The 72,089-nt window shown below is 44.8% G+C and overlaps 2 protein-coding genes across 2 annotated transcripts in view; one reads left to right on the top strand and one right to left on the bottom strand.

The window, feature by feature from the left end:
• The window catches only part of LOC109871585 (translocation protein SEC62-like), a 19,258-nt gene extending 15,025 nt beyond the window's left edge, over window positions 1-4,233 (top strand). The window contains exon 8 of the mRNA XM_031806737.1: window positions 275-4,233. Coding sequence (XP_031662597.1) covers window positions 275-768 — 494 coding nt within the window. The 3' untranslated portion in view covers window positions 769-4,233. The remainder of the gene's footprint in view (window positions 1-274) is intronic.
• A 19,560-nt stretch (window positions 4,234-23,793) lies between these two features.
• pigr (polymeric immunoglobulin receptor) lies at window positions 23,794-36,912 on the bottom strand. The gene is made up of 10 exons (XM_020473092.2): window positions 36,759-36,912; window positions 34,810-35,033; window positions 33,713-33,836; window positions 33,221-33,302; window positions 27,209-27,363; window positions 26,272-26,343; window positions 26,052-26,163; window positions 25,872-25,963; window positions 25,609-25,655; window positions 23,794-24,868 (listed from the first exon to the last, which is right to left on the bottom strand). Exons 1-10 carry the CDS (start codon window positions 36,814-36,816, stop codon window positions 24,791-24,793), a joined length of 1,044 nt encoding a protein of 347 aa, XP_020328681.1. The 5' UTR covers window positions 36,817-36,912; the 3' UTR covers window positions 23,794-24,790.
• Window positions 36,913-72,089: the final 35,177 nt, after the last annotated feature.

Raw genomic sequence — 72,089 nt, 5'->3', positions numbered from 1 at the left:
AACTTAAGTGTTAGTTTTGCGAGCCAATTAAATGCCGGAATCTTGCAGTAACCATTTAACAGGGAATTCCAATAAAGTTCAAATTCCGTTTTGTTCTTTTACCTTTTTATAATTTATCTTGTATGTTTACCTAGAGACTTGAGTCAAACTGGGTGACACGGCACTGAAGATGATGTCACAGGGTTGCGTTCCTTCCCCTCAGCACCGTTGACGTTAGTTGCTGGCCTTTGCTTTGTCATTACAATGCCATTTGACAATGTTTATCTCCCCTCAGCTCGCTGCATCCTGTTTGTGATCATCTGGCTGGTGACGGGCGGACGCCACCACTTCTGGTTCCTGCCCAACCTCACGGCTGACGTGGGCTTCATCGACTCTTTCCGCCCGCTCTACACGCACGAGTACAAGGGCCCGCGGGACTCCAGCAAGAAAAGCCAGGACAAGACTGAGGGCAAGACCAGCGATGAGAAGGAGGGTGACGGTGAGGAGGAAGAGGAGGAAGGAGACGAGGGCACAGTGCCACAGGGGATGGAAGAAGGCGAGGTGGCGAAGGGGACGGGGACGTCAGCGAGTACCGCTGAGCGCTCTGACACAGACAGCGACCGGCGTGAGGACGAGGGTTCGCAGCACAGCAATGGAAATGACTTTGAGATGATCACCCGTGAGGAGCTGGAGCAGCACACGGAGGAGGAGGAAGAGGAAGAAGGAGAGGGGGATGAAGGAGAGCAGGAAGGAGACGGTGAGAGAGAGCCCGTACCTGTTCAAACATAAACATTCTATCACTGCCACCTCCTTCTCCTCCACCCTCGTGCTCCTCCAAGGACAACCTCCCACCTCCTCCAGGTCTTGTCAACCTCGCTGAGGAGACAACTCCATCTTGCCTGCTCCGATCTTCCACCAACTATACAGATGCCACGCCTGAGTATCGACACTGGTGTCAAATGGCTATAACATTGGAAAAGAAGCCTTATTGTGGTTCTAAAATCCCCAGCTTATTTAAACTGAGAAATGCAAACTAACTTAACAGATGTTTGTCTGAGGAAGTTGTCACGTTAGTACTCCCAACTCTTCCCATATGTTTCGGTACTTACGTTATGCCTGTTATCCCATATCATTCTAGTTAACTCATCCACTCTGTGTTTACCATTGCTACAATGCTTCCCTTGTATGTCTCTTGTCAATTTCCACAGGCAAGGGAATTGGAGCTATGGAATCGTTTTTACTTGGGGAAGTACTGCCATCTTGTCTACCTACCCCTCAAATCCAGACTGTTGTTTTATGAACAACGTGCGATTTGTACAATCATGGTTAGGCTAAGCCCAGTGTTGTGTCCAGTAGCTGCAAAACACAGTAACTAAATTGAAATGGTAACCAAAATATACACATTTTCACCATTTCCCTTTGGTCTATTGTCACCCAACTGGGTCCTGTACTAGCAGTGGCATCTGGCCCTCTACACAGTTCAACTCTTGTTTTTTATGAGTCTGATCTCTCCTCGGCAGCCATCGGACGTTACGATTGACCAACCGTTGGATACGCCACTATAACTAATGTGGATGGACCAAAATCCATAGTTTACCCCACTACAAAGACCTCACTTATTGGGGGTTTTGCCGAAATATGTCTGGCGAGAGAACAAAAGAATGGGGGGAAAAAATGGCGGCGGCAGATGAACATCATTAACAATAAACAGCCTTGTGGTTCTTTTGCGGTACTTATTTTCAATGAGAAATGTTTGGTTGATAATGATCGGTTCTGTACACAAACACACACACACACACACACACGTAAAACCAGAGTTTATAAGAGTCTTGTCCATTTACAAGCAGTCGGACAACAAAAATAAAACAGGTCGTTTGAGATGCCACTTTCTAGAAGAAATGTATTCTGAGGCCACGCACATGCAGACAGCAAAGATGGAACGGGAAACCTGTTCTTAAAGTTTTGTATTCACCATTTAGAATCGGACATCAAAATTAAAGTGCCAAACACGTTAATTGTTGTTACAATGCATGCTGTTTTCATACGGGAAGACATGTCAAAAGTGTCAGCAAGGGATTTTGGTACATTTATTCATTTTTGTAACGATTGTGTCAAATTCCAAACCTTTTTGCACCTTAGAAACGCAGCGCAGTATAGGAGCCAAGACATTAGTGTGTAGACATCAATCCCCTTCTCCCTTCAGTTCTATCTAAGCCATGCAAAGCAGGCAATATGTCCTGAAGCTTACTATACTCATTCTACGATCGCTTGTAATAGTATTGTCAGTTCAATTCGGATGCCCATACTTTCATGATAGCTTTTGTTGTGTTGCCTTCATTGCTATTCTAGTCATGCTAGCTGACAACGATGGAGACCCATGTGAATGCATGGGGACTTCATTGGAAACCAATGTGGTCGAGGTCCAATTCTCTGTAGTGTTGCATTATGGGGGCTGTGGTCCAATACTGTCTGTTCGTAAGGTTGCATTCTTTTTGGCTGGAGTTGTTTTAGAAGCTAGTGAGGACGATATTTAAAAACATAAAGATGTCATTTATATAAGGAATTCTATATCAAATATATTTTGAATTGATAAATTATGAGCCCGCTTGGTTCAACTTGAACAGAATCCTTTTTGGGGGGTATCAACTTATTTTCAGTCATGTTTATTTAGCTCTTTTTTTTTTTTTTTTTACTATAATTTTGACCACCAATAGGCATATTGTCAAGAGTGTATTGTACTCTCATTATTGGGGACTCTCACCAGAAATGTTTAATATTTAATGTGTGGTGGATCAGATGGACTACCTATTTTTGATCTAGTTGATATTGATCGATTTTTGTCATTTATTTTGTGGTAGAGGAATGTATATAGAAAACCTAGCTATGTGGCTACTTACAGCAAAGTCCCACAAACATGTTTGTTTCTTGCCATAAGTGAATGATTAACTTGTGGTTGAGAAACCCGTTATCAGTGGATTGCGTAATATTTTATATTGCTGTTCCACACACAATGTTCTGGGAAGAAAGTTCACCCCGCTGTGGAATGGTAGAGCGGAGCTTGTGAGAGCAAGGGAAAGAAGTCACTTGATGATTCAGATATCCCACACTCTACACAGATGGACTCAATGTCTAGACTGAGGAGTATCTTCCAGACTCATACCCTTTTCACACAATCTTGTCAACCCAAACGGTAGTGCTGGCCGGTTCCTGGAACTATGCTTGGATGCGTAACCAGGCGAGCGCAGTGCAGCTCGGTGAACTGGTCAGTAGTGTGAAAAGGGGTACAAGCACATCTTGCTTTCCCCATTCTCAGAGCTTGTTGACCTCGGTAGATCTCCAGCTTCTTTCTTCATTGTCGTGTTTCCCTGAACTTTATTCAATTGTGCGTGGCTCTTGTACAATACAAGTGTACTACTTACAACTGCACACTGTGTAGTTGGTCTCTTTTTAGTATTATTTTTTTGTGTGTTCATTTTCAATGCTTTTCTGTTTCCTGATGTCTTCTGGAGAGCAAGACTGCATTCGTAAATTCAGTCTGGAGTTCCATAGTGGCCTCTGGGCCTTGGTAAATTGAGGGCGTTTTTCATTCATCTCTGAGTATTCAGGATGCACACTAGACACTCTGACCGAGGAGGGTTGATCCGAGCGTTCTGACCTCACAACAGTAGTCAAGCACCCAAGCTAACGTTGGCTAGCTACTTCCACAAACCCCACTGAACATTTCTCGTCCTAGCAGAACTGATTTAGGCCGTTTTCATGTTATCCAGAGCGTTGGTGACTAACTGCTGCTGGAAACAATTTTATTACGCTTTTTTTTGCCGACGTTTACTGACACCGGCCATATTCAACGGGTGTTGAGCGTTTGTAAATTCATCAGTTATTCTGGGCTCTGGCACAGTCAGACGAGAGTGCTCTGAAATAGGAGTAGAAAGCCAGAGTGAATTTACGAACGTGCCCCAAGTTGCCAGTAGCTGTATTATGAACGATTTCATTAAAATCTCATTGTTCTTGAGTCTTCTTGCACAGTTACCAGTCTGTTGTATATTGTAGTATTAATCTATACTGCTTTATTCCATTACATTTCTGGAAGAAAAAAACGTCATGTTTTATCTGTTAAATGTCATTAGTCACTTAGTTGTTCATATTTGAATCAATATCATTGAGGACTGTCTCTTGCAATATTTCAATATAATGTCATTAATTGAATGTCTGGAAGTATATCTGTATCTTATTGCAATAAAAATATAGAAAGCAGTTGAGTTTCCGGTCTTATTTGCATGAATTGTTGGCGCTTGAATGAAATGTTGCATTTCAAATGACCTGTTTTTCATCTACCCCAAGCTTAGTGTGTCAATTACATAAATAGGTCCTCTTCCAAAAAAAGATAATCTTACATCGATAATCCAGGTCCTGGTTACTGACAGCAACACACAATTGACTTGCCACCTGGCTCTACTTAGCCTTTTATACACTGAGTGGACAGAACATGTTTTTTCCATGACAAAGACCACGTGTCAAACTCTCCACTGAGGTCCCAGAATCAGGTTTTTCTCTCCTCCCTTGTACTAGGCCACTAGTTAGTAAGGAACGCCCCTGTTTAGGTATTTAAAGGATAAAACTAAAACCTGCAGACACTAGGCAGAGTTTGATACCCCTGACAGGCTGACCAGGTCACTTGTTAAATCCACTTCAATCAGTGTGGATGAGGTTAAAGAGGGATTTGTAAGCCTTGAGACATGGATCGTGTACATTCATGGCCAAAAGTTTGCTGCTTCAGTGACTTTAGATATTTTTGTCAGATGTTACTATGGAATACTGAAGTATAATTACAAACATTTCATAAGTGTCAAAGGCTTTTATTGATAATTACATGAAGTTGATGCAAATAGTCAATATTTGCAGTGTTGACCCTTCTTTTTCAAGACCTCTGCAATCCGCCCTGGCATGATGTCAATTATCTTCTGGGCCACATCCTGACTGATGGCAGCCCATTCTTGCATAATCAATGCTTGGAGTTTGTCAGAATTTATGGGTTTTTGTTTGTCCATCCGCCTCTTGAGGATTGACCACAAGTTCTCAATGGGATTAAGTTCTGGGGAGTTCCCTCAAAACATTGATGTTTTGTTCCCCGAGCCACTGAGTTATCACTTTTGCCTTATGGCAAGGTGCTCCATCATGCTGGCGAAGGCATTGTTCGTCAGGAAACTGTTCCTGGATGTTTGGGAGAAGTTGCTCTCGGAGGATGTGTTGGTACCATTATTTATTCATGGCTGTGTTCTTAGGCAAAATTGTGAGTGAGCCCACTCCCTTGGCTGAGAAGCAACCCCAGACATGAATGGTCTCAGGATGCTTTACTGTTGGCATGACACAGGACTGATGGTAGAGCTCACCTTGTCTTCTCCGGACAAGCTTCTTTTTTTTCCTGAGTGGAAATGTTTTGGGGGGGATTCAGTTCATTTGCATGGCAAAGAGGGACTTTGCAATTCATTTGATCACTCTTCATAACATTCTGGAGTATTTACAAATTGCCATCATACAAACTGAGGCAGCAGACTTTGAAAATAAATTTTTGTCATTCTCAAAACTTTGAATGGGTTATGGTAGTAGTTGCCAGACGCACCGATTTGTGTCAAGAACTGCAACGCTTCTGGGTTTTTCAAGCTTAACATTTCCCTATATGTATCAAGAATGGTCCACCACCCAAATTACATCCATCCAACTTGACACAACTGTGGGAAGCATTGGAGTCAACATGGGCCAGCATCCCTGTTGAACGCTTTCGACATCTTGTGGATTCCCCAACGAATTGAGGCTGTTCTCAGGGCAAAAAGGGGGGTGCAACACCATATTAGGAAGGTGTTCCTAATATTTTGTACACTCAGTCAATAACAAAGCTGAACCAGGTGTGTGGAGGCAATTAGGTGAAGACACTAAAGGTGTTTTGGGAAGCCAGGCTGCTGCTTCCCTATTTGGCCACTAGATGAAGCCAACGTCACATATTGGCCTTCTAGCACCAGTCCCCTTACAACAGCCTTTGGTGTGAGTGTTTCTGGTGTGTACACACTTGTCTGTTGTATTATGGAATTATGAATACCAGCATATTGAGAGAAATAGTGCTGCTTTGTTCAGTAATGTCTCTCTCCACTGCTGCCAGGTGGGTTGTGGAGCCCTGTCTGTGACATGCACACAGAGATCAGCTTGTTCATATTGTACACATTGGATGGAGGGAGAAGCTCAGGGGGAATATTACAGGTACAATCCGTAGCCTCAATTGCTTGTCAACAGTGAAAAATCAAGTGAAAAATCAAAGAGAAGGGAAAATTGTACGGGTTTTGCCTTTGCTTCAGCCAAGATTGTATGAACTGGTACTGGTATTTACTGTTACTGTACCGATACTGGTATTTACTGTACCAATACTGCTGTTTACTGTACTGTTACTGTACCAGTACTGGTATTTACGGTACAGGTACTGGTATTTACTGTACCGATACTGGTATTTACTGTACCAGTTACACAATAAGCATAACTCCCCCACCCACATCACTGATTGTAAATATATATGGTTCATATTAAGGACAATGACATCGTCATTCTATCATTTAACTAAACAAGCAGAATATATTTTATAAGTGATGCCATTTAAATGTTTGTTTTTTTAATAAGAGAAATGACACCGCGAAAGTGAAAATGATTAGGCATTCTCTCGGGCTCTAGACGTGTTGCTGTACACTTATTGGATCAAAGGATACATGTTTTCCTAAACAATGTTACCACGGTTACCAGTCTGAAAGAAGTCGCTGTAAAAAAAAAAATTTAAGACGCAAAAATGTCTACAAGCTAAAATGTTGTACATGTTGTTGGTCCTTTTTGACGGTAGGTGGTGGAGATAAATCCACAGGAAAGTGTTGTTTACCTGAGTTTCTGCCGCTTCTATTTTCAATCTCTTGAATCATTGCATGTGTTGCACAATATGTAAACAATAGCCAAATGTAACCGATTGTAGTAAGTGACCGAGGCACGTTTCCTGCAATCAGCTGGGAGTGTTTGCTGTTTGGTCAGGCTCTGCCATATTGTGCAAGTGTTTGTCATGTGCAAATTGCATCAGTATTGAAATTGAAAACGGAAGTATAAACTGATATACAGACCAGCATACTGACATTCTCGTTAATAATTATATTCTGTTGATATTTTGTCTACATTTTTGAGCAGCAGAAGGACCAACCACACAGACCACCAGTAGAGCAAGTTTAAATGCAATTTTAATCAGAATTCTGCCTTGGAAGGAACATTTATTTTTGCACAAGTCTCAGGCTGTATATACAGTGCATTTGGAAAGTATTCAGACCCCTTGACTTTTTCCACATTTTGTTACGTTACAGCCTTATTCTAAAATGAATTAAATGGGTTTTTTCTCTCATCAATCTACACACAATACCCCATAATGACAAAGCAAAATCAGGTTTAGACATTTTTGCTAATTTATTTAAAATTAAATACAGAAATCACATTTATATAAGTATTCAGACCCTTTAACCTTTGTTGAAGCACCTTTGGCAGCGGTTACAGCCTTGAGTCTTCTTGGGTATGACGCTACAAGCTTGACACACCTGTATTTGGGGAGATTCTCCCATTCTTCTCTGCATATCCTCTGAAGCTCTGTCAGGTTGGATGGGGAGCAATGCTTCACAGCTATTTTCAGCTCTCTCCAGAGATGTTAGATCGGGTTCAAGTACGTGCTCTGGCTGGGCCACTCAAGGACATTCAGAGACTTGTCCTGAAACCACTCCTGTGTTGTCTTGGCTGTGTGCTTAGGGTTGTTGTGCTGTTGGAAGGTGAACCTTCGCCCCAGTATGAGGTCCTGAGCTCTCTGGAGCAGGTTTTCATTAAGGATTTCTCGGGAACTTTGCTCCGTTCATCTTTCCCTCAACCTCCCAGCTCAGCCTTTCCAAATCATGTCCAGTCAATTGAATTTACCACATGTGGACTCCAATCAAGTTGGAGAAACATCAAGGATGATCAATGGAAACAGGTTGCACCTGAACTCAATTTCAAGTCTCATAGCAAAGGGTCTGAATACTTATGTAAATATGGTATTTCTGTTATTTATTTTTAATGAATTAGCAAAAATGTCTAAGCTTTGTCATTATGGGGTATTGTGATGTCATTATGGGGTATTGTGATGTCATTATGGGGTATTGTGATGTCATTATGGGGTATTGTGATGTCATTATGGGGTATTGTGATGTCATTATGGGGTATTGTGTGTTGCAGAATATTTATATTTATTTGATCCATTTTAGAATAAGGCTGTAACGTAACAAAATATAGATAAGGGGAAGGGGTCTGAATACTTTCTGAATGCGCTATGCACACTTACTGTTGTAGTCGGCGCATGTGACTAATAACATTTGATTTGAGTATTATTAAAACAGGTTAATATGCCCCACCAACATTAGACAACGACTGAGAAGCCCTTACATTGTTCAAATAAGTAAATCAAATCAATGACGAGTGGCGCAGCAGTCTAAGGCACTGCATCTCAGTGCTAGAGGCGTCACTACAGACCTGGTTCGATTCGCTGCTGCCGTGATTGGGTGCCCCATAGGGTGGCGCACAAATGCCCCAGCGTTGTCCGGGTTAGGGCTTGGCCGGGGTTGGCCGTCATTGTAAATAAGAATTTGTTCTTAACTGACTTGCCTTGTTAAATAAAAGTAAAAAATATATCTAATAAAAAAGTAAATAGTCAAATGAACTGATTACATGGTGGCCTAGCAGGAAGATCTGAATGCTGTGAACCAAGAGGTTGTGAGTTCAAATCCCAGGTGAAGATAACTGTATTATAAATTAACATGTACAATGTAATCATGTACAGTTGAAGTCGGATGTTTACATACACCTTAGCAGCATTGCCTTTAAATTGTTGAACTTGGGTCAAACGTTTCGGGTAGCATTCCATAAGCTTCCCACTTTAAGTTGGGTGAATTTTGGCCCATTCCTCCTGACAGAGCTGGTGTACCTGAGTCAGGTTTGTAGGCCTCCTTGCTCGCACACACTTTTGCAGTTCTGCCCACAAATTATCTATAGGATTGAGGTCAGGGCTTTGGGATGGCCACTCCAATACCTTGATTTTGTTGTCCATTTTGCCACAACTTTGGAAGTATGCTTGGGGTCATTGTCCATTTGGAAGACCCATTTGCGACCAAGCTTTAACTTCCTGACTGATGTCTTGAGATGTTGCTTCAATATATCCACATACTTTTCCTGTCTCATGAAGCCATCTATTTTGTGAAGTGCACCAGTCCCTCCTGCAACAAAGCACCCACACTCCCATGCTTCACGGTTGGGGTGGTGTTCTGCAGCTTGCAAGCCTCCCCCTTTTTCCTCCAAACATAACAATGGTCATTATGGCCAAACAGTTCTATTTTTGTTTCATCAGACCAGAGGACATTTCTCCAAAAAGTACGTTCTTTGTCCCCATGTGCAGTTGCAAACCGTAGTCTGGCTTTTTTATGGCGGTTTTGGAGCAGTGGCTTCTTCCTTGCTGAGCGGCCTTTCTGAGTGGCCTTTCAGTTTATGTTGATATAGGACTCGTTTTACTGTGGATATAGATAATTTTGTACCTGTTACCTGTTTGTACCTGTTACCTGTTTCCTCCAGCATCTTCTCAAGGTCCTTGTGTTGTTATGGGATTGTTTTGCACTTTTCGCACCACAGTGCGTTCCTCTCTAGGAGACAGAACGCGTCTCCTTCCTGAGCGGTATGACGGCTCCGTGGTCCCATGGTGTTTATACTTGCGTACTACTGTTTGTACAGATGAATGTGGTACTTTCAGGCGTTTGGAAGTTGCTCCCGAGGATGAACCAGACTTGTGGAGGTCTTGGCTGATTTCTTTTGATTTTCCCATGATGTCAAGCAAATAGGCACTGAGTTTGAAGGTAGGCCTTGAAATACATCCACAGGTATACCTCTAATTGACTCAAATGGTGTCAGTTAGCCTATCAGAAAATTTTCTGGAATTTTCCAAGCTGCACAGTCAACTTAGTGTATGTGAACTTCTGACCCACTTGAATTGTGATACAGTGAATTATAAGTGAAATAATCTGTCTATAAACAATTGTTGGGGAAATGATTTGTGTCATGCACAAAGTAGATGTCCTAACCGACTTGCCAAAACTATAGTTTGTTAACAACTAATTTGTGGAGTGGTTGAGAAACAAGATTTAATGTCTCCAACCTAAGTGTTTGTAAACTTCCAACTTCAACTGTATGTCAAATGTAGGTTAAATATATTAAAAGCATTGTGTGTGTGTCCTAACCTGGCCAGACAAAAAGGTATGTGAATGGATCAGTGTTTCAACAATCAGGGCCTTGATGGGTTTGGCAACAGTAACAAGGGGTGATATGCAATGCATTTTTGGGGGGGGACCATCAGGTGACGTCTTGAACGTCTGTTTCAGAGAACCCCCCTCAACGTCTGTTTCAGAGGGACCCCTCAATGTCTGTTTCAGAGGACCCCCCTTAACATCTGTTTCAGAGGACACCTTACTGCACAGCAACATGGAGGATGAGCTAGACGGGGAGTCTGGGTCAAAGGTGAGAGGCTAGTGAAAGCAGGCGTTATAGTGTGATTGAAATGTATGTCATAACATTTTTCTAAACATGTACTCATGTAATTCAACACCATATAAGCCCTTGTTAATCATGTGTGTGTGTGTGTGTGTGTGTGTGCGTGCGTGCGTGCATGCGTGCGTGTGTGTGCGTGCGTGCGTGTGTGTGCGTGCGTGCGTGCGTGCACAGGTATTCCTGTGCCGTTTAAGAAAGCTGCAGGAAAATAAGTCACTGACTCATTTTGTTCCTAATGATTAACAAGCTGATTAATTCAATACATTTAGTTGCTTTCCTACGGCTTTTAAAAAAATGTATTTGATCCATTTTAATCTCCACAATGCAGATTTTATAGGGCCCTGCACAAGGTAACAAATTGAACATAGGTTTTAGGTAACATTTCAAATCATCATTATGGCACTGTAATGATGTGGAGGCAGGGTGGTCTAATTTGATGAGGTTGGGAAAGTGTAACCACCAACACTGTGAGCAGTGGAAACTGTGGATAAGATGATCAAATAAGAGGTTTATCAAATGTCATGATGCTCATCCTTCAGTTGAAGGTATGGATTAAAGGGGGGTGAGGTAAAGTGATGCATTCACTATTTTTAAGTGGGGATAGTTCTTGAAGATTTGATATTTTCTGAATAATCGATTTCCCAATTTTATTTTCTCCACAGTGCCCAAAGCATGACACCGTTGAAACCTAAATTGGAATAGAGAAGTGTGTCTTTGCCGAGGACCATTCTCACCTCTTAAGGTGGCAGGGACTGAAGTGCAAACGTGAGTATCAATACCTTTGCTTCAGTAATGATTACAATAGGTGGCTATCAACACAAAATCGGCATAATTTGCTAAAGTTGCAATATTTATTTATTTATTTTATTTTACCTTTATTTAACCAGGTAGGCAAGTTGAGAACACCTTTATTTAACCAGGTAGGCAAGTTGAGAACACCTTTATTTAACCAGGTAGGCTAGTTGAGAACACCTTTATTTAACCAGGTAGGCAAGTTGAGAACACCTTTATTTAACCAGGTAGGCAAGTTGAGAACAAGTTCTCATTTACAATTGCGACCTGGCCAAGATAAAGCAAAGCAGTTCGACAGATAAAACGACACAGAGTTACACATGGAGTAAAAACAAACATACAGTCAATAATGCAGTATAAACAAGTCTATATACAATGTGAGCAAATGAGGTGAGAAGGGAGGTAAAGGCAAAAAAGGCCATGATGGCAAAGTAAATACAATATAGCAAGTAAAATACTGGAATGGTAGTTTTGCAATGGAAGAATGTGCAAAGTAGAAATAAAAAAATAATGGGGTGCAAAGGAGCAAAATAAATAAATAAATTAAAATTAAATACAGTTGGGAAAGAGGTAGTTGTTTGGGCTAAATTATAGGTGGGCTATGTACAGGTGCAGTAATCTGTGAGCTGCTCTGACAGTTGGTGCTTAAAGCTAGTGAGGGAGATAAGTGTTTCCAGTTTCAGAGATTTTTGTAGTTCGTTCCAGTCATTGGCAGAAGAGAACTGGAAGGAGAGGCGGCCAAAGAAAGAATTGGTTTTGGGGGTGACTAGAGAGATATACCTGCTGGAGCGTGTGCTACAGGTGGGAGATGCTATGGTGACCAGCGAGCTGAGATAAGGGGGGACTTTACCTAGCAGGGTCTTGTAGATGACATGGAGCCAGTGGGTTTGGCGACGAGTATGAAGCGAGGGCCAGCCAACGAGAGCGTACAGGTCGCAATGGTGGGTAGTATATGGGGCTTTGGTGATAAAACGGATTGCACTGTGATAGACTGCATCCAATTTGTTGAGTAAGGTATTGGAGGCTATTTTGTAAATGACATCGCCAAAGTCGAGGATTGGTAGGATGGTCAGTTTTACAAGGGTATGTTTGGCAGCATGAGTGAAGGATGCTTTGTTGCGAAATAGGAAGCCAATTCTAGATTTAACTTTGGATTGGAGATGTTTGATATGGGTCTGGAAGGAGAGTTTACAGTCTAACCAGACACCTAAGTATTTGTAGTTGTCCACGTATTCTAAGTCAGAGCCGTCCAGAGTAGTGATGTTGGACAGGCGGGTAGGTGCAGGTAGCGATCGGTTGAAGAGCATGCATTTAGTTTTACTTGTATTTAAGAGAAATTGGAGGCCACGGAAGGAGAGTTGTATGGCATTGAAGCTTGCCTGGAGGGTTGTTAACACAGTGTCCAAAGAAGGGCCGGAAGTATACAGAATGGTGTCGTCTGCGTAGAGGTGGATCAGGGACTCACCAGCAGCAAGAGCGACCTCATTGATGTATACAGAGAAGAGAGTCGGTCCAAGAATTGAACCCTGTGGCACCCCCATAGAGACTGCCAGAGGTCCGGACAGCAGACCCTCCGATTTGACACACTGAACTCTATCAGAGAAGTAGTTGGTGAACCAGGCGAGGCAATCATTTGAGAAACCAAGGCTGTCGAGTCTGCCGATGAGGATATGGTGATTGACAGAGTCGAAAGCCTTGGCCAGATCAATGAATACGGCTGCACAGTAATGTTTCTTATCGATGGCGGTTAAGATATCGTTTAGGACCTTGAGCGTGGCTGAGGTGCACCCATGACCAGCTCTGAAACCGGATTGCATAGCAGAGAAGGTATGGTGAGATTCGAAATGGTCGGTAATCTGTTTGTTGACTTGGCTTTCGAAAACCTTAGAAAGGCACGGTAGGATAGATATAGGTCTGTAGCAGTTTGGGTCAAGAGTGTCCCCCCCTTTGAAGAGGGGGATGACCGCAGCTGCTTTCCAATCTTTGGGAATCTCAGACGACACGAAAGAGAGGTTGAACAGGCTAGTAATAGGGGTGGCAACAATTTCGGCAGATAATTTTAGAAAGAAAGGGTCCAGATTGTCTAGCCCGGCTGATTTGTAGGGGTCCAGATTTTGCAGCTCTTTCAGAACATCAGCTGAATGGATTTGGGAGAAGGAGAAATGGGGAAGGCTTGGGCGAGTTGCTGTTGGGGGTGCAGTGCTGTTGTCCGGGGTAGGAGTAGCCAGGTGGAAAGCATGGCCAGCCGTAGAAAAATGCTTATTGAAATTCTCAATTATGGTGGATTTATCAGTGGTGACAGTGTTTCCTATCTTCAGTGCAGTGGGCAGCTGGGAGGAGGTGTTCTTATTCTCCATGGACTTTACAGTGTCCCAGAACTTTTTTGAGTTAGTGTTGCAGGAAGCAAATTTCTGCTTGAAAAAGCTAGCCTTGGCTTTTCTAACTGCCTGTGTATAATGATTTCTAGCTTCCCTGAACAGCTGCATATCACGGGGGCTGTTCGATGCTAATGCAGAACGCCATAGGATGTTTTTGTGTTGGTTAAGGGCAGTCAGGTCTGGGGAGAACCAAGGGCTATATCTGTTCCTGGTTCTAAATTTCTTAAATGGGGCATGTTTATTTAAGATGGTTAGGAAGGCATTTTAAAAAAATATCCAGGCATCCTCTACTGACGGGATGAGATCAATATCCTTCCAGGATACCTCGGCCAGGTCGATTAGAAAGGCCTGCTCGCAGAAGTGTTTCAGGGAGCGTTTTACAGTGATGAGTGGAGGTCGTTTGACCGCTGACCCATTACGGATGCAGGCAATGAGGCAGTGATCGCTGAGATCTTGGTTGAAGACAGCAGAGGTGTATTTAGAGGGGAAGTTGGTTAGGATGATATCTATGAGGGTGCCCGTGTTTAAGGTTTTGGGGAGGTACCTGGTAGGTTCATTGATTATTTGTGTGAGATTGAGGGCATCAAGTTTAGATTGTAGGATGGCTGGGGTGTTAAGCATGTTCCAGTTTAGGTCGCCTAGCAGCACGAACTCTGAAGATAGATGGGGGGCAATCAGTTCACATATGGTGTCCAGAGCACAGCTGGGGGCAGAGGGTGGTCTATAGCAGGCGGCAACGGTGAGAGACTTGTTTTTAGAGAGGTGGATTTTTAAAAGTAGAAGTTCAAATTGTTTGGGTACAGACCTGGATAGTAGGACAGAACTCTGCAGGCTATCTTTGCAGTAGATTGCAACACCGCCCCCTTTGGCAGTTCTATCTTGTCTGAAAATGTTGTAGTTTGGAATTAAAATGTCTGAGTTTGTGGTGGTCTTCCTAAGCCAGGATTCAGACACAGCTAGAACATCCGGGTTGGCAGAGTGTGCTAAAGCAGTGAATAGAACAAACTTAGGGAGGAGGCTTCTAATGTTAACATGCATGAAACCAAGGCTATTACGGTTACAGAAGTCGTCAAAAGAGAGCGCCTGGGGAATAGGAGTGGAGCTAGGCACTGCAGGACCTGGATTCACCTCTACATCGCCAGAGGAACATAGGAGGAGTAGAATAAGGGTACGGCTAAAAGCTATGAGAATTGGTCGTCTAGAACGTCTGGAACATAGAGTAAAAGGAGGTTTCTGGGGGCGATAAAATAGCATCAAGGTATAATGTACAGACAAATGTATGGTAGGATGTGAATACAGTGGAGGTAAACCTAGGTATTGAGTGATGAAGAGAGAGATATTGTCTCTAGAAACATCGTTGAAACCAGGAGATGTCATTGCATGTGTGGGTGGTGGAACTAATAGGTTGGATAAGGTATAGTGAGCAGGACTAGAGGCTCTACAGTGAAATAAGCCAATAAACACTAACCAGAACAGAAATGGACAAGACATATTGACATTAAGGAGAGGCATGCTTAGTCGAGTGATCAAAAGGGTCCGGTGAGTGGAGAGGTTGGTTGGTGATTTAGACAGCTAGCCAGGGCATCGGTAGCAAGCTAGCATAGGATGGAGGTCTGTTGTTAGCCACCTCCTGCGCTCCGTCAGTAGATTAGTGGGGTTCCGTGTGGTAGAGGGGATCAATCCAAATCACACAACAACAACAAAAATAAAAACAATAGATATAGTTATAGAGGCCCAAGAAGAAAACATAATAATAATAATAAAAAATAAATAAATAAATAAAAAATAAAATAAAAATAATTTTAAATTAAAAAAAAAATATATATAATAAAAATATAAAAAATTAAAATAAAAAAATATGTTTTAGACATGCCAATATACCTAAACACTCAACCTTAATCCATCCTTCATGTGTCCATTTCGTAAACTACCTATTTTCCAGACTAAAATAATGATGATTACGAGAGGGGGGGGGGGGGGGGGTGATAACTATTACAAATGTACTTTTCATTTTAGTCTATGAAAATGACTCGAGAATTCCACCTGAGGCTAATGACATGCGGCGCGCGCTCGGCAACACGGAAGAATGAATAATGGCACACTTGGGAAGATGGGGCTTCAGCCGACATGAGAGGGAGTAAACAGTATTGTTTCTACACTGGAAAAAAACAAACTCAACATGTAAAGTGTTGGTTTCAGGTTTCATGTGCTGAAATAATAGACCCCAGAAATGTTCCATACTCACAAAAAAAGCGTATTTCTCTCGTTTTGTCTACATTTGTTTGCATCCCCGTTAGTGAGCATTTGTCCTTTGCCAAGATAAGATGTAAATTCTCCAATAAGAGGATTGTATGAAATATTCTGCATACTTAGGATTGGAGAAAAGTGGGACATTTGTTTGCAGAATTGATATCTTTCAGTTGCACGGTCTGATTGAGCTGATCTGCCTGGCTATCCTCACACACAGCTCCCACTTCACTCCTAACTCTTTTCAACTGACTCGAAGCAAGGCACCAGGACACATGACATGTAACTCATCTCAACGAGAAACAATGTTTATTCCCTCTCTTACTTTCATGTAGGCTGTTTTTGCTTTGTACACCGTTATTCATTCATCTGTGTTGTTGCTCTCGTGCGCGCATGTACACATGATAGAACTCAGAGGATATTTAGCACTAAAATATTCATTATTTAATAAGGGGGAAAAAATGCTTTGACTTGTGACTAAAATTAGACAAGTTGTCCAGAGTTTTAGTCGACTGATAATAACAACAACAACAACAAAAAATGACACATTGTCCATGGTTTCCCTGGACTGATAACTAAAACTAACGAAGGATGAAATTACCAATGAGACTAAGACTAAAAGGTATTTTAAAACTAATGGTTCTCATCTAATATGAACTGTGTTCCAGAGTATGTTAGTATAACTTCTAATTATAGAGGTTGTACAGCGAGGGATCTCACAGTAAAAGGGGGGGGGGGGGGGGGGTGATTGTACAACTCTTGACCTCAACGCCAGTTCCACTCTGTTTTTTAATTGTTTCCCTTCAATCAGGGACTGCTTTAGACGTGACCAGTGCAATTTAATTATCAGGTAGAACAGAAATTCAGCTGGCTCTGGATGTCGTAGGCTAAGAGTTGAATACTGCTCTACACACTGTTGTGTGTGTATATTTTTTATGTGTTGTATACCTTGTGCTGGGGACAAAAGGCCACTTTAAAATGCTATGGCGGCATATGAAAAGATGCGTCACCATATCAGAAGGTCCAGCAGGTCAGGGGTCATTTGTGGGGTCATTTGGTCATTGTTCATATTGAACAGTACAGCCTTGCCTATAGAGCAGGGTTGTCAAACTCATTCCATAGAGGGCCTAGTGTCTGCTGGGTTTTCCTTCCAATTGAAGACCTAGACAACCAGGTTAGGGGACTTTCTTACTAATTTAGTGCCCTTCATTCATTCAAGTACAAAGGAGGAGTGTGAACCCTGCAAACACTCAGACCTCCATGGAACAAGTTTGACGACACCTATCGAGTATGCTCCCATGAAATGGGATGTCAGCCTACAACCCTACACGGTGACGCCCCATATTACAATTCCAAAAGTTTACACAAATATTAGCATCCATAGCTATTATGGCCTGACTTCACAGTGCTCAATGCGCACAATGGGATGAATAGTGAAGTGATTTCCCACAGTTAAAGATCCGCAATAAGAGCTACGCCGCTAATATTTATCAACTCATCAGAATTGTAATCTGTTGGTGTCACTGAGTAGGTGGATACCCCCATATCATAGGTGCACACTTCATAGGTAAGGCTGTACATAACAATATGAATGTGCATATACACTAAGTAAACTGCCTGGGAAGGTGGTTCTTCTCAAAAGTCCTGCAATTAGAGAGAGCCACACTGCTCATCCCTGCGACACACTGCATCCTTCTCCCACGAACTGCTGCACCCTGCTTGTTGCTGTCAACAGATTTCAATGTATGTCCTCATAACCCATGTTTTAGACATGCCATTCATGTATGATGTGATGAGTCCTCATAACCCATGTTTTAGACATGCCATTCATGTATGATGTGATGAGTCCTCATAACCCATGTTTTAGACATGCCATTCATGTATGATGTGATGAGTCCTCATAACCCATGTTTTAGACATGCCATTCATGTATAATGTGATGAGTCCTCATAACCCATGTTTTAAACATGCCATTCATGTATGATGTGATGAGTCCTCATAACTCATGTTTTAGACATGTTTGTGTGTATAACCTCAAATCTGTCTTCACCAACCTTATTTCTTGATATTCAATATTGGATTTTTGTCACGTTTTGGAACACACACTGAACAAAAATATAATGCAACATGCAACAATTTAAAAGATTTTGCTGAGTTGCAGTACATATAAGGAAATTAGTCAATTTAAATAAATCAATTAGTCCCTAATCTATGGATTTCACATGACTGGGAATACACAAATGCATCTGTTGGTCATAGATATCTTAAAAATCAAGTAGGGTCGTGGATCGGAACCAGTCAGTATTTGGTGTGACCACCATTTGCCTCATGCAGGCTGTATCACAACTGGCTGTGATTGCGAGTCCCATTGGGCGGCACACAATTGGCCCAGCATCATCCTGGTTTGGCTGGTGTAGGCCGAAATTTGTTCTTAACTGACTTGTCTAGTTAAAAATATATATATATATTTTTCCATTAACCCTTAACCATTTTAAATGTCAACTTCAGTGGGGGTAGGGACGTACCAAGGATTCTGGATAGGATGGACCATTTGAATGAACCAAGCAAGGCACAGGTGATGGTGATGACGGTACATATTTAAATTGGTTAAGACGCTACTGTCAATGTATTACATTTTCTGGCTTTACATTTTCTGCTTTGTGAATCCCGGCAGGTTGTCTAGTGGTTAGAGTGGAGGGACGGCAGGTAGCCTAGTGGTTAGAGTGGAGGGACCGCAGGTAGCCTAGTGGTTAGAGTGGAGGGGTGGCAGGTTGTCTAGTGGTTAGAGTGGAGGGGCGGCAGGTAGCCTAGTGGTTAGAGTGGAGGGACGGCAGGTAGCCTAGTGGTTAGAGTGGAGGGACGGCAGGTAGCCTAGTGGTTAGAGTGGAGGGGTGGCAGGTTGTCTAGTGGTTAGAGTGGAGGGGTGGCAGGTAGCCTAGTGGTTAGAGTGGAGGGGTGGCAGGTAGCCTAGTGGTTAGAGTGGAGGGACGGCAGGTAGCCTAGTGGTTAGAGTGGAGGGACGGCAGGTAGCCTAGTGGTTAGAGTGGAGGGACGGCAGGTAGCCTAGTGGTTAGAGTGGAGGGACGGCAGGTAGCCTAGTGGTTAGAGTGGAGGGACGGCAGGTAGCCTAGTGGTTAGAGTGGAGGGACGGCAGGTAGTCTAGTGGTTAGAGTGGAGGGACGGCAGGTAGCCTAGTGGTTAGAGTGGAGGGGTGGCAGGTAGCCTAGTGGTTAGAGTGGAGGGACGGCAGGTAGCCTAGTGGTTAGAGTGGAGGGGTGGCAGGTAGCCTAGTGGTTAGAGTGGAGGGACGGCAGGTTGTCTAGTGGTTAGAGTGGAGGGGTGGCAGGTAGCCTAGTGGTTAGAGTGGAGGGGTGGCAGGTAGCCTAGTGGTTAGAGTGGAGGGGTGGCAGGTAGCCTAGTGGTTAGAGTGGAGGGACGGCAGGTAGCCTAGTGGTTAGAGTGGAGGGGTGGCAGGTAGCCTAGTGGTTAGAGTGGAGGGGTGGCAGGTAGCCTAGTGGTTAGAGTGGAGGGACGGCAGGTAGCCTAGTGGTTAGAGTGGAGGGACGGCAGGTAGCCTAGTGGTTAGAGTGGAGGGACGGCAGGTAGCCTAGTGGTTAGAGTGGAGGGGTGGCAGGTAGCCTAGTGGTTAGAGTGGAGGGGTGGCAGGTAGCCTAGTGGTTAGAGTGGAGGGGTGGCAGGTAGCCTAGTGGTTAGAGTGGAGGGACGGCAGGTAGCCTAGTGGTTAGAGTGGAGGGACGGCAGGTAGCCTAGTGGTTAGAGTGGAGGGACGGCAGGTAGCCTAGTGGTTAGAGTGGAGGGGTGGCAGGTTGTCTAGTGGTTAGAGTGGAGGGGTGGCAGGTTGTCTAGTGGTTAGAGTGGAGGGACGGCAGGTTGTCTAGTGGTTAGAGTGGAGGGACGGCAGGTTGTCTAGTGGTTAGAGTGGAGGGACGGCAGGTAGCCTAGTGGTTAGAGTGGAGGGGTGGCAGGTAGCCTAGTGGTTAGAGTGGAGGGACGGCAGGTAGCCTAGTGGTTAGAGTGGAGGGGTGGCAGGTAGCCTAGTGGTTAGAGTGGAGGGGTGGCAGGTAGCCTAGTGGTTAGAGTGGAGGGACGGCAGGTAGCCTAGTGGTTAGAGTGGAGGGACGGCAGGTAGCCTAGTGGTTAGAGTGGAGGGGTGGCAGGTTGTCTAGTGGTTAGAGTGGAGGGGTGGCAGGTTGTCTAGTGGTTAGAGTGGAGGGACGGCAGGTTGTCTAGTGGTTAGAGTGGAGGGGTGGCAGGTAGCCTAGTGGTTAGAGTGGAGGGGTGGCAGGTTGTCTAGTGGTTAGAGTGGAGGGGTGGCAGGTTGTCTAGTGGTTAGAGTGGAGGGACGGCAGGTAGCCTAGTGGTTAGAGTGGAGGGACGGCAGGTAGCCTAGTGGTTAGAGTGGAGGGACGGCAGGTAGCCTAGTGGTTAGAGTGGAGGGGTGGCAGGTTGTCTAGTGGTTAGAGTGGAGGGGTGGCAGGTTGTCTAGTGGTTAGAGTGGAGGGACGGCAGGTAGCCTAGTGGTTAGAGTGGAGGGACGGCAGGTAGCCTAGTGGTTAGAGTGGAAGGACGGCAGGTAGCCTAGTGGTTAGAGTGGAAGGACGGCAGGTAGTCTAGTGGTTAGAGTGGAGGGACGGCAGGTAGCCTAGTGGTTAGAGTGGAGGGACGGCAGGTAGTCTAGTGGTTAGAGTGGAGGGACGGCAGGTAGCCTAGTGGTTAGAGTGGAGGGGTGGCAGGTAGCCTAGTGGTTAGAGTGGAGGGACGGCAGGTAGCCTAGTGGTTAGGGTGGAGGGACGGCAGGTAGTCTAGTGGTTAGAGTGGAGGGACGGCAGGTTGTCTAGTGGTTAGAGTGGAGGGGTGGCAGGTTGTCTAGTGGTTAGAGTGGAGGGACGGCAGGTAGCCTAGTGGTTAGAGTGGAGGGGTGGCAGGTAGCCTAGTGGTTAGAGTGGAGGGGTGGCAGGTTGTCTAGTGGTTAGAGTGGAGGGGTGGCAGGTAGCCTAGTGGTTAGTGTGGAGGGACGGCAGGTTGTCTAGTGGTTAGAGTGGAGGGACGGCAGGTAGCCTAGTGGTTAGTGTGGAGGGACGGCAGGTAGCCTAGTGGTTAGTGTGGAGGGACGGCAGGTAGCCTAGTGGTTAGAGTGGAGGGACGGCAGGTAGCCTAGTGGTTAGTGTGGAGGGACGGCAGGTAGCCTAGTGGTTAGAGTGGAGGGACGGCAGGTAGCCTAGTGGTTAGAGTGGAGGGACGGCAGGTAGCCTAGTGGTTAGAGTGGAGGGACGGCAGGTAGCCTAGTGGTTAGAGTGGAGGGACGGCAGGTTGTCTAGTGGTTAGAGTGGAGGGACGGCAGGTTGTCTAGTGGTTAGAGTGGAGGGGTGGCAGGTTGTCTAGTGGTTAGAGTGGAGGGACGGCAGGTAGCCTAGTGGTTAGTGTGGAGGGGTGGCAGGTTGTCTAGTGGTTAGAGTGGAGGGACGGCAGGTAGTCTAGTGGTTATAGTGGAGGGGTGGCAGGTTGTCTAGTGGTTAGAGTGGAGGGACGGCAGGTAGCCTAGTGGTTAGAGTGGAGGGACGGCAGGTAGCCTAGTGGTTAGAGTGGAGGGACGGCAGGTAGCCTAGTGGTTAGAGTGGAGGGACGGCAGGTAGCCTAGTGGTTAGAGTGGAGGGGTGGCAGGTTGTCTAGTGGTTAGAGTGGAGGGACGGCAGGTAGCCTAGTGGTTAGAGTGGAGGGGTGGCAGGTTGTCTAGTGGTTAGAGTGGAGGGACGGCAGGTAGCCTAGTGGTTAGAGTGGAGGGACGGCAGGTAGCCTAGTGGTTAGAGTGGAGGGACGGCAGGTAGCCTAGTGGTTAGAGTGGAGGGACGGCAGGTAGCCTAGTGGTTAGAGTGGAGGGGTGGCAGGTTGTCTAGTGGTTAGAGTGGAGGGACGGCAGGTAGCCTAGTGGTTAGAGTGGAGGGGTGGCAGGTTGTCTAGTGGTTAGAGTGGAGGGACGGCAGGTAGCCTAGTGGTTAGAGTGGAGGGACGGCAGGTAGCCTAGTGGTTAGAGTGGAGGGACGGCAGGTAGCCTAGTGGTTAGAGTGGAGGGGTGGCAGGTTGTCTAGTGGTTAGAGTGGAGGGACGGCAGGTAGCCTAGTGGTTAGTGTGGAGGGACGGCAGGTAGCCTAGTGGTTAGAGTGGAGGGACGGCAGGTAGCCTAGTGGTTAGAGTGGAGGGGTGGCAGGTTGTCTAGTGGTTAGAGTGGAGGGACGGCAGGTAGCCTAGTGGTTAGTGTGGAGGGACGGCAGGTAGCCTAGTGGTTAGAGTGGAGGGACGGCAGGTAGCCTAGTGGTTAGGGTGGAGGGACGGCAGGTAGCCTAGTGGTTAGGGTGGAGGGACGGCAGGTAGCCTAGTGGTTAGGGTGGAGGGACGGCAGGTAGCCTAGTGGTTAGGGTGGAGGGACGGCAGGTAGCCTAGTGGTTAGAGTGGAGGGACGGCAGGTAGCCTAGTGGTTAGAGTGGAGGGACGGCAGGTAGCCTAGTGGTTAGGGTGGAGGGACGGCAGGTAGCCTAGTGGTTAGAGTGGAGGGACGGCAGGTAGCCTAGTGGTTAGTGTGGAGGGACGGCAGGTAGCCTAGTGGTTAGAGTGGAGGGACGGCAGGTAGTCTAGTGGTTATAGTGGAGGGACGGCAGGTAGCCTAGTGGTTAGAGTGGAGGGACGGCAGGTAGCCTAGTGGTTAGAGTGGAGGGACGGCAGGTAGTGTAGTGGTTAGAGTGGAGGGACGGCAGGTAGCCTAGTGGTTAGTGTGGAGGGACGGCAGGTAGCCTAGTGGTTAGTGTGGAGGGACGGCAGGTAGTCTAGTGGTTAGAGTGGAGGGACGGCAGGTAGTCTAGTGGTTAGAGTGGAGGGACGGCAGGTAGTCTAGTGGTTAGAGTGGAGGGACGGCAGGTAGCCTAGTGGTTAGAGTGGAAGGACGGCAGAGCATTGGGCCAGTAACCAGAAGGTTGCTGGAACTAATCCCTGAGCTGACAAGGTAAAAATTTGTTGTTCTGCCTCTGAAAAAGGCAGTTAACCCAAAATGACTTGCCTAGTTAATTAAAACTTTTTTTTTTTTAATTCTTGTTTGTGCAAAAGACGGTCCTCTCCTCCGTGACGTGGAAACTGATAAGTGGTTGAAGAGTGTGTCATCCTCCCCTCCTCAATATCCTCCTTTTGGCAAGGAAACAAGTGTATCCTACCACAGAAGAGTTTTGACATCTGCCACACCCCCTGTGAATCAGCTTTTGTTTTGTCAGGAGAAAAACCAGCACACGTTTTCTAAACAATATGCTACTTATTTTTGTACCTATGAAATGTCTTGCAAAAATAACTTGATTTGTTTTGTGCCCTTTACACTTATTTTGGGATCCACCCGTGTAAACGCCATTTGCCTAATGACACGCTAGTGGAGGAGGGCCGTCACGTTTCAAGCAAACGCGTTTCCGTCCACGGTCACTCTACTCTCTCTATTCTCCTCTATGAACTTTGACCTTTTGAAAAAATTATATATGGAAGAGAGGTGAGAATGGATTTTAAAAAAAGCCCAAGTGTTTGACACAGGGGAGTTAACCCAGTAACTTTATGAACAGTACCTGAGCCTCTTCTGTCATCTCTAGATACCGTATGCAGTACTTGCTGTAATTCTTCCCGATAGATGAAACCATAAATCAGGGATCTGCATTATTTGAATCCAAACAGCCAGCCAGCTAGCCAGCCAATTCTGCAACTCGGAGTCAAGACCACACGATGTAACTGATTATCCCCCAGAGCAGTCAAACCACTTTTATATTTAAATGCAACAACAACAAAAAAGACACAAAAGAATAACAAAATGTTGTACAATATTTACAGAGCTCTCTGCCTATTCAACCTTCATGGGAAAATAAGTAGGGTCTTACAAGTCCCTTTCTATACCAACCTGTCCAACCAGTATACTGAGAACCATAATAACTAGTTCCTTTCTATACCAACCTGTCCAACCAGTATACTGAGAACCATAATAACATGACATGACATGATGACTCCTTGCTGTCCCCAGTCCACCTGGCCATGCTGCTGCTCCAGTTTCAACTTCCACCTGACTGTGCTGCTGCTCCAGTTTCAACTGTTCTGCCTTATTATTATTCGACCATGCTGGTCATTTATGAACATTTGAACATCTTGGCCATGTTCTGTTATAATCTCCACCCGGCACAGCCAGAAGAGGACTGGCCACCCCACATAGCCTGGTTCCTCTCTAGGTTTCTTCCTAGGTATTGGCCTTTCTAGGGAGTTTTTCCTAGCCACCGTGCTTCTACACCTGCATTGCTTGCTGTTTGGGGTTTTAGGCTGGGTTTCTGTACAGCACTTTGAGATATCAGCTGATGTACGAAGGGCTATATAAATACATTTGATTTGATTTGATAATAACTAGTTCCTTTCCTGTAATTCTTTCTTAAAATGTTTTTATAGAAAATGTAAATATGTAATACAAAACAAACAGTTGCAGTAGATTATATACACACTGATTTCAGTAAACATCGTAACATTATTTAACCTGTCAGGTAATGATCACAATAACTAACATTATTACCATTTGTGGTACTTAGCAGGTCTGTACCAAAGGGCAGGATCATACAGCATGGTATTGAACATATTGTTGGATAGATGGAATATTTAGAGGCAGCAACATGGCGTCCAGCTCTGAAGAAAGGTGCCCAGAGATTGAAGGTGGAAGTTAGAGGTCAGAGGTGACTGGAGGGTGGGCGGGGTCAGAAACCGTACACCTTCTGTGGGTCGGAGTTGAGGAAGACGACAGAGGTGTTCTGCCAGTCGTCACCTGGGGGGTCCTGGGGAGGGGGGGGGGGGGTTCAGTCAGTCAACTCACAGGTGTTTAAAACAAGGGGACCAAGGGTGTATTCATTATGGAAACGGTTTACTGTTTAGGAAACAAACGGAAGCAAACGAAACGAGGAGGGACCTTGTACAATAGAAACTCATTTGCATTTTCTGTTTGGAGTAAATGGTTTATGTTGCAAAACGTTTCGCAACAGACTAAACATTTTGCAACAGAATTGGTGCAATGAATACACCCCTTGTGTGTTGGATCAGCTGACAGTTGTAGTGGACTTACACTGAGTCTGGATGAGCTGATAGTTGTAATGGACTTACACTGAGTCTGGATCAGCTGATAGTTGTAGTGGACTTACACTGAGTCTGGATCAGCTGATAGTTGTAGTGGACTTACACTGAGTCTGGATGAGCTGATAGTTGTAATGGACTTACACTGAGTCTGGATCAGCTGATAGTTGTAGTGGACTTACACTGAGTCTGGATCAGCTGATAGTTGTAGTGGACTTACACTGAGTCTGGATGAGCTGATAGTTGTAATGGACTTACACTGAGTCTGGATCAGCTGATAGTTGTAGTGGACTTACACTGAGTCTGGATCAGCTGATAGTTGTAGTGGACTTACACTGAGTCTAGATCAGCTGATAGTTGTAGTGGACTTACACTGACTCTGGATCAGCTGATAGTTGTAGTGGACTTACACTGACTCTGGATCAGCTGATAGTTGTCGTGGACTTACACTGAGTCTGGCCTCCAGCTCTGCCTGTCTTGTCCTGTGGGTTTTGTCTGGAAAGATATGGTGAGGTTTAACTTAGGAGCAATATAATATGCTCATTCCAGTGTATACCAGCAAACGGCGTCATTGTAACTTGTAACAGGACACATTTCCATGAACTAGTTATGAATAAGGCCTGCATTTTGTTCACTAGAAACCTCCTATGTGATATCCATGTCATGCCTTCTGTGTGTTTATAAACCTACTATACCCAGGAGAGGACTCACTGTATTGGTCCAGTATCTTCCATGGCAGCAGCACCAGAACCATCAAGATGAACAAAATTCCACACACCATCAGAGGAAACTCCCATAGTGGCCTGCAACACACACACACACACAGGGCTACCTATAGCTGTGGTAACTTCTACCCATGGTTACCTATCCCTCCCTGGTCTGCAGTGTTACCTGTGGTGGTCTGCTCCTTTAGCTATGTGTCTGGGAAGAGGAGACACAGACGGAGACACAGGAACAGACTGAGGGCTTTCTTCTGGTGGGGATGTAACTGTAGGAGCAGGCGCTGCGGGACAAACACACACACACACACAAACACACACACACACACAACAGGTTTCTTAATCCTGCTTGTTCTAACTCCTGATTCAACCAATCATATCTAATCATATACCTGTTGTGGATGGAGGAGTGACCAGGATGTAGACAGCCACCTGTTGCTGTCCTGCAGCACACCAGTACCAGCCTGCACACACATGAGAATATTAATAACCAGTACCAACCTGTAGATACATTAGAATATTAATAACCATTACCAGCCTGCAGATACATTAGAATATTACCATGGTAATAATAACCATTACCAGCCTGCAGATACATTAGAATATTACCATGGTAATAATAACCAGTACCAGCCTGCAGATACATTAGAATATTACCATGGTAATAATAACCATTACCAGCCTGCAGATACATTAGAATATTACCATGGTAATAATAACCATTACCAGCCTGCAGATACATTAGAATATCACCATGGTAACAATAACCATTACCAGCCTGCAGATACATTAGAATATTACCATGGTAATAATAACCACCACCATTACCAGCAGATACATTAGAATATTACCATGGTAATAATAACCATTACCAGCCTGCAGATACATTAGAATATCACCATGGTAACAATAACCATTACCAGCCTGCAGATACATTAGAATATTACCATGGTAACAATAACCATTATCAGCCTGCAGATACATTAGCATATTACCATGGTAATAATAACCACCACCATTACCAGCCTGCAGATACATTAGAATATCACCATGGTAACAATAACCATTACCAGCCTGCAGATACATTAGAATATTACCATGGTAACAATAACCATTACCAGCCTGCAGATACATTAGAATATCACCATGGTAATAATAACCACCACCATTACCAGCCTGCAGATACATTAGAATATCACCATGGTAATAATAGCCACCACCATTACCAGCCTGCAGATACAGTATAATATATAGATCATTGTCTTCATCATCAAAATCCACATAACTGCACCATGGTATATTATTTATTATGAGTTATATTCTCCAGACCTGTATCTCTCCGGGCCAGTCCCTTCAGGGTGACAGTGAAAGCCTTGGTCAGGTCATCTCTGATCTCTACTGCCTGGTCTTCATACCACCCTTCACCATCTGTCACCAGACAGGAGCTCCAGTCACCACTACGACACCAGCGCTTCTCATGCTGCCTGACAACACACACACACACACAAGTCACTATGACACCAGCAGTTCTCACTCTGCCTGACAACACACACACAGACAGACAGACACAGACCCACAATCCTACTCGTAACTGCACCAAAATCCCAGGCCTACTGTAGATGTACTCTCTCTGCCACAAGGCACATTGGGAGCAGGAGTTCTAATACTAGGGTATTCTATATACTGTATATCTACTGCTGTACATATCATTCTTAGTATATCTACTGCTGTACATATCATTCCTAGTATATCTACTGCTGTACATATCTACTGCTGTACATATCATTCTTAGTATATCTACTGCTGTACATATCATTCCTAGTATATCTACTGCTGTTCATATCATTCTTAGTATATCTACTGCTGTACATATCATTCTTAGTATATCTACTGCTGTTCATATCATTCTTGGTATATCTACTGCTGTACATATCATTCTTAGTATATCTACTGCTGTACATATCATTCTTAGTATATCTACTGCTGTTCATATCTACTGCTGTACATATCATTCTTAGTATATCTACTGCTGTTCATATCATTCTTAGTATATCTACTGCTGTTCATATCTACTGCTGTACATATCATTCTTAGTATATCTACTGCTGTACATATCATTCCTGGTATATCTACTGCTGTACATACCATTCTTAGTATATCTACTGCTGTTCATATCATTCTTAGTATATCTTGTGTAAATTCATCTGCATCTTGATTACTGTTACAGTGCTATTTGGGTTAATTGGATTTGTTTTGACATTTCAGGATTTAAATGCTTTACTGTATTATTTGTGTACTTGTTTTACTTTTTATGGCGTTGTTAGAAGCTAGTAACATAAACGTTTCACTGCCCCCCGCTACAACATCTGCTAAACTGTGTGCACAATGAATTAACATAGATTTGATTTGGTTATGTACTCTATAGAGCAGAACTCTCCAACCTTGTTCCTGGAGAGCTACCCTCCTGTAGGTTTTCACTCCAACCTTGTTCCTGGAGAGCTACCCTCCTGTAGGTTTTCACTCCAACCTGTTCCTGGAGAGCTACCTTCCTGTAGGTTTTCACTCCAACCTGTTCCTGGAGAGCTACCTTCCTGTAGGTTTTCACTCCAACCTGTTCCTGGAGAGCTACCTTCCTGTAGGTTTTCACTCCAACCTGTTCCTGGAGAGCTACCTTCCTGTCCGTTTTCACTCCAATCCTGTTCCTGGAGAGCTACCTTCCTGTCCGTTTTCACTCCAACCCTGTTCCTGGAGAGCTACCCTCCTGTAGGTTTTCACGCCAACCTTGTTCCTGGAGAGCTACCCTCCTGTAGGTTTTCACTCCAACCTTGTTCCTGGAGAGCTACCCTCCTGTAGGTTTTCACTCCAACCTTGTTCCTGGAGAGCTACCCTCCTGTAGGTTTTCACTCTAACCTTGTTCCTGGAGAGCTACCCTCCTGTAGGTTTTCACTCCAACCTTGTTCCTGGAGAGCTACCCTCCTGTAGGTTTTCACTCCAACCTTGTTCCTGGAGAGCTACCCTCCTGTAGGTTTTCACTCCAACCTTGTTCCTGGAGAGCAACCCTCCTGTAGGTTTTCACTTCAACCTTGTTCCTGGAGAGCTACCCTCCCGTAGGTTTTCACTCCAACCTTGTTCCTGGAGAGCTACCATCCTGTCCGTTTTCACTCCACCCCCAGTTGTAACTAACCTGATTCAGCTTATAAATATTTGAATCAAGTGCGTTAGATGAGGGTTGGAGTGAAACCTACAGGACAGTTTTTTATTTTTTTATTTAACCAGGTAGGCTAGTTGAGAACAAGTTCTCATTTGCAACTGCGACCTGGCCAAGATAAAGCATAGCAGTGTGAGCAGACAACAAAGAGTTACACATGGAGTAAACAATTAACAAGTCAATAACACAGTAGAAAACAAAGGGGGAGTCTATATACAATGTGTGCAAAAGGCATGAGGAGGTAGGCAAATAATTACAATTCTGCAGATTAACACTGGAGTGATGAATGATCAGATGGTCATGTACAGGTAGAGATATTGGTGTGCAAAAGAGCAGAAAAGTAAATAAATAAAAACAGTATGGGGATGAGGTAGGTGAAAAAGGGTGGGCTATTTACCAATAGACTATGTACAGCTGCAGCGATCGGTTAGCTGCTCAGATAGCTGATGTTTGAAGTTGGTGAGGGAGATAAAAGTCTCCAACTTCAGCGATTTTTGCAATTCGTTCCAGTCACAGGCAGCAGAGTACTGGAACGAAAGGCGGCCAAATGAGGTGTTGGCTTTAGGGATGATCAGTGAGATACACCTGCTGGAGCGCGTGCTACGGATGGGTGTTGCCATCGTGACCAGTGAGCTGAGATAAGGCGGAGCTTTACCTAGCATGGACTTGTAGATGACCTGGAGCCAGTGGGTCTGGCGACGAATATGTAGCGAGGGCCAGCCGACTAGAGCATACAAGTCGCAGTGGTAGGTGGTATAAGGTGCTTTAGTGACAAAACGGATGGCACTGTGATAGACTGCATCCAGTTTGCTGAGTAGAGTGTTGGAAGCCATTTTGTAGATGACATCGCCGAAGTCGAGGATCGGTAGGATAGTCAGTTTTACTAGGGTAAGCTTGGCGGCGTGAGTGAAGGAGGCTTTGTTGCGGAATAGAAAGCCGACTCTTGATTTGATTTTCGATTGGAGATGTTTGATATGAATCTGGAAGGAGAGTTTGCAGTCTAGCCAGACACCTAGGTACTTATAGACGTCCACATATTCTAGGTCGGAACCATCCAGGGTGGTGATGCTGGTCGGGCATGCGGGTGCAGGCAGCGACCGGTTGAAAAGCATGCATTTGGTTTTACTAGCGTCTAAGAGCAGTTGGAGGCCACGGAAGGAGTGTTGTATGGCATTGAAGCTTGTTTGGAGGTTAGATAGCACAGTGTCCAAAGACGGGCCGAAAGTATATAGAATGGTGTCGTCTGCGTAGAGGTTGATCAGGGAATCGCCCGCAGCAAGAGCAACATCATTGATATACACAGAGAAAAGAGTCGGCCCGAGAATTGAACCCTGTGGCACCCCCATAGAGACTGCCAGAGGACCGGACAGCATGCCCTCCGATTTGACACACTGAACTCTGTCTGCAAAGTAATTGGTGAACCAGGCAAGGCAGTCATCCGAAAAACCGAGGCTACTGAGTCTGCCGATAAGAATATGGTGATTGACAGAGTCGAAAGCCTTGGCAAGGTCGATGAAGACGGCTGCACAGTACTGTCTTTTATCGATGGCGGTTATGATATCGTTTAGTACCTTGAGTGTGGCTGAGGTGCACCCATGACCGGCTCGGAAACCAGATTGCACAGCGGAGAAGGTACGGTGGGATTCGAGATGGTCAGTGACCTGTTTGTTGACTTGGCTTTCGAAGACCTTAGATAGGCAGGGCAGGATGGATATAGGTCTGTAACAGTTTGGGTCCAGGGTGTCTCCTCCTTTGAAGAGGGGGATGACTGCGGCAGCTTTCCAATCCTTGGGGATCTCAGACGAGATGAAAGAGAGGTTGAACAGGCTGGTAATAGGGGTTGCGACAATGGTGGCAGATAGTTTCAGAAATAGAGGGTCCAGATTGTCAAGCCCAGCTGATTTGTACGGGTCCAGGTTTTGCAGCTCTTTCAGAACATCTGCTATCTGGATTTGGGTAAAGGAGAACCTGGAGAGGCTTGGGCGAGGAGCTGCGGGGGGGGGCGGAGCTGTTGGCCGAGGTTGAAGTAGCCAGGCGGAAGGCATGGCCAGCCGTTGAGAAATGCTTATTGAAGTTTTCGATAATCATGGATTTATCAGTGGTGACCGTGTTACCTAGCCTCAGTGCAGTGGGCAGCTGGGAGGAGGTGCTCTTGTTCTCCATGGACTTCACAGTGTCCCATAACTTTTTGGAGTTGGAGCTACAGGATGCAAACTTCTGCCTGAAGAAGCTGGCCTTAGCTTTCCTGACTGACTGCGTGTATTGGTTCCGGACTTCCCTGAACAGTTGCATATCACAGGGACTATTCGATGCTATTGCAGTCCGCCACAGGATGTTTTTGTGCTGGTCGAGGGCAGTCAGGTCTGGGGTGAACCAAGGGCTGTATCTGTTCTTAGTTCTGCATTTTTTGAACGGAGCATGCTTATCTAAAATGGTGAGGAAGTTACTTTTAAAGAATGACCAGGCATCCTCAACTGACGGGATGAGGTCAATGTCCTTCCAGGATACCCGGGCCAGGTCGATTAGAAAGGCCTGCTCACAGAAGTGTTTTAGGGAGCGTTTGACAGTGATGAGGGGTGGTCGTTTGACTGCGGCTCCGTAGCGGATACAGGCAATGAGGCAGTGATCGCTGAGATCCTGGTTGAAGACAGCGGAGGTGTATTTGGAGGGCCAGTTGGTCAGGATGACGTCTATGAGGGTGCCCTTGTTTACAGAGTTAGGGTTGTACCTGGTGGGTTCCTTGATGATTTGTGTGAGATTGAGGGCATCTAGCTTAGATTGTAGGACTGGCGGGGTGTTAAGCATATCCCAGTTTAGGTCACCTAACAGAACAAACTCTGAAGCTAGATGGGGGGCGATCAATTCACAAATGGTGTCCAGGGCACAGCTGGGAGCTGAGGGGGGTCGGTAGCAGGCGGCAACCGTGAGAGACTTATTTCTGGAGAGAGTAATTTTCAAAATTAGTAGTTCGAACTGTTTGGGTATGGACCTGGAAAGTATGACATTACTTTGCAGGCTATCTCTGCAGTAAACTGCAACTCCTCCCCCTTTGGCAGTTCTATCTTGACGGAAGATGTTATAGTTGGGTATGGAAATCTCTGAATTTTTGGTGGCCTTCCTGAGCCAGGATTCAGACACAGCAAGGACATCAGGGTTAGCAGAGTGTGCTAAAGCAGTGAGTAAGACAAACTTAGGGAGGAGGCTTCTGATGTTGACATGCATGAAACCAAGGCTTTTTCGATCACAGAAGTCAACAAATGAGGGTGCCTGGGGACATGCAGGGCCTGGGTTTACCTCCACATCACCCGCGGAACAGAGAAGGAGTAGTATGAGGGTGCGGCTAAAGGCTATCAAAACTGGTCGCCTAGAGCGTTGGGGACAGAGAATAAGAGGAGCAGGTTTCTGGGCATGGTAGAATATATTCAGGGCATAATGCGCAGACAGGGGTATGGTGGGGTGCGGGTACAGCGGAGGTAAGCCCAGGCACTGGGTGATGATGAGAGAGGTTGTATCTCTGGACATGCTGGTAGTAATGGGTGAGGTCACCGCATGTGTGGGAGGTGGGACAAAGGAGTTATCAGGGGTATGAAGAGTGGAACTAGGGGCTCCATTGTGAACTAAAACAATGATAACTAACCTGAACAACAGTATACAAGGCATATTGACATTTGAGAGAGACATACAGCGAGGCATACAGTAATCACAGGTGTTGAATTGGGAAAGCTAGCTAAAACAGTAGGTGAGACAACAGCTAATCAGCTAGCACAACAACAGCAGGTAAAATGGAGTAGACTAGGCAACGGGGCCAACAGATAAAACAAACAAGCAGAATGGAGTACCGTGATTAATGGGCAGTCCAGCGTGCATCAGCTATGTAGCCAAGAGATCAGTGTCCAGGGGGCAGCGGTGGATGGGGCAGGGAAGCTGGACTGGCGAGTGTTATCCAGGTTTTAAAAAACTAACAATGACTAAATAGTTTGTAGCTAGTTAGCTGGTTAGCTTCTGGAGGTTCTTGAGTGTGTTCTAAAAATAAATAAAAATAATAGCGATTCCGTATCACATTGGGTGAGGCAGGTAGCTCTCTAGGGACAGCAGTTCTCCAGCCCTGCTACAGAGGTGATGTCAAGTCGTACCTGTATCCCTGGCTGTAGAGACACTGGACAGTGACGCTGGTCCCTTCCTCTCCACTCACCATGCTGTTCACCACAGACATACCTGTACAGCACCACCAGAACAACACTCTACGATTAACATGTAGTTTAGCCATACCAACTAACTACTATACTATAACAACCACCAGACCAGCACACCACTCCAATGCTTCAGATACCCGAGGAGGAGTAAACGAGTGCACACATTATGTGAATGGCTACATTCCAATTCTCTACCCTTCTGACGAAGTGTGCATTCGTTCACTCCCCCTCGTATATTTATAAGGAATGGTGTAGTGTGATGGTGGAATATGGTGGACACTCCCTCCAGCCGTGCCAGCACCAATCTAATGCTTTTAAATGCATAAAGGGGGAGTGAATAAGATCAGAACACAGCCAATCAGAATACAGCCAATCAGAACACAGCCAATGAGTGCACACTTCAGGGAGAAGGGGGGACTTGTGTCCTCTCACCTTGGATAACATTGATGTGAAGGGAGGCTGTGACATCAGCACTCCAGACTCCTCCCACCTCCACACCACACCAGTACCATCCAGAGTCCTCCTTCTGCAGCTCTGTCATTGTTACTGTGAACACCTGGGTATAAAATATAAGACATTATCATCATCATCACCACCATCATGCTCACTGTGACAACATGAAAAATACACATCTATTAACCCTTTTATTATACTGCTGACTGGAGAATTCCAGTGTCAACATATAACATCATACTGACCAGTCAATTTTACTAAACATCATACTGACCAGCCAATTCTACTAAACATCGTACTGACCAGCCAATTCTACTAAACATCATACTGACCAGCCAATTCTACTGAACATCATACTGACCAGCCAATTCTACTAAACATCGTACTGACCAGCCAATTCTACTAAACATCATACTGACCAGCTAATTCTACTAAATATCGTACTGACCAGCCAATTCTACTAAACATCATACTGACCAGCCAATTCTACTAGACTTTGTACTGACCAGCCAATTCTACTAAACATCATACTGACCAACCAATTCTACTAAACATCGTACTGACCAGCCAATTCTACTAAACATCATACTGACCAGCCAATTCTACTGAACATCATACTGACCAGCCAATTCTACTAAACATCGTACTGACCAGCCAATTCTACTAAACATCGTACTGACCAGCCAATTCTACTAAACATCGTACTGACCAGCCATATCTACTAAACATCGTACTGACCAGCCAATTCTACTAAACATCGTACTGACCAGCCAATTCTACTAAACATCGTACTGACCAGCCAATTCTACTAAACATCATACTGACCAGCCAATTCTACTAAACATCATACTGACCAGCCAATTCTACTGAACATCATACTGACCAGCCAATTCTACTAAACATCGTACTGACCAGCCAATTCTACTAAACATCGTACTGACCAGCCAATTCTACTAAACATCGTACTGACCAGCCAATTCTACTAAACATCGTACTGACCAGCCAATTCTACTAAATGTACAATAACGTATCTATCCTAATAGATATTAATAGTAGAGACTATCTGATCCTCCCACCTGCTGTACCGGGTCATCAAACATGGCCACCTTGTCTTCTCCAGCTGCAGCTGGTCCCCGTGGGGCATCGCTGCGAACCAGACTGGTACAGAGGTCCTTTACACTGCCATGGCACCAGTACTTCACATAACTGGCGTATTGCGGCCCATAATGGCATGGGATCATCACCGATCGACCTTCCAGAACACTTAGATCACCCACGGTGGTCACCCTACAGAGAGAGCCTACAGGCAGCGAGCAGAGATGTCATTCACCCTAATATTAACCCCTGACCCCCTCCAGAACCCTTAGTTCACCCACGGTGGTCACCCTACAGAGAGAGCCTACAGGCAACGAGCAGAGATGTAATTCACCCTAATATTAACCCCTGACCCCCTCCAGAACCCTTAGATCACCCACGGTGGTCACCCTACAGAGAGAGCCTACAGGCAGCGAGCAGAGATGTCATTCACCCTAATATTAACCCCTGACCCCCTCCAGAACCCTTAGTTCACCCACGGTGGTCACCCTACAGAGAGAGCCTACAGGCAGCGAGCAGAGATGTCATTCACCCTAATATTAACTCCTGACCCCCTCCAGAACCCTTAGATCACCCACGGTGGTCACCCTACAGAGAGAACCTACAGGCAGCGAGCAGAGATGTCATTCACCCTAATATTAACCCCTGACCCCCTCCAGAACCCTTAGATCACCCACGGTGGTCACCCTACAGAGAGAGCCTATAGGCAGGAAGAGAAGTTCATTAACCCCTGACCCCTAACCCCTCTACAACTGCCAGGTCACCCTACATAAAAACACTACAGGCAGGGAGCAGAGAAGTCATTAAGCCCTAACACATGTCTGTCAATGTGTATGTTATTAAAAGTCATGTTTCCTCTCTGGTACTGTTGATATTTAACCAGCAGCCCTAAACTGTTCTATCTATAAAAAAGCAGGATACAGAATGTGACCCTGAATAGCACGCCTTCATAAGACACTTCGGGTTTCGTTTTTCTTGAAAATAGTTACTGTCACTTTCACATCCCTCAGTCCCCCCTCTCTCCTTCTCCTCTTCCTATTCCCTTTTCTCCTCCTCCCTACTCCCTCTTCTGAGAGCGTGAAAAGAGGGTCAAATGCGTGTCTCATGGTCAATGAGTGAGATTTGGCAGCTCTGCTCTTTTCCCCCTCCCCACTTTCCTCCACCCTTATCCCCTCTCCCTCTCCCTCTCCCTCTGCCTTCTCTCTTCTCCTTCCTCTTCTCCTGCCCCTTCTCACTTTCCCTCTCCCTTGCCTGAGACCTGAATATTCCGTTAGTTCCCTGAGATTATTCCCTAGAGTTTAGCTCTGCGGTCTAACACAGTCTTGCGGTGTGCAGACGAGCCAGGTTCAAACCCAGAAGGACATGCTTGCTTGAGGGCATAATACAGACTTAGGACAAAGACAGGAGAATGTTGCTTTCTACTTCCACTGGCAGTCAGAGAATGCCATGAATTTGGACACTTGTGCCAGTGAAATGTTTGAAAGCTGAAAAAAAAAATACAATATTGTGCAAGAAAACACAGAAAATCGAAACAATATGGCTCCCCTTCAGCACTTTACTGATCATAACATCAAAATGCTCTAACAATGTGTTTTTATACAAGTAGAAATGAAAGAATGGTTTTTGGATGGTTTTCATATTCAACAATACAAAACATGAGCTTCTCAGCCATTTAAATTAGTTTGATCAATAACTAGCTACCCTTTACTTCACTATATACTATATACATTATATCCTGAGAAGCAAATGTGTCTTTTACAGAGTTTAAAAAGTTAGAGCATGTTTCCCCAAGCCCAGATTAAGCCTTCTCCGGGACTCCATAACACTGTCATTAGAGATTCTCCATCTGGAATGTTGTTAATCCAGGAGGAGGTGGAGCACGATGTTAATCTGAGTCTCAGGAGAAACCAGACCCGAGTTCAGTTCTTACCTGGCAGACGAGAGAGGAGGAGGAAGAGGAAGGCGAAGAAGAGTAGAGGAGTCATCATGTTCCAGACTGTGAATATGTGAGTCTATGGCGCTGTGACAAGTGGTTCATCAACAAAAACCCGTTTCCTAAAACAACCCGTTCCCTAGCTTTCACTTCCTGCTGGTCACATGACCTACAGATGTTACAGATGTTTTGTTTAACCGTTTCAGTTCTCTGTTGTTTTAGTTCCTATCACCTCCAATGATGATTACTAACAGGCTATTTTTATGTGGTGTTTCTTTATCATAACATGAAAAATGTTGGCTTTCCTTTTTTGTTTTGTAACATGAAGCCCCAAATTGTACAATTTTATAATTTAATCTCTTGTTGAAGTCTCATACTTAGCATTTAAAATGCATCAAATGTTTTTTTAATGCGTGGTTTTGCTGCACATAAAGAATTGGTGTGTGTTAGAGTTGTAGTGAGGCTCTATATGTCAACCCTGTTTTTACATGTCTGTCTGTCTGTCTGTCCCACAGCTGCCCAGCTCACACCTACAGTGTCATTGCGCAAAACTGTACGCATTATCATCTGGATATATGTGCAACAAAAGTTCAACATTCACCTTCGACTACCATTTCTGTCAAGCCGTCTACACATACAGTTTGACGCATACATTCGATAAATCCAACATGCTGTATGCACCACACAGAACACACTGCAACTGCCTCTGCAACGGAGATGGCCCCTCTTATCAATAACCTCTCAAGATATTTGAATTAAATTATGTAGCCTACTAACTTTGATTAAAAACAACGTTTTTATGAGAAGGAAATAACTTATTAAACGCTCTTTATTTCCCGTAATGTAACCTGCAAGTAATGATGGGCCTTGCCGTCCGTGATGTATAGCCCACCAGGATACATGACCGCTCTCTACCACTTTTATAGTTGTAGGATCATTTCGGTATAATGACTAATGTCTAGTCTAACTCGTATTTAATGGCCTATAATGAACATATCCTGCTAACTTTCAGGAACAATAAAATAATAACTTATTGTATCATTCCACTGGGCATGAAATTCCATGTTGGTTCAAAGACATGTAAACAACGTTGAATCAACGTTTATTTATTTTTTGAAAAATATCCACGTAATTGTCATTGGAAGTTTCTTAATTCAGCTATTAGGGAGACTGGGGGAAAGTGTTTGAATGTCCCCGGAAATTGTAACATGTTTTGTAAATGTATTCATTATTTTGTCTATTATTCAGATACCATTTTGTTTGGTGATAATTAGCCACTAATAAACAAATAAAATAAATTAACTTAGTTTTTACTGGAGGCTACATTCATTGCCTCTCGTGGGAAATATATATCCTATAGGATTGGGAATTTCTCCAATAGAATCCTTTAGGATTCTCACAGCCCTATAGGATGTTGTCACCTCTATCAGAATCCTAATGGAATCCTATTGGACTACATTTTCCCTATTGAAAATCAAATGTAGTCGTAATGTATCCTGTAGGATTCTCACAATTCTATAAGATGTTGTGTCACCTCTATCCGAATCCGATTTACCTATTGAAAATCAATGCGATTGGATCCTATACGTCTTGTAGGATTTTGTCACACCAATCAGAATCCTTTTAAAAACTTTTGTTCTTAAATTAACCCAATAAATTAAGAGTTTCTTGTCATTTGTTCCAGTACAATACAACAACATTAATTACAGCATTTTCTTTGATTAGGAAACAACTGTTCTATATTAATTTTGGTTTTATTCACCACTACAATATGTGATTGATTAAAGTTCATGTCCACCAGTACAGTACACCTTTTTCTACAAAACACTCACTCTGATTTGATTCTTATTCATACAACTTCTTGTCTTCGAATTAGACATCACAATAAAACATACAATACTACGTATATACAAGGTTACAATAACACAAGTTTTGGGGGGGGGGGTTTCACCTTATATGCAAATAAAAAGTACAAGGAAAATACATTTAAGAGATAAAGATAGCTACTGGGGGGACATTGCCGACGGTTCCCCAGGGTCACCATCTCAAGTGGCAAGGGTGGCAGTTCAATATGGTTTGCTTATGATGTTATTATATTTCACCTGTGGCCATTGTCCACCTTTATAGGTAATTGTCTAAGATGTTTGGAGGGTGGGTGCTCCATATGCTAATCAGCCAAGTTAACTATAGTGTATAACCAAGTTAACTATAGTGTATAACCAAGTTAACTATAGTGTATAACCAGGTTAACTATAGTGTATAACCAGGTTAACTATCATGTATAACCAGGTTAACTATCATGTATAACCAGGTTAACTATAGTGTATAACCAAGTTAACTATAGTGTATAACCAGGTTAACTATAATGTATAACCAGGTTAACTATAGTGTATAACCAAGTTAACTATAGTGTATAACCAGGTTAACTATAGTGTAAAACCAAGTTAACTATAGTGTATAACCAAGTTGATGACCCAATAGGATTCCAACACAAGGATCCAATTAGAATCCAATAGAAAAATCCTGTCAGATTTCGGGAACCAGTCCTATTGGACTCCAATGGGCTTCTATCCTACTGTATATGGTTCAATCTTATAGGATGCTATAAGATTCCAGTAAAAGAACCCAACTAGCAGAATATATTCTATAATTGGTGTAATTTTAAATGTTCAAGTTACTTTTGAAATCTATATTTTCACAGGTGCAATGTACTGTAGACATGTTGTTGCAAACTTCTTGGATCATATACAAAGATTATAAGTGTGTTACAGTATGTCTGCACAGCAAGCCTTCAGTCACGGTGACTCCAAACCACAGGAGACTGCTGAGGGGAGGCCGGAACAGAGCAAATGGAATGGCATCAAACACATGGAAACCATGGAAACCATGTGTTTGATGTATTTGATACCATTCCCCTGATTCCGCTCCGGCCATTACCACGAGCCGTTCTCCCCAATTAAGGTACCACCATCCTCCTGTGCACCAAACATCACCTTTATAAACAAATAGAGAAAGAACAACATGTATCTGTAAGAACCGACGCTGAAGATGAGAAGCAGTACGGAGAGTGAACATTTAATATAGCACAGACATAAAACAGGACAGTAACTGGGAAGTGGGAGCCTGATAAGCTGGCTGAGGCGTAGACGCCTGACGAGCCGTCTGAGGCCTGACGTGGGATGGGCCCCTGCCGAGCGAACCCGGGTGTGGAAGATCGACGATCCAGCTAAGGCCCCCAGACCCGACATCACCACCAACTGAAAAGCCAGCATTCTGTAAGAACTGATGCTAGATTAGAGAAGCAGGTACGATGAGGGAACATTTAATATAGCACAGACATGGAACAGGACAGAAACAGCGTCAGAACCGGGTAACAAAACGACAAACGACAATTCATGTTGAAGTGGGGAACAGAGCTGGGGAACTCCTCACTGAGTTTCCTGAATTCCTGTCGAACCTCGTAGTCATGGCAGATAGTATTATAATTTTTGGTGACTTTAATATTCACATGGAAAAGTCCACAGACCCACTACAAAAGGCTTTCGGGGCCATCATCGACTCAGTGGGTTTTGTCAAACATGTCTCTGGACCTACTCACTGTCACAGTCATACTCTGGACCAAGTTTTGTTCTGTAAAATAAATATTGTGGATCTTAATGTTTTTCCTCATAATCCTGGACTACCGGACCACCATTTTATTACGTTTGCAACAAATAAACTGCTCAGGCCCCAACCAAGGATCATCAAAAGCCGTGCTATAAATTCTCGGACAACAAAAGAACCTGACGATCCGGTTGAGTTGTGAAAGCCTGATGATCCTACTGGGACGTGGGATCCTGACGATTCGGTTGAGTTGTGAAAGCCTGATGATCCTGCTGAGACGTGGGAACCTGACGATTCAGTTGAGTTGTGAATGCCTGATGATCCTACTGGGAGGTGGGATCCTGACGATCCGGTTGAGTTGTGAAAGCCTGATGATCCTGCTGGGACGTGGGAACCTGACGATTCGGTTGAGTTGTGAAAGCCTGATGATCCTGCTGGGACGTGGGAACCTGACGATTCGGTTGAGTTGTGAAAGCCTGATGATCCTGCTGAGACGTGGGAACCTGATGATTCAGTTGAGTTGTGAAAACCTGATGATCCTGCTGGGACGTGGGAACCTGACGATCCGGTTGAGTTGTGAAAACCTGATGATCCTACTGGGAGGTGGGATCCTGACGATCCGGTTGAGTTGTGAAAGCCTGATGATCCTGCTGGGACGTGGGAACCTGACGATTCGGTTGAGTTGTGAAAGCCTGATGATCCTGCTGGGACGTGGGAACCTGACGATTCGGTTGAGTTGTGAAAGCCTGATGATCCTGCTGAGACGTGGAAACCTGATGATTCAGTTGAGTTGTGAAAGCCTGATGATCCTGCTGGGACATGGGACCCTGACGATCCGGTTGAGTTGTGAAAACCTGATGATCCTGCTTGGACGTGGGAACCTGACGATTTGGTTGAGTTGTGAAAGCCTGATGATCCTGCTGGGACGTGGGAACCTGACGATTCGGTTGAGTTGTGAAAGCATGATGATCCTGCTGGGACGTGGGAACCTGACGATTCGGTTGAGTTGTGAAAGCCTGATGATCCTGCTGGGGCGTGGGATCCTGACAATTCAGTTGAGTTGTGAAAGCCTGATGATCCTGCTGGGACGTGGGAACCTGACGATTCGGTTGAGTTGTGAAAGCCTGATGATCCTGCTGAGACGTGGGAATCTGACGATTCAGTTGAGTTGTGAAAGCCTGATGACCCTGCTGGGACGTGGGATCCTGACGATTCAGTTGAGTTGTGAAAGCCGGATGATCCCCCTGAGACGTGGGAACCTGACGATCCGGTTGAATTGTGAAAGCCTGATGATCCTGCTGGGACGTGGGAACCTGACGATCCGGTTGAGTTGTGAAAGCCTGATGATCCTGCTGGGACGTGGGAACCTGACGATTCAGATGAGTTGTGAAAGACTGATGACCCTGCTGGGACGTGGGAACCTGACGATTCGGTTGAGTTGTGAAAGCCTGATGATCCTGCTGGGACGTGGGAACCTGACGATTCGGTTGAGTTGTGAAAGCCTGATGATCCTGCTGAGACGTGGGAACCTGATGATTCAGTTGAGTTGTGAAAACCTGATGATCCTGCTGGGACGTGGGAACCTGACGATCCGGTTGAGTTGTGAAAACCTGATGATCCTACTGGGAGGTGGGATCCTGACGATCCGGTTGAGTTGTGAAAGCCTGATGATCCTGCTGGGACGTGGGAACCTGACGATTCGGTTGAGTTGTGAAAGCCTGATGATCCTGCTGGGACGTGGGAACCTGACGATTCGGTTGAGTTGTGAAAGCCTGATGATCCTGCTGAGACGTGGAAACCTGATGATTCAGTTGAGTTGTGATAGCCTGATGATCCTGCTGGGACGTGGGAACCTGGCGATTCGGTTGAGTTGTGAAAGCCTGATGATCCTGCTGGGACGTGGGATCCTGCCGATCCGGCTGATTTGTGAAAACCTGATGATCCTGCTGGGACGTGGGATCCTGATGAGCCGGCTGAGGCGTAGACGCCTGACGAGCCAGCTGAGGTGTAAAAGCCTGACAATCCGGCTGAGGCCTGATGTGGGATGGGCCCCTGCTGAGCCAACCGGGGCACAGAAACCTCTCGAGCCAGCTAGGGCCTGGAAGCACGACAAGCCAACTAAGGTCCCCGGACCCGACGGCAGCACCACCAACCGAAAAGCCAGCATTCTGTAAGAACCAACGCTGGAGTAGAAAAGCAGGTACGGAGAGTGAACATTTAATTTTGCACAGACATAGGACAGGACCAGCGTCAGAACAGGGTAAACACAACGACATTCGACAATTAATGCTGAAGCGGGGAACAGACAGTTAAAGGGGAGCTAATAACACAGGTAATTGAGTCCAATGAATCACTGATGTGCGTGACGAGGGAAGCAGGTGTGAGTAATGATGGTGGCAGGAGTGCGTAGTGCTGGGCAGCCTGGCTCTCGAGCGCCAGGGAGGGAGAGCGGGAGCAGGCGTGACATGCATCAAAGTTGTTTACACTTTTAGGGTTCTGTTTTCGGCTGGCATTAACGCCTCGATCACAACAACAATGGTTTGCGCAAAATGGTACGCAACATCATCTGCATGCAACAACGTTCAACTTCTGCTACAATTTCTGTCAAGCCGCATATGCATACAGTTTAACGCATACATTCATTTGTTTTTTATCTTTATTTAACTAGGCAAGTCAGTTAAGAACAAATTCTTATTTTCAATGACGGCCTAGGAACAGTGGGTTAACTGCCTGTTTAGGGGCAGAACGGCAGATTTGTACCTTGTCAGCTCGGGGATTTGAACTTGCAACCTTCCGGTTACTAGTCCAACGCTCTAACTACTAGGCTACCCTGCCGTCCCGTTAAATCAAACGTATGCACCACACAGAACGCACTGCAACGCAATGCTGCAAGACAAATGCAGCATTCCATTGGAAATGAATTTACTTCTGGTGTAACAAAATGCAAAGGCTGGCATTGAGGTGCTAGTGTTCTTTGGCAATTTCAATTTGTAAAAGCCAGCACTCTGCTATTTTCCAACCCAGTGTTCCAGGTAGAACCCTCTGTGTAAAGGAACTCTCTGTGTACTTGGAAGTCAAAAGAGTTCTACCTAGAACCAAAAGAGTTCTACCTGGAACCAAAAGAGTTCTACCTAGAACCAAAAGAGTTCTACCTAGAACCAAAAGGTTTCTACCTGGAACCAAAAAGGGTTCTTCAAAGGGCTCTCCTATGGGGACACCCGAAGACCCCTTTTAGGTTCTAGATAGCACCTTGTTTCTAAGAGTGTAATTATCCAACTTCATGCCATGGTCTTTATTGATGTTCACAGGTCGACACTGAATAGTAGATGTCAGATAGCAATCACCATGGATATCTTACATCTGAAATCCGTTTGGCTTCAATCTCTTCAGCATTTCTTTGCTATTCATCCATGGTTAACTCTCAACCTGACATAAGAGTTAAGGACATTTGCAAGCATTACTGGGAAAGCCACCCATTCATTGAACGAGGCAGCATATGTTGAATGCATGATGAATATCCGTATACTTGCATACATACTGCCAGAGTAAATGATGTGAGGCCATCATTATGCAGTAGAAGAAGAGAAGAGATCCATTGGAACACACCTCCTAATGGATCGACACGAAGGAAATCTAATGTTCCAAGTTACTTAATGTTCCTTTGTACCTCCCACCTCTGATCTACAGGATAGAGCTTTGACGAGACAATCTGAACCATTCAAACAAATTGATCCGCCTGCATACAGTACACACAGTTTTTAATGCGTAACACTGATTTATCATTGGTTGTATTTAGTGTAGGATGGAACTGCGAATACAGTCATGCCCACACACGATCTAACTTCCTACAGTCACTGACACCTTTCATTCAATGGGCTTTGCACATAGGCCTAATGAGTCCACACTTTTCACAGAAGCTGCATGGACAAAAATAATGTCCAATATAAAGAAAAAATGGGAATGTCTGTTTTATTGTTCATGATAGTTTAATTAAAAATGTCATCATCCAGCTAGATGTTACACTGTCCTTCTCTCAGCACATATCAAAGCTGCAGGCTAAAGTTAAATCTAGACTTGGTTTCCTCTATCATAATCGCTCCTCTTTCACCCCAGCTGCCAAACTAACCCTGATTCAGATGACCATCCTACCCATGCTAGATTACGGAGACATGATTTATAGATCGGCAGGTCAGGGTGCTCTCAAGTGGCTAGATATTCTTTACCATTCGGCCATCAGATTTGCCACCAATGCTCCTTATAGGACACATCACTGCACTCTATACTCCTCTGTAAACTGGTCATCTCTGTATACCCGTCGCAAGACCCACTGGTTGATGCTTATTTATAAAACCCTCTTAGGCCTCACTCCCCCCTATCTGAGATATCTACTGCAGCCCTCATCCTCCACATACAACACCCGTTCTGCCAGTCACATTCTGTTAAAGGTCCCCAAGGCACACACATCCCTGGGTCGCTCCTCTTTTCAGGTCGCTGCAGCTAGCGACTGGAACGAGCTGCAACAAACACTCAAACTGGACAGTTTTATCTCAATCTCTTCATTCAAAGACTCACTCATGGACAGTCCTACTGACAGTTGTGGCTGCTTTGTGTGATGTATTGTTGCCTCTACCTTCTTGACCGTTGTGCTGTTGACTGTGCCCAATAATGTGTGTACCCTGTTGTGTGCTGCTACCATGTTGTTGTCATGTTGTGTTGCTACCATGCTGTGTTGTCATGTGTTGCTGCCATGCTATGTTGTTGTCTTAGGTCTCTCTTTATGTAGTGTTGTCTTTCTTGTCGTGATGTGTGTTTTGTCCAATATTTACATTGTATTGTATTTATATTTTTAATCCCAGGCAATCATCCCCGCAGGAGACCTTTAGCCTTTTGGTAGGCCGTCATTGTAAATAAGAATGAGTTCTTAACTGACTTGCCTCGTTAAATAAAATAGATAAATAAAAATAGAGTATATATTGTCTTCTAACATGGAGTATCTTCTATCTGGTCCTCAATGCAGGCTGCTTTGAACCCATTTTAGTATCTTTTCATCAATCATGTTTAGCATGTGTTGACAAACCTTTTAACAAATCTGTACAGACCCCTTCCTGTGTTTGCAAGCATTGCCGCATGAGGGCGATGCGAGCAAGTTGGTCACAGAACAATAGGGAGTTCTTATAGAACTCCAGCAAAAATGTTGCTTTTGGATTTAATTGGATTTTAAGGCTCATATGAATGTCCTTCTTAATATAATGTTTTGGTCATCATCGCAGATCAACTGCATTTATACTGCATTAACTTCAACCAGTAAAATGGCTTTTTGGCTAGCTTTCGCTACAGACTATATTAATGAGCATTAGCATTCTAGCTAACAATTGCTGCATCCAAAATAGTTATATTGCAAAGATCACTACCAAATATAATCTTAGGAATTTTTCAAGCAAAAATCTAAACATCATTGTAAGTGTATGAGAACCCCCAAAAAGTTATTTTGTTTTGAAGTAATAAAAATGCAAATCTAGGCTATGTTGAATGGGCGCAGATGGCGATGGTTTCTTACTGCAGCCAAGAGTCGTGCGCATCGGTACATGACGTCAATCCAGAACCTCCACCTCCGGCTTCTTCACCTATGGGATCGTCAGAGGGGGGAGGTGCTGAGGAGTATTTCTGTCTGTACTAAAGCCCTTTTGTGGGGAAAAACTCATTTTGATTGGCTGGACCACCCAGGGCTGGACCTCTTCCCAGCCCTGTGAAAAACATAGATTAGGGCCTAATGAATTTATTTAAATTGTTTGATTTCCTTATATGAATAGTAACTTCGCAAAATCTTTGAAATTGTTGCATGTTGTGTTCATATTTTTGTTCAATATAGATTCAGACAAATGGCTACTGTGTATTACAATAGACTAACCTACACAAGAGGATCAGCAATCCAAACAGGCTATCAATCAGAGCAATTAGTGTCTCTTATGTCCCCATCTAATTAAAGTTTTTTATTCATTTATTCCCATTGTAGGGTGTTGTATCAGAGAAAGAGAGAGAGAGACAGAGAGAGATGTGGATGGAAGGAGGTGTGGTGGGGGGACTCCAGAATTCAATATGGTACATCGGGATGCAGTTTTTCCACATTTCTCTGTCATGCTCGGAAATGTGAAGCCTACTATGTTCAGCAAGGACACATTGTGCGCGACATTGCAATAAAACCCATACACAGCTAAGGAAATTGCCTCATTACCTCGACAGAGCTTTCTTTTTTTCTTACCAGCATGACTGCGAATTGCACAAGCTACTACAGCGCAGAAAATGCTTTTGTGAATGGCTTTTTGTGCCCAAAAGCGGGAAGCGGTGCCCACGCGGTATTCTGCTGCGGATTTAACGATATCAAGTATTGCTGTGATGACCCTAACAGTTTTTTCCCCTACGAGTATGCATACATGTGGTGGCTTAGGTAAGGACTTTTTACACATCTTTGATTTGATGTTATACTAATGCATCCTATATAGCCTTACCCTAAGTTTGCATAATGTTTAATATTGTGATGATGTACACCTATTATAGGTTACAGTAGGCTACTGTATAACGAGGGAAGCTGATGCAAGGAGAAAAGTACCTCAATTAAAAGTGAAAATAAAAACTGAAAAAGTGTACATTTTCCTCCCACTATACTCAATACTGTATCCAGGGGCAGACTGGGACCAGAATTTGTCCCTGGTATTTCTAACACACTGGCCCATGTTTTTCCTCAATAACCCCATTATTAGTCAAATTATATATATTTTATTTAACCTTTCTTTAACTTGGCAAGTCAGTTAAGAACAAATTCTTATTTACAATGACGGCCTACCCCAGCCAAACCCGGGCAACGCTGGGCCAATTGTGCGCCGCCCTATGGAACTCCCAATCACTGCCAGATGTGATACAGCCTGGATTCAAAGCAGGGACTGTAGTGATGCCTCTTGCACTGAGATGCAGTGCCTTAGAACACTGCACCACTCAGATGGACCAGCCCATCTGACATTAGCCCGAAATGCTGGATGGCCAGTCCGCCCCTAAATGTATCACTCTCAGAAAGAGTGCAATCTATTATCTGTCTTCCCCATCACCTCTCTCTGCTCTCCCCTGCCTTTCCCTCCCTGTCTTCCCCATCACCTCTCTGCTCCCCCCTGCCTTTCCCTACCTGTCTTCCCCATCACCTCTCTGCTCTCCCCTGCCTTTCCCTCCCTGTCTTCCCCATCACCTCTCTCTGCTCTCCGCTGCCTTTCCCTCCCTGTCTTCCCCATCACCTCTCTGCTCTCCCCTGCCTTTCCCTCCCTGTCTTCCCCATCACCTCTCTGCTCTCCCCTGCCTTTCCCTCCCTGTCTTCCCCATCACCTCTCTCTCTGCTCTCCCCTGCCTTTCCCTCCCTGTCTTCCCCATCACCTCTCTGCTCTCCCCTGCCTTTCCCTCCCTGTCTTCCCCATCACCTCTCTGCTCTCCCCTGCCTTCCCCATCACCTCTCTCTGCTCTCCCCTGCCTTTCCCTCCCTGTCTTCCCCATCACCTCTCTGCTCTCCCCTGCCTTTCCCTCCCTGTCTTCCCCATCACCTCTCTCTCTGCTCTCCGCTGCCTTCCCCATCACCTCTCTCTGCTCTCCCCTGCCTTTCCCTCCCTGTCTTCCCCATCACCTCTCTGCTCTCCCCTGCCTTTCCCTCCCTGTCTTCCCCATCACCTCTCTCTCTGCTCTCCCCTGCCTTTCCCTCCCTGTCTTCCCCATCACCTCTCTCTCTGCTCTCCCCTGCCTTTCCCTCCCTGTCTTCCCCATCACTTCTCTCTCTGCTCTCCCCTGCCTTTCCCTCCCTGTCTTCCCCATCACCTCTCTCTCTGTTCTCCCCTGCCTTTCCCTCCCTGTCTTCCCCATCACCTCTCTGCTCTCCCCTGCCTTTCCCTCCCTGTCTTCCCCATCACCTCTCTGCTCTCCCCTGCCTTTCCCTCCCTGTCTTCCCCATCACCTCTCTCTCTGCTCTCCCCTGCCTTTCCCTCCCTGTCTTCCCCATCACCTCTCTCTCTGCTCTCTCCTGCCTTTCCCTCCCTGTCTTCCCCATCACCTCTCTGCTCTCCCCTGCCTTTCCCGCTCTGTCACACATTTATCATATTCTCTCGTCTTCTCTTCCTCGCTCCCCCTTTCTCTCACCTTCTCTGTCCATTGCTTTCTCCCGGCCTTCCCCTAATCTCTTTCTCTCCTTTCCCCATCTGTCTCTGTGTCTTTCTTCATCTCTTTCCCTCCCCGTCCCTCCGCGTCTCTCCCCGTCCCTCCCCGTCCCTCCCCGTCTTCCCTCCCCTGTCTCTCCCCGTCCCTCCCCGTCTCTCCCCGTTTCTCCCCGTCCCTCCCCGTCTTACCCCGTCCCTCCCCGTCTCTCCCCGTCTCTCCCCGTCCCTCCCCGTCTCACCCCGTCTCACCCCGTCCCTCCCCGTCTCTCCCTGTCCCTCCCCGTCCCTCCCCGTCCCTCCCCGTCTCTCCCCGTCCCTCCCCGTCTCTTCCCGTCTCTCCCCGTCCCTTCCCGTCTCTCCCCGTCCTTCCCCGTCTCTCCCCGTCTCTCCCCGTCCCTCCCCGTCTCTCCCCGTCCCTCCCCGTCTTTCCCTGTCCCTCTCCGTCTCACCCGTCTCTCCCCGTCCCTCCCCGTCTCTCCCCGTCCCTCCCCGTCCCTCCCCGTCTCACCCCGTCCCTCCCCGTCTCTCCCCGTCCCTCCCCGTCTCTCCCCGTCCCTCCCCGTCCCTTCCCGTTTTTTCCCGTCCCTCCCCGTCTCTCCCCGTCCCTCCCCGTCTCACCCGTCCCTCCCCGTCTCTCCCCGTCCCTCCCCGTCTCTCCCCGTCCCTCCCCGTCTCTCCCCATCCCTCCCCGTCCCTCCCCGTCTCTCCCTGTCCCTCCCCGTCCCTCCCCGTCCCTTTCCCCCTACTCGCCATCCTCTTTCTCTTCTCCTTATTCCTTCATCTCTTAGCGTCGGGGCCCTGATAGGTCTGTCCATAGCAGCAGTGGTCCTGCTGGCCTTCCTCATCACAGTCTGTGTCCTCTGCTACCTCTTCATCGCCACCAAGCCCAGTCGCCTTGACAACGGCCTGCCACTCAGAACACCAGGTGGGTAACACTTCTGGGGTGGGCTAAGGTCTTGACACATCATCTAAAGGTATGTGATGGGATACATAGAGCCAGGCTAAGGTCTTGACACATCATCTAAAGATGTTGGGTAGGATACATAGAGCCGGGCTAAGGTCTTGACACGTCATCTAAAGATGTTGGGTAGGATACATAGAGCCGGGCTAAGGTCTTGACACATCATCTAAAGATGTTGGGTAGGATACATACAGTGCATTCGGAAAGTATTTAGACCCCTTGACTTTTTCTACATTTTGTTATGTTACAGCCTTATTCTCAAATGGATTAAATATGTTTATCAGCAGTCTACACACAATACCCCGTAATGACAAAGCAAAAACAGGTTTTGACACATTTTTTCAAATGTATAAAAAACAAAGTACAGAGAAATCCTTGATGAAAACCTGCTCCAGACTGCTCAGGGCCTCAGAGTGGGGTGAAGGTTCACCTTCCAACAGGACAACGACAACGCAGGAGTGGCATCGGGACAAGTCTCTGACTGTCCTTGAGTGGCCCAGCCAGAGCCCGGACTTGAACCTGATCGAACATCTCTGGAGAGACCTGAAAATAGCCCTACAGCAACGCTCCCCATCCAACCTGACAGAGCTTGAGAGGATCTGCAGAGAAGAATGCGAGAAACTTGTAGCGTCATACCCAAGAAGACTCAATACTGTAATCGCTGCCAAAGATGCTGAGTAAAGGGTCTGAATACTTATGTAAATGTGATATTTCAGTTTTTATTAGTAAACTAGCAAACATTTCTAAAAACCTGGTTTTGCTTTGTCATTATGTGGTATTGTGTGTAGATTGCTGAGGAAAGAATTATTTAATCAATTTTAAAATAAGGCTGTTACGTAACAAAATGTGGAAAAAGTCAAGGGGTCTGAATACTTTCCGAAGGCACTGTAAATGGGATATTGTATAGAAAATACCAAATAAAACTCATTTTAGGGCTATCGTGCTATCGCGGATACAAGTCTGTTGACCCTTTTCACACCAGACACCTTGATGATAGCCCCCAACATCAGGAAATTGAAAGTGTCTTTCTTCTGGAACCAAGTTACATGTTCCTCAGTACACAAACACACAATAATATAATGAGCCATGTCATGCATTGCTGGGCTCAGTCAGGTCTTTGACACATTCACCCTCTCCCCCACTGAAACATCACCCACAAAATGTTGGCACCATTGTAACAGGTTGTAATCAAGCCCTGGTCTCCAGCATGGGAACAGAGGATGTATACCTGGTGGCTAGATAGTCTCAGGTAGGAATACTAAAAAAAACTTGGCTCTGACAACGAAAGTATTTCATGTCCATCAACGTATCCAAATACCTGTCACACCCTACAGCAGGGCTGCCCAACCCTCTTCCTGCAAATCTACCTTCCTGTGGGTTTTCAGTCCAACCTTCATTTAACACACCTGATTCTACTAATCAGCTGCTCAACCAGACCTTAACTAGCTGTATGCTGAATTAGGGTTGGACTGAAAACCTAAAGGACAGTAGATCTCCAGGAAGAGAGTTGGACTCAAAACCTACAGGACTGTAGATCTCCAGGAAGAGAGCTGGACTCAAAACCTACAGGACAGTAGATCTCCAGGAAGAGGGTTGGACTGAAAACCTACAGAACAGTAGATCTCCAGAAAGAGAGTTGGACTCAAAACCTACAGGACAGTAGATCTCCAGGAAGAGGGTTGGACTGAAAGCCTACAGGACAGTAGATCTCCAGGAAGAGGGTTGGGCTGAAAACCTAAAGGACAGTAGATCTCCAGGAAGAGAGTTGGACTCAAAACCTACAGGACAGTAGATCTCCAGGAAGAGGGTTGGACTGAATGCCTACAGGACAGTAGATCTCCAGGAAGAGGGTTGGACTGAAAACCTACAGGACAGTAGATCTCCAGGAAGAGGGTTGGACTCAAAACCTACAGGACAGTAGATCTCCAGGAAGAGGGTTGGACTCAAAACCTACAGGACAGTATATCTCCAGGAAGAGAGTTGGACTGAAAGCCTATAGGACAGTAGATCTCCAGGAAGAGGGTTGGACTCAAAACCTACAGGACAGTAGATCTCCAGGAAGACGGTTGGGCTGAAAACCTACAGGACAGTAGATCTCCAAGAAGAGGGTTGGACTCAAAACCTACAGGACAGTAGATCTCCAGGAAGAGGGTTGGGCTGAAAACCTACAGGACAGTAGATCTCCAGGAAGAGGGTTGGGCTGAAAGCCTACAGGACAGTAGATCTCCAGGAAGAGGGTTGGGCAGCCCTGCCCTACGGTAACCTGTGGATCATCAGAACCTTCAGAAACCGGCAGAACGTTTATAAGCTGTTTACTGACACTTGATAGTGTCCTGTAATGATTTGTTTGAAGTGAGCCACCTTCGGTCAATCATAACATATCAATAAAGACTCTGTATAATGTGTACTTACTTTAAAGTGAGCCACCTTCGGTCATTCATAACACGTACATATAAATGAGGCAAATGTAGTTAACGCTTAAGGAATTATCACTGTCAGCTAAAACAAATAAGCGTTCAAGACAAGTTTAAACATCTCTTTTTATTTTTTACATTTGAAACCCCTTCTCATTTATGCTAAACCTGATCGCCCTCCCTATTCCTAACACATGGTATGTCAAATTGAAACCTTAAAACAATACAAATACAGTATTTTTTATATTTTTTATCCAGCAATGCAAATTACACTGAACATTATACAGGGTTGTGAACAGTGTAGCTTGTCCCTGAGCTGGTCGACAAACGGTTCTGGTCTCTCTGATTGCTGGAGGCACAGCATGTTGGTTTCAACCTTAAAAGTAACAAAGGTAGCCGTTTTTTTAAAGGAAAAGTCTGTTACATTCGCTGGATAAAGGCATTTCTGTGCTGCACTGATATGACAGGTTGGCTGCATTGTCAGCGGTGGAAAAAGTACCAAATTCTCATACTGTAGTAAAAGTAAAGATGCCATGATAGGAAATGACTCAAGTAAAAGTGAAAGTCACACAGGAAAATATTACTTGAGTAAAAGTCTAAAAGTATTTGGTTTTAAATATACTTAAGTATCAAAAGTAAATGTAATTGCAAAAATGTACTTTAGTATCAAAAGTAAAAGCATAAATCATTTGAAATTCGTTATATTAAGCAAACCAGATGGCACAATTGTGTTTTTCTAATTATTAGATAGCCAGGGGCACACTCAAACTTGAGCTGTTTAGTGAGTCCTCCAGATCAGAGGTAGTAGAGATGACCAGGGATGTTCTCTGTTTAGTAAGTCCGCCAGATCAGAGGCAGTAGAGATGACCAGGGATGTTCTCTGTTTAGTAAGTCCGCCAGATCAGAGGCAGTAGAGATGACCAGGGATGTTCTCTGTTTAGTAAGTCCGCCAGATCAGAGGTAGTAGGGAGGACCAGGGATGTTCTCTGTTTAGTAAGTCCGCCAGATCAGAGGTAGTAGAGATGACCAGGGATGTTCTCTGTTTAGTAAGTCCGCCAGATCAGAGGCAGTAGGGAGGACCAGGGATGTTCTCTGTTTAGTAAGTCCGCCAGATCAGAGGCAGTAGGGAGGACCAGGGATGTTCTCTGTTTAGTGAGTCCTCCAGATCAGAAGTAGTAGAGATGACCAGGGATGTTCTCTGTTTAGTGAGTCCTCCAGATCAGAGGTAGTAGAGATGACCAGGGATGTTCTCTGTTTAGTAAGTCCGCCAGATCAGAAGTAGTAGAGATGACCAGGGATGTTCTCTGTTTAGTAAGTCCGCCAGATCAGAGGCAGTAGGGAGGACCAGGGATGTTCTCTGTTTAGTAAGTCCGCCAGATCAGAAGTAGTAGAGATGACCAGGGATGTTCTCTGTTTAGTGAGTCCTCCAGATCAGAGGTAGTAGAGATGACCAGGGATGTTCTCTGTTTAGTGAGTCCTCCAGATCAGAGGTAGTAGAGATGACCAGGGATTTTCTCTGTTTAGTAAGTCCGCCAGATCAGAGGCAGTAGAGATGACCAGGGATGTTCTCTGTTTAGTAAGTCCGCCAGATCAGAGGGAGTAGAGATGACCAGGGATGTTCTCTTGATAAGTGGGTGAATTGGACCATTTCTGTCCAAATGTAACGAGTACTTTTGGGTGTCGGGAAATGTATGGAGTTAAACGTATATAATTTGTAGTGAAGTAAAAGTAAAGTTTTTTTTTAATACACCCCAAACAACATGTAATGGTGGGTGAGTGATGGGTGTGGAGTCAGACGCAGAGAGCAAAAGTAAACGGGGAAAAAACGCTTTAATGTCCTCTACCAAGTAACCGGTTCAAACATGAGTGAAGCCCTAAACACAGGTGCAAACAAACCCAAAACCTTAGTTACAAATCCAGACAGCGAAAACCCAAAACCTTAGTTACAAAACCCGGACAGCGAAAACCCAAAAGACAACGATAACCACAAACGTAACAATAACAACAAGCCCGCACAAACACCAGCGGTCTAAACAAACTTAAATAAAACCCATCCCAAAACCCCAACAAGGACCAGGTGAAAACAATTAGACCAAAACCAAATGAAAAGGAAAAAGGGATCGGTGGCAGCTAGTAGACCGGCGACGACGACGACCGCCGAGCGCCACCCGAACAGGAAGGGGAGCCACCTTCGGTGGTATTCGTGACACAACACGTATACAAAACGCTGGGATGTACCCAAACAAAAGAGCGAGGTAAACCTCGTAGAAAGACACGGGACGATACCTGTGCACAAAACACGCAGCACAAAAGCTGAAACATCGCATAGGTACTCACATGACCCATCCTGATGTGATCAGGAAAATGTATTGGATCAAGACATTATGTCAAACTACTTTGGAACAAATAACATATGATGTCAACAGCAGAATTATGATCGGTATATTTTTAAGGTTGTCTTACCATTAGAAGTGTTTCAGCCATCCTCTGCCAGGTCACTTGCCCTCTTCTCCACCAGTGGAAGACCGACAACTCACGTCTGATGCGTCACTGGTCACCCCTGAAGAAACACAAAAGATACATATTGTTTACCCATCTCCAAGAGTAAAATTAACTTCAACCATTAAACGTTATTAAATTAAATTATTAAACATCTTAAATGTCTCTGTCTGATCTAACCGGTGCAGCAGTCTGGGGATGAAATGGGATGAGGTAGAGGAGGACATCTCAAGCACGCGGCTATGAGATATGCTGTAGTAAAGTATCTAGGGGTATTTGTTTTTATCTGAGCCTGCTAGTTAGCTAGAAAAATTTTGTATTGTTATAGCTAGCTAACTTATGCTGCTAACATTAACTAGCTATCTATCACAGCAGTTGCAGTGAAGTTAGCAAAATGATTTGAAATAACGATTGAGGTATCCATGTAATCTAGATAAATCATTTACATTTAAATGAATATAAAGAAAGTTACATTTACCAGTTTATCCCCCAAACTCCATCACGTGCCTACATCACCCCCAAACTCCATCACGTGCCCACATCACCAACAAACTCCATCACGTGCCTACATCACCCCCAAACTCCATCACGTGCCTACATCACCAACAAACTCCATCACGTGCCCACATCACCAACAAACTCCATCACGTGCCTACATCACCCCCAAACTCCATCACGTGCCTACATCACCAACAAACTCCATCACGTGCCTACATCACCCCCAAACTCCATCACGTGCCCACATCACCAACAAACTCCATCACGTGCCTACATCACCCCCAAACTCCATCACGTGCCTACATCACCAACAAACTCCATCACGTGCCTACATCACCCCCAAACTCCATCACGTGCCCACATCACCAACAAACTCCATCACGTGCCTACATCACCCCAAACTCCATCACGTGCCTACATCACCAACAAACTCCATCACGTGCCCACATCACCAACAAACTCCATCACGTGCCTACATCACCAACAAACTCCATCACGTGCCCACATCACCAACAAACTCCATCACGTGCCCACATCACCAACAAACTCCATCACGTGCCCACATCACCAACAAACTCCATCACGTGCCCACATCACCCCCAAACTCCATCACGTGCCCACATCACCCCCAAACTCCATCACGTGCCCACATCACCAACAAACTCCATCACGTGCCCACATCACCAACAAACTCCATCACGTGCCCACATCACCAACAAACTCCATCACGTGCCTACATCACCCCCAAACTCCATCACGTGCCTACATCACCCCCAAACTCCATCACGTGCCTACATCACCAACAAACTCCATCACGTGCCTACATCACCAACAAACTCCATCACGTGCCTACATCACCAACAAACTCCATCACGTGCCTACATCACCCCCAAACTCCATCACGTGCCCACATCACCAACAAACTCCATCACGTGCCTACATCACCCCCAAACTCCATCACGTGCCCACATCACCCCCAAACTCCATCACGTGCCCACATCACCCCCAAACTCCATCACGTGCCCACATCACCAACAAACTCCATCACGTGCCTACATCACCAACAAACTCCATCACGTGCCCACATCACCCCCAAACTCCATCACGTGCCCACATCACCCCCAAACTCCATCACGTGCCCACATCACCAACAAACTCCATCACGTGCCTACATCACCCCCAAACTCCATCACGTGCCTACATCACCCCCAAACTCCATCACGTGCCTACATCACCCCCAAACTCCATCACGTGCCCACATCACCCCCAAACTCCATCACGTGCCTACATCACCCCCAAACTCCATCACGTGCCTACATCACCCCCAAACTCCATCACGTGCCTACATCACCCCCAAACTCCATCACGTGCCCACATCACCCCCAAACTCCATCACGTGCCCACATCACCAACAAACTCCATCACGTGCCCACATCACCCCCAAACTCCATCACGTGCCCACATCACCAACAAACTCCATCACGTGCCCACATCACCCCCAAACTCCATCACGTGCCCACATCACCCCCAAACTCCATCACGTGCCCACATCACCAACAAACTCCATCACGTGCCTACATCACCAACAAACTCCATCACGTGCCCACATCACCAACAAACTCCATCACGTGCCTACATCACCCCCAAACTCCATCACGTGCCCACATCACCCCCAAACTCCATCACGTGCCCACATCACCAACAAACTCCATCACGTGCCTACATCACCAACAAACTCCATCACGTGCCCACATCACCAACAAACTCCATCACGTGCCTACATCACCAACAAACTCCATCACGTGCCCACATCACCAACAAACTCCATCACGTGCCTACATCACCAACAAACTCCATCACGTGCCTACATCACCAACAAACTCCATCACGTGCCCACATCACCAACAAACTCCATCACGTGCCTACATCACCAACAAACTCCATCACGTGCCTACATCACCAACAAACTCCATCACGTGCCCACATCACCAACAAACTCCATCACGTGCCCACATCACCAACAAACTCCATCACGTGCCCACATCACCAACAAACTCCATCACGTGCCCACATCACCAACAAACTCCATCACGTGCCTACATCACCAACAAACTCCATCACGTGCCTACATCACCAACAAACTCCATCACGTGCCCACATCACCAACAAACTCCATCACGTGCCTACATCACCAACAAACTCCATCACGTGCCTACATCACCAACAAACTCCATCACGTGCCTACATCACCAACAAACTCCATCACGTGCCCACATCACCCCCAAACTCCATCACGTGCCTACATCACCAACAAACTCCATCACGTGCCTACATCACCAACAAACTCCATCACGTGCCTACATCACCAACAAACTCCATCACGTGCCTACATCACCAACAAACTCCATCACGTGCCCACATCACCAACAAACTCCATCACGTGCCTACATCACCAACAAACTCCATCACGTGCCTACATCACCAACAAACTCCATCACGTGCCCACATCACCAACAAACTCCATCACGTGCCCACATCACCAACAAACTCCATCACGTGCCCACATCACCAACAAACTCCATCACGTGCCCACATCACCAACAAACTCCATCACGTGCCCACATCACCAACAAACTCCATCACGTGCCCACATCACCAACAAACTCCATCACGTGCCCACATCACCAACAAACTCCATCACGTGCCCACATCACCCCCAAACTCCATCACGTGCCCACATCACCAACAAACTCCATCACGTGCCTACATCACCAACAAACTCCATCACGTGCCCACATCACCAACAAACTCCATCACGTGCCCACATCACCAACAAACTCCATCACGTGCCTACATCACCAACAAACTCCATCACGTGCCCACATCACCAACAAACTCCATCACGTGCCTACATCACCAACAAACTCCATCACGTGCCTACATCACCAACAAACTCCATCACGTGCCCACATCACCAACAAACTCCATCACGTGCCCACATCACCCCCAAACTCCATCACGTGCCCACATCACCAACAAACTCCATCACGTGCCTACATCACCAACAAACTCCATCACGTGCCCACATCACCAACAAACTCCATCACGTGCCCACATCACCAACAAACTCCATCACGTGCCCACATCACCAACAAACTCCATCACGTGCCTACATCACCAACAAACTCCATCACGTGCCCACATCACCAACAAACTCCATCACGTGCCTACATCACCAACAAACTCCATCACGTGCCTACATCACCAACAAACTCCATCACGTGCCCACATCACCAACAAACTCCATCACGTGCCCACATCACCCCCCAAACTCCATCACGTGCCCACATCACCAACAAACTCCATCACGTGCCTACATCACCAACAAACTCCATCACGTGCCCACATCACCAACAAACTCCATCACGTGCCCACATCACCCCCAAACTCCATCACGTGCCCACATCACCAACAAACTCCATCACGTGCCTACATCACCAACAAACTCCATCACGTGCCCACATCACCAACAAACTCCATCACGTGCCCACATCACCAACAAACTCCATCACGTGCCTACATCACCAACAAACTCCATCACGTGCCCACATCACCAACAAACTCCATCACGTGCCCACATCACCAACAAACTCCATCACGTGCCCACATCACCAACAAACTCCATCACGTGCCCACATCACCAACAAACTCCATCACGTGCCTACATCACCAACAAACTCCATCACGTGCCCACATCACCAACAAACTCCATCACGTGCCCACATCACCAACAAACTCCATCACGTGCCCACATCACCAACAAACTCCATCACGTGCCCACATCACCAACAAACTCCATCACGTGCCCACATCACCAACAAACTCCATCACGTGCCCACATCACCAACAAACTCCATCACGTGCCTACATCACCAACAAACTCCATCACGTGCCCACATCACCAACAAACTCCATCACGTGCCTACATCACCAACAAACTCCATCACGTGCCTACATCACCAACAAACTCCATCACGTGCCTACATCACCAACAAACTCCATCACGTGCCCGCATCACCAACAAACTCCATCACGTGCCTACATCACCAACAAACTCCATCACGTGCCTACATCACCAACAAACTCCATCACGTGCCTACATCACCAACAAACTCCATCACGTGCCCACATCACCAACAAACTCCATCACGTGCCCACATCACCAACAAACTCCATCACGTGCCTACATCACCAACAAACTCCATCACGTGCCTACATCACCAACAAACTCCATCACGTGCCTACATCACCAACAAACTCCATCACGTGCCCACATCACCAACAAACTCCATCACGTGCCTACATCACCAACAAACTCCATCACGTGCCTACATCACCAACAAACTCCATCACGTGCCTACATCACCAACAAACTCCATCACGTGCCCACATCACCAACAAACTCCATCACGTGCCCACATCACCAACAAACTCCATCACGTGCCCACATCACCAACAAACTCCATCACGTGCCCACATCACCAACAAACTCCATCACGTGCCTACATCACCAACAAACTCCATCACGTGCCCACATCACCAACAAACTCCATCACGTGCCCACATCACCAACAAACTCCATCACGTGCCTACATCACCAACAAACTCCATCACGTGCCTACATCACCAACAAACTCCATCACGTGCCTACATCACCAACAAACTCCATCACGTGCCCACATCACCAACAAACTCCATCACGTGCCTACATCACCAACAAACTCCATCACGTGCCTACATCACCAACAAACTCCATCACGTGCCTACATCACCAACAAACTCCATCACGTGCCCACATCACCAACAAACTCCATCACGTGCCTACATCACCAACAAACTCCATCACGTGCCTACATCACCAACAAACTCCATCACGTGCCCACATCACCAACAAACTCCATCACGTGCCTACATCACCAACAAACTCCATCACGTGCCCACATCACCAACAAACTCCATCACGTGCCCACATCACCAACAAACTCCATCACGTGCCCACATCACCAACAAACTCCATCACGTGCCCACATCACCAACAAACTCCATCACGTGCCCACATCACCAACAAACTCCATCACGTGCCCACATCACCAACAAACTCCATCACGTGCCCACATCACCAACAAACTCCATCACGTGCCCACATCACCAACAAACTCCATCACGTGCCCACATCACCAACAAACTCCATCACGTGCCCACATCACCAACAAACTCCATCACGTGCCCACATCACCAACAAACTCCATCACGTGCCCACATCACCAACAAACTCCATCACGTGCCCACATCACCAACAAACTCCATCACGTGCCACATCACCAACAAACTCCATCACGTGCCCACATCACCAACAAACTCCATCACGTGCCCACATCACCAACAAACTCCATCACGTGCCTACATCACCAACAAACTCCATCACGTGCCCACATCACCAACAAACTCCATCACGTGCCCACATCACCAACAAACTCCATCACGTGCCCACATCACCAACAAACTCCATCACGTGCCTACATCACCAACAAACTCCATCACGTGCCCACATCACCAACAAACTCCATCACGTGCCCACATCACCAACAAACTCCATCACGTGCCTACATCACCAACAAACTCCATCATGTGCCCACATCACCAACAAACTCCATCACGTGCCTACATCACCAACAAACTCCATCACGTGCCCACATCACCAACAAACTCCATCACGTGCCCACATCACCAACAAACTCCATCACGTGCCCACATCACCAACAAACTCCATCACGTGCCCACATCACCAACAAACTCCATCACGTGCCTACATCACCAACAAACTCCATCACGTGTCCACATCACCAACAAACTCCATCACGTGCCTACATCACCAACAAACTCCATCACGTGCCCACATCACCAACAAACTCCATCACGTGCCCACATCACCAACAAACTCCATCACGTGCCTACATCACCAACAAACTCCATCACGTGCCCACATCACCAACAAACTCCATCACGTGCCCACATCACCAACAAACTCCATCACGTGCCTACATCACCAACAAACTCCATCACGTGCCTACATCACCAACAAACTCCATCACGTGCCCACATCACCAACAAACTCCATCACGTGCCTACATCACCAACAAACTCCATCACGTGCCCACATCACCAACAAACTCCATCACGTGCCCACATCACCAACAAACTCCATCACGTGCCTACATCACCAACAAACTCCATCACGTGCCCACATCACCAACAAACTCCATCACGTGCCCACATCACCAACAAACTCCATCACGTGCCTACATCACCAACAAACTCCATCACGTGCCTACATCACCAACAAACTCCATCACGTGCCTACATCACCAACAAACTAGAATGAGCCAAACACACCAAGACAGTTGTGAAGAGGGCACAACAAAGCCTATTCCCCCCCAGGAAACTAAAAAGATTTGGCATGGGTCCTGAGATCCTCAAAAGGTTCTACAGCTGCAACATCGAGAGCACTGACTGGTGGCATCACTGCCTGGTACAGCAATTGCTCGGCCTCTGACCACAAGGCACTCCAGAGGGTAGTGTGTACAGCCCAGTACATCACTGGGGCTCAGCTGCCTGCCATCCAGGACCTCTACACCAGGCGGTGTCAGAGGAAGGCCCTAAAGACCCCAGCCACCCCAGTCATAGACTGTTCTCTCTATTACGGAGTGCCAAGTCTCAGACAAAAAGGCTTCTCAACAGTTTTTGCCCCCAAGCCATAAGACTCCTGAACAGGTAATCAAATGGCTACCCGGACTATTTGCATTGTGTGCCTCCCAAAACCCCTCTTTTAAACTGCTGCTACTCTCTGTTTATCATATATGCACAGTCACTTTAACTATACATTCATGTACATATGTACATACTGCCTCAATTGGCCCGACCAACCAGTGCTCCCGCACATTGACTAACTGGGCTATCTGCATTGTGTCCCACCCGCCAACCCCTCTTTTACGCTACTGCTACTCTCTGTTCATCATATATGCATAGTCACTTTAACCATATCTACATGTACATACTACCTCAATCAACCTGACTAATCGGTGTCTGTATGTAGCCTAACTACTTTTATAGCCTCGCTACTGTATATAGCCTCGCTACTGTTTTAATCAAAAATCAACACCTCAAAAGTGGTCCCCTGATGTGGTTTAAGCATTGTTGTGATCATCCAATTCGGTGTTTTTCCTTAAAAAAATGTTGTGGTTTTTTAGACCAAAATCCAGAAAAAAAAGAGGAAATCAGACACCTGGGAAAACAAAAACAAGAAATGTAATTTTACCCCCCCCCCCCCAAAAAAAATATGCTTTTAAAGGGCCCTACCAACGTTTTTTGGTGTGTGTGTGACTGCACTTTAGAGTGTGTGTCATCCTGCAGCACAGCATTTCTGAGGAAAGTTGAGGTCACGTCTTTATTGGCTATACACCTAAGATGAATTTTTATTTGTCTTTTTTTATATTTTTCATTGAACCTTTATTTAACTAGGCAAGTCAGTTTAAGAACTAATTCTCATTTACAATGACAGCTTAGTAATATAATATAATATAATATATGCCATTTAGCAGACACTTTTGTCCAAAGCAAATGCATATGTAACGAGGTGAGAAAATAGCTCGCCCTGAGAACTTGAAGTAGTTGTTTTCCTTGTGGAATGCTTCGTGGGTGACTGTTGTCGATGTGTTCAGAGGGTCCTTGGTTAGAGCCCATGTTGGGGCGAGGAGAGGAACGTAAAGCAATATGTTTACACATACAGAGGGTCCTTGGTTAGAGCCCATGTTGGGGCGAGGAGAGGAACGTAAAGCAATATGTTTACACATACAGAGGGTCCTTGGTTAGAGCCCATGTTGGGGCGAGGAGAGGAACGTAAAGCAATATGTTTACACATACAGAGGGTCCTTGGTTAGAGCCCATGTTGGGGCGAGGAGAGGAACGTAAAGCAATATGTTTACACATACAGAGGGTCCTTGGTTAGAGCCCATGTTGGGGCGAGGAGAGGAACGTAAAGCAATATGTTTACACATACAGAGGGTCCTTGGTTAGAGCCCATGTTGGGGCGAGGAGAGGAACGTAAAGCAATATGTTTACACATACAGAGGGTCCTTGGTTAGAGCCCATGTTGGGGCGAGGAGAGGAACGTAAAGCAATATGTTTACACATACAGAGGGTCCTTGGTTAGAGCCCATGTTGGGGCGAGGAGAGGAACGTAAAGCAATATGTTTACACATACAGAGGGTCCTTGGTTAGAGCCCATGTTGGGGCGAGGAGAGGAACGTAAAGCAATATGTTTACACATACAGAGGGTCCTTGGTTAGAGCCCATGTTGGGGCGAGGAGAGGAACGTAAAGCAATATGTTTACACATACAGAGGGTCCTTGGTTAGAGCCCATGTTGGGGCGAGGAGAGGAACGTAAAGCAATATGTTTACACATACAGAGGGTCCTTGGTTAGAGCCCATGTTGGGGCGAGGAGAGGAACGTAAAGCAATATGTTTACACATACAGAGGGTCCTTGGTTAGAGCCCATGTTGGGGCGAGGAGAGGAACGTAAAAGCAATATGTTTACACATACACTTTTACTTATGGGTGGTCCCAGGAATCGAACCCACTATCCTGGCCTTGCAACGCTCTACCAACATGCATGACAAAGTTATAGATGCTTGTGAAGCCTCAATTTAATATGATTTATAAAGCCTTTATTAAGTAGTGCTTATGTCACCCTTTGCAAAGCACAGGTTTATGTCATATTTTATATAGTGGGTTATGTTACATTTGACATAGGTTGTTATGTCACACAGTTATGCCACATTTATGAACCCTTTATAGAGCATGACATACAGTTATAGATGATTTGTGATGCATTTGTGTAGTGCTTATGAAGGCTTTATGAAGCCTTTAATAGCTGCACTTCATTTAAAGTGGGACCAAATTGGTCAACTGTAACAGTTGCGTAATGACAAGCATTATAGGCAATGGAATATACCAGAGCAAATCAATGGAATATACCAGAGCAAATCAATGCAGCCAAATGTCAAGAAAATGTAAAGAAGTCGACCAATCAGCACACTTACATCGCTAGAGTTCCCTTGGCTTGGCTAATCACATCGAGAGAAAGCTCAAGTGCTACTGGATTACAATTTCATCATTTTAACACATTTATATCTGGAAAATAGCATCATATACATGTAACACGTCTGAGGTCAGATTGACTTGAAAAACATTTCTGCCTGCGATACTGACGGTTATATTACAGGACTAGAAAATGCCCAGTGCGCTACATCACCGCCCTGGGATTTGAAGGTCCTGGATTTGTTTACCAGAGGGAATATTTTGACCATTCTCTGTCTTGTACAGTTTTTGCTCACCCCCTCGCCCCTTTCCTGACACACACACACCGGCGCTCACACACATGGTGTGTGCACATTTTAATTTATTAGGTGTCCCTTAAAAGACACTTGGGGTTCGTTGGGCATCACTGAGTGGGAGGGGAGAGTGAGTGTGTATTAGCGCTAGTGTGCGCGTGTTACTACTACGGAGGAGGAGAGAACGGTGGAAAGACCAACTCTCTGCCCTCATCCGCCCGATGCACACCATCTCTATGCACACCATCTCTATGCACACCATCTCTATGCACACCATCTCTATGCACGTGATAAATTGCACAGGTTGTAAACATTCCTCCTTTTCAGGAGCCACTTTCTATCATTTGAGAAGATAAGACATTTTGTCAAGCTGGCCCACGTGGAGCTGACAAACGACTTCCGCTTGCTTATTCATATGCACACAGTACATTGTACAGTAGCACCTACAGTACATTCGGACAGTATATTAATATTAAATAAATACTAATAACTACATTATTTCTGTTGCCATTTGTCATTATTGTGTACTTTTACTGTACTTTAAGCATTATGATGCTCATATAAATTTCCTTTCTTTTTTTCGGCTCCTGACACCTGGCTACTATATAACCCTCTTCAGGATGGATGTCCCTAAACTGGGACGGTTGTTGCTAACGTGCACTAATGTGACTAGAACGACGTTGTATACAACAGCCAACATTCCTGGACAGAACATATTAAATTCTTGTTAAACTAACTGTAGTGTCCAAATAATAGTAGTTATTACAGTGAAGAAAGACCATGCTATTGTTTGAAGAGAGTGCACAACAACAACACACTTTATCACGGCAACTGGTTTGATACATTCACCTCTGAAGGTAATATTTACCTTCAGAGGTGAATGTATCAAACCAGTTGCCGTGATAAAGTGTGTTGTTGTTGTGCTTACATTCAGTAATCTTGCTCTGATTTGTCATCCTGAGGGTCCCAGAGATAAACTGAAGCATAGGTTTGTTTGATAAAATCAATTTTTATGTTCAAATGTAGGAACTGGGATCTACAGTTTGACCCCACTGCTGTCTCTGGCTCCATACCCACCCCGCCCGGCCATCTAGATGTGTGAAAGTTAGTGTATAAACTAATGATCCATCATATATGACATTCCTGGGAGTGTGTAAACATAATTGTTTTATTACCATATAAGTTATGTATGTATCAATTGACCAATTCGGCACATTTGGGCAAACTCCTGGCAAACTTGATACAAAATATTGTGCAGTGATGAAATTCTTCACTGGATCGGTGTGAAACTTTGCACACACACTGGTGCCATCTGGTGGCCAAAATCTAAATTACACCTAGACTCCAATCTGAAAGTCTGGCCTTTCTCTTGAATTTCAAAGATGATGATTTTTTTTATTTTTATAACTTGTTTGTATGATATTTTACCAGATCTAATGTGTTATATTTTCTTACATTAATGTAACATTTCCACAAACTTCAAAGTGTTTCCTTTCAAATGGTATCAATAATATGCATATCCTTGTTATCCTTTACAGGCAGTTAGATTTGAGTATGTCATTTTAGGCAAAAATTTAAAGAAAGGGTCGGATCCTTGAGAGGTTCCATGGTTTTTACACCAGAAGGTGTAAAACACCATATAAACCAGGTAGTTTGGCTCCTGGAGGCTGATTGGCTGAAAGCCATGGTATGTTTGGCCACATATCAAGGGTAAGACAACAACAACAAAAAGTGTTCTAATTACCTTGGTAACCAGTTTATAATAGCTATAAGGCACCTCAGGGGTTTGTGGTATATGGCCAATACACCACGGCTAAGGGCTCTATCCAGGTACTCAGCGTTGCTTCGTGCATCAGACGTGGAAGGTGTGTTCACTGAAGCACTAGCGAAGTGGTATATTGGCCATATACCACACCTCGTGCCTTATTGCTTAATTATAACGATGGTATAGAAGAGATAATCAACTCAGGGCTCACTTCACTAATGCTTCATGGAACACACCTTCCACGTCGTTCCTTATTTTCCATAGAACATATAGGTCCTTGTTGATTGTCCCTTACAAATATACACTACACGGCCAATTTGTGGATTTGGAGATTTCAACCACACCTGTAGCTGACGGTTGTATGAAATCGAGCACACAGCCATGCAATCTCCATAGACAAACATTGGCAGTAGAATGGCCCATACTCAAGAGCTCAGTGACTTTCAATGTAAAGTACTTAGGCAAAAGTACTTTAAACAACTACTTAAGTCGTTGTTTGGGGGGTATCTGCACTTTACTTTACTATTTATATTTTTGACAACTTTTACTTTTTACTTCACTACATTCCTAAAGATAATAATGTACTTTTTACTTCATACATTTTCCTTGACACCCAAAATTCTTAGCAGGACAGGAAAATGGTCCAATTCACAATCTTATCAAGACAACATATGGTCATCCCTACTGCTTCTGATCTGGCTGACTTACTAAACACAAATGCATCGTTTGTAACGGTATCTATACTTTTATTCAAGTATGACAACTGGGTACTTTTCCATCGCTGGGTACCGTCATAGGATGCCACCTTTCCAACAAGTTATTTCGTAAAATGTCTGCCCTGCTAGAGCTTCCCCGGTCAACTGTAAGTACTGTTATTGTGAAGTGGAAACATCAGGGAGCAACGATTGAATGGAAGCAAGTCCCCGCAGCAATGTTTCAACATCTAATGGAAAGCTTTCCCAGAAGACTGGAGGCTGTTATAGCAGCAATGTTTCAACATCTAATGGAACGCCTTCCCGGAAGAGTGGAGGCTGTTATAGCAGCAATGTTTCAACATCTAGTGGAAAGCCTTCCCAGAAGAGTGGAGGCTGTTATAGCAGCAATGTTTCAACATCTAGTGGAAAGCCTTCCCAGAAGAGTGGAGGCTGTTATAGCAGCAATGTTTCAACATCTAGTGGAAAGCCTTCCCAGAAGAGTGGAGGCTGTTATAGCAGCAATGTTTCAACATCTAGTGGAAAGCCTTCCCAGAAGAGTGGAGGCTGTTATAGCAGCAATGTTTCAACATCTAGTGGAAAGCCTTCCCAGAAGAGTGGAGGCTGTTATAGCAGCAATGTTTCAACATCTAGTGGAAAGCCTTCCCAGAAGAGTGGAGGCTGTTATAGCAGCAATGTTTCAACATCTAGTGGAAAGCCTTCCCAGAAGAGTGGAGGCTGTTATAGCAGCAATGTTTCAACATCTAGTGGAAAGCCTTCCCAGAAGAGTGGAGGCTGTTATAGCAGCAATGTTCCAACATCTAGTGGAACGCCTTCCCAGAAGAGTGGAGGCTGTTATAGCAGCAATGTTTCAACATCTAGTGGAAAGCCTTCCCAGAAGAGTGGAGGCTGTTATAGCAGCAATGTTTCAACATCTAATAGAAAGCCTTCCCAGAAGAGTGGAGGCTGTTATAGCAGCAATGTTTCAACATCTAGTGGAAAGCCTTCCCAGAAGAGTGGAGGCTGTTATAGCAGCAATGTTTCAACATCTAGTGGAAAGCCTTCCCAGAAGAGTGGAGGCTGTTATAGCAGCAATGTTTCAACATCTAATAGAAAGCCTTCCCAGAAGAGTGGAGGCTGTTATAGCAGCAAAGTGGGGACCAGCTCTATATTAATGCCCATCATTTTGGAATGAGATGTTTGACGAGCAGGTGTCCACATACCTTTGGCGATGTAGTGTATTTCCGAGCCTACCTCTTTCAGGTACTAAATCCAATGCAGTATTAGCCTTATATTTAGCTAATGAATGACGGGTTGTGCTTATTAAAGCAATAAGGCACAAGAGGCTGTACTGTATCATGAATACAGTCACGGGTAAATGTCTTTCTTCACCCGAGGTCTAGTCAACCAATTTACATGTGAGTGTATTCATATACCAACATATTTTATTTTCATTCAAATGTACACCGTGCCAATGTATCCTCCAAACACCGGCTTCGAGAACATTATCACTGTTAAACATGGGGTTACCAATATATTCAAATAATAATTGACATATTTTCATTAAAAACTTTATTTTAATTAATTTATTCATACTATTTCATTCTTCCACAAGATATATCCTCGAGAGTCTCGACGCAAAAAAACAGTTCAATAAATACACTTCTAGTCTAGAAACTGTTTTATAAATACACTTCTAGTCTACAACTAGTTTTATAAATACACTTCTAGTCTACAACCAGTTTTATAAATACACTTCTAGTCTACAACCAGTTTTATAAATACACTTCTAGTCTACAACCAGTTTTATAAATACACTTCTAGTCTACAACTAGTTTTATAAATACACTTCTAGTCTACAACCAGTTTTATAAATACACTTCTAGTCTACAACCAGTTTTATAAATACACTTCTAGTCTACAACCAGTTTTATAAATACACTTCTAGCCGACAACTAGTTTTATAAATACACTTCTAGCCTACAACCAGTTTAATAAATACACTTCTAGCCGACAACCAGTTTTATAAATACACTTCTAGCCTACAACCAGTTTTATAAATACACTTCTAGCCTACAACCAGTTTTATAAATACACTTCTAGCCTACAACCAGTTTTATAAATACACTTCTAGCCTACAACCAGTTTTATAAATACACTTCTAGCCTACAACTAGTTTTATAAATACACTTCTAGCCTACAACTAGTTTTATAAATACACTTCTAGTCTACAACCAGTTTTATAAATACACTTCTAGTCTACAACCAGTTTTATAAATACACTTCTAGTCTACAACTAGTTTTATAAATACACTTCTAGTCTACAACCAGTTTTATAAATACACTTCTAGTCTACAACCAGTTTTATAAATACACTTCTAGTCTACAACTAGTTTTATAAATACACTTCTAGTCTACAACCAGTTTTATAAATACACTTCTAGTCTACAACCAGTTTTATAAATACACTTCTAGTCTACAACCAGTTTTATAAATACACTTCTAGCCGACAACTAGTTTTATAAATACACTTCTAGCCTACAACCAGTTTAATAAATACACTTCTAGCCGACAACCAGTTTTATAAATACACTTCTAGCCTACAACCAGTTTTATAAATACACTTCTAGCCTACAACCAGTTTTATAAATACACTTCTAGCCTACAACCAGTTTTATAAATACACTTCTAGCCTACAACCAGTTTTATAAATACACTTCTAGCCTACAACTAGTTTTATAAATACACTTCTAGCCTACAACTAGTTTTATAAATACACTTCTAGTCTACAACCAGTTTTATAAATACACTTCTAGTCTACAACCAGTTTTATAAATACACTTCTAGCCGACAACTAGTTTTATAAATACACTTCTAGCCTACAACCAGTTTAATAAATACACTTCTAGCCGACAACCAGTTTTATAAATACACTTCTAGCCTACAACCAGTTTTATAAATACACTTCTAGCCTACAACCAGTTTTATAAATACACTTCTAGCCTACAACCAGTTTTATAAATACACTTCTAGCCTACAACCAGTTTTATAAATACACTTCTAGCCTACAACCAGTTTTATAAATACACTTCTAGCCTACAACTAGTTTTATAAATACACTTCTAGCCTACAACTAGTTTTATAAATACACTTCTAGTCTACAACCAGTTTTATAAATACACTTCTAGCCGACAACTAGTTTTATAAATACACTTCTAGCCTACAACCAGTTTAATAAATACACTTCTAGCCTACAACCAGTTTTATAAATACACTTCTAGTCTACAACTAGTTTTATAAATACACTTCTAGCCGACAACTAGTTTTATAAATACACTTCTAGCCTACAACCAGTTTTATTAATACACTTCTAGCCGACAACTAGTTTTATAAATACACTTCTAGCCTACAACTAGTTTTATAAATACACTTCTAGCCTACAACCAGTTTAATAAATACACTTCTAGCCTACAACCAATTTTATTAATACGCTTCTAGCCTCTGTCTCTTGCGCAGTACACTCCTGTGCTCCCCTGGTCTCTCTCCTTAAAACAAGCATATAGGAGTCCCAGGAAAAGCTAGACTATAATAGCTTTTTTGTTGATGCATTTCTTAGGCTAATAGACTATTCGAAGAGGATGCAAGCTCTTGTTTGCTGAATGGTATATACAGTAGCCAGTAGAACTCACAGGGAGTTTAAAGCAGTGATGTGTTCCAAACCATAACCATTCGTGAAGAGAACTGAAAGCCGTCTGCATTTTAAGCATGTCATTACAATGATGAAGATTAGGACAACAAAACGTATTTCATTTAAATGTTGAAGGGATGAAGCAACAATAGAGAGAAAAGAGGTAGGCCAGGGATTCCCAAACCTTTTTGGCCCACTACCCCATTTTGATATCTGAAAATGAATGTGAAAAGAGTATGTAATTAACAGCAAATGTTTACTTTTTTTATTTGGTAATATGGTAGTCAATTGAAAAACATTCTAACAGTATTTCTGATTGTCTTCTTAACTCACCATCACTTACTTTTCTATGACAGTCAATTGCCAGTTAGTCTGACATGATTTCCCTTATCTCACCACGAATGAGATGGATGTGTTTGATGCATGTTGCCTAGGAGCTTCTCAATTCAGGGTGAGTGGTCGATGCACCTCATCTCTGCTGCCACATCCAACCTGGATCGATTTTTGGTTTGAATGCAGACGAATGCACTGAACAGCTTTACACAGAATACGAGGTCAAATCTTGACATCTGTGGTCTTCAGATCGGAAATTTGGAGCTCTATAACAAGAATCGAGTTCCCGAGTTGGAATTCCGAGTTGGATGACCGTTCAAAAATATTTTTCCCAGTCGGAGCTCGTTTTTTCCGAGTTCCCAGTTGTCTTGAATACACTGAATTCGGAACCCAGATTTCCGAGTACCCAGTTCCGAGATCCCAGATGTTTTGAACGCGGCATTAATGCTCAGTGGGAGACAGACATGAGGAATCAAATCTCCTCTGTGGTGACCCCTGAATGCGGGTAGTTCAGTTAGTTTCCCATTGATTGCTAGCAATAGCATAAATTCTTCGTTTAAAAGTGTTATCTGACAAAGGTGTTTCTGTGCCTCTGCCTCCCAAAGTTGTGGACTCAAGTCACATGAATTAAACTCGAGTCTGACTGTGAAATCACAAATTTGTTGACGACACGCGACTTGATAGAAAAGAAAACAACTTGAGACTTGACTTGGAGCCTCAAGACCCGGGACTCGACATTGACTTGAGACTGATGACTTGGAGCCTCAAGACTCGGGACTCGACATTGACTTGAGACTGATGACTTGGAGCCTCAAGACTCGGGACTCGACATTGACTTGAGACTGATGACTTGGAGCCTCAAGACTCGGGACTCGACATTGACTTGAGACTGATGACTTGAAATGATCTGGCCAGGTTTTGTAGTGTTTTGTCACAGAGTATAAACGTGGATTGATTACTCTACACATATTGTGCCCTTTACCATGTGTACATTGTTAAAACACTGTATATAATATGACATTTGTAATGTCTTTATTGTTTTGAAACTTCTGTATGTGTAATGTTTACTGTTAATTTTTATTGTTTATTTCACTTTATATATTCACTTTATATATTATCTACCTCACTTGCTTTGGCAATGTTAACACATGTTTCCCATGCCAATAAAGCCCTTGAATTGAATTGAAATTGTAGCCAGAGACAGTTCGCAGCATCGCCCAAGCAACAAGAGACTGCAACAG

Source organism: Oncorhynchus kisutch, linkage group LG27, assembly GCF_002021735.2.
Source record: "Oncorhynchus kisutch isolate 150728-3 linkage group LG27, Okis_V2, whole genome shotgun sequence".
Lineage (NCBI taxonomy): Eukaryota > Metazoa > Chordata > Actinopteri > Salmoniformes > Salmonidae > Oncorhynchus > Oncorhynchus kisutch.
The sequence above is the reverse complement of the archived record's forward strand: the minus strand, read 5'-3'. Positions and strand labels throughout refer to the sequence as shown.

What these genes read in the sequence shown, in the direction of transcription:
- pigr (XM_020473092.2), bottom strand. Translation starts at nt 36,816, where the DNA reads ATGATGACTCCTCTACTCTTCTTCGCCTTCCTCTTCCTCCTCCTCTCT. An exon ending in CTCTACAGCCAGGGATACAG is followed by an intron (nt 27,364 to 33,220) that starts GTACGACTTGAC and finishes GTGTGTTGTCAG; the next exon opens with GCAGCATGAGAAGCGCTGGT. An exon ending in CACTCCTCCATCCACAACAG is followed by an intron (nt 26,164 to 26,271) that starts GTATATGATTAG and finishes TTTGTCCCGCAG; the next exon opens with CGCCTGCTCCTACAGTTACA.